This window comes from Ananas comosus, linkage group 18, assembly GCF_001540865.1.
Source record: "Ananas comosus cultivar F153 linkage group 18, ASM154086v1, whole genome shotgun sequence".
Classification (NCBI taxonomy): domain Eukaryota; kingdom Viridiplantae; phylum Streptophyta; class Magnoliopsida; order Poales; family Bromeliaceae; genus Ananas; species Ananas comosus.
The window spans coordinates 455758-526468 of NC_033638.1; the positions used below are offsets into that span (position 1 = coordinate 455758).

At 37.4% G+C, this 70711-nt stretch overlaps 7 protein-coding genes across 19 annotated transcripts in view; 3 read left to right on the forward strand and 4 right to left on the reverse strand.

The window, feature by feature from the left end:
- LOC109723940 (probable transcription factor At3g04930) lies at positions 4271 to 22035 on the reverse strand. Of its 6 annotated transcripts, none has more exons than XM_020252472.1 (2): positions 20755 to 22035; positions 4271 to 4289 (listed from the first exon to the last, which is right to left on the reverse strand). In XM_020252472.1, the coding sequence occupies exon 1, from the start codon at positions 21911 to 21913 to the stop codon at positions 20762 to 20764; it is 1152 nt and encodes a 383-aa protein (XP_020108061.1). In that variant the 5' UTR covers positions 21914 to 22035; the 3' UTR covers positions 4271 to 4289; positions 20755 to 20761. The 6 variants fall into 6 exon arrangements, with proteins under 6 accessions (XP_020108061.1, XP_020108055.1, XP_020108060.1 ...); XM_020252466.1 differs by lacking the exon at positions 4271 to 4289 and adding an exon at positions 8629 to 9252; XM_020252471.1 differs by lacking the exon at positions 4271 to 4289 and adding an exon at positions 11242 to 11260.
- Positions 4569 to 6732, forward strand: LOC109723941 (hydrophobic protein LTI6A). Its single transcript, XM_020252473.1, has 2 exons — positions 4569 to 4772; positions 6649 to 6732. The coding sequence occupies exons 1-2, from the start codon at positions 4683 to 4685 to the stop codon at positions 6730 to 6732; spliced, it is 174 nt and encodes a 57-aa protein (XP_020108062.1). The 5' UTR covers positions 4569 to 4682.
- On the reverse strand, positions 27965 to 30710 carry LOC109723935 (H/ACA ribonucleoprotein complex subunit 4). Its single transcript, XM_020252454.1, has 2 exons — positions 28647 to 30710; positions 27965 to 28260 (listed from the first exon to the last, which is right to left on the reverse strand). The coding sequence occupies exon 1, from the start codon at positions 30576 to 30578 to the stop codon at positions 28650 to 28652; it is 1929 nt and encodes a 642-aa protein (XP_020108043.1). The 5' UTR covers positions 30579 to 30710; the 3' UTR covers positions 27965 to 28260; positions 28647 to 28649.
- Positions 31830 to 38335, reverse strand: LOC109723937 (aspartic proteinase-like). 4 transcript variants are annotated; one of them, XM_020252459.1, is made up of 14 exons: positions 38187 to 38335; positions 36777 to 37132; positions 36344 to 36404; positions 35637 to 35731; positions 35454 to 35566; positions 35018 to 35186; positions 34723 to 34762; positions 34572 to 34636; positions 33982 to 34095; positions 33803 to 33867; positions 33461 to 33617; positions 33256 to 33375; positions 32526 to 32614; positions 31830 to 32161 (listed from the first exon to the last, which is right to left on the reverse strand). In XM_020252459.1, the coding sequence occupies exons 2-14, from the start codon at positions 37116 to 37118 to the stop codon at positions 32077 to 32079; spliced, it is 1515 nt and encodes a 504-aa protein (XP_020108048.1). In that variant the 5' UTR covers positions 37119 to 37132; positions 38187 to 38335; the 3' UTR covers positions 31830 to 32076. The 4 variants fall into 4 exon arrangements, with proteins under 4 accessions (XP_020108048.1, XP_020108049.1, XP_020108050.1 ...); XM_020252460.1 differs by having other exon boundaries at positions 38068 to 38200; XM_020252461.1 differs by lacking the exon at positions 38187 to 38335 and adding an exon at positions 38017 to 38125.
- Positions 49005 to 54602, forward strand: LOC109723938 (protein TRIGALACTOSYLDIACYLGLYCEROL 4, chloroplastic). 2 transcript variants are annotated; one of them, XR_002219796.1, is made up of 6 exons: positions 49005 to 49362; positions 50919 to 51153; positions 51812 to 52166; positions 52904 to 53241; positions 54016 to 54265; positions 54426 to 54602. XR_002219796.1 is itself a non-coding variant. In XM_020252463.1 (5 exons), the coding sequence occupies exons 1-5, from the start codon at positions 49091 to 49093 to the stop codon at positions 54211 to 54213; spliced, it is 1398 nt and encodes a 465-aa protein (XP_020108052.1). In that variant the 5' UTR covers positions 49005 to 49090; the 3' UTR covers positions 54214 to 54414. The 2 variants fall into 2 exon arrangements, 1 of the variants encoding a protein (XP_020108052.1); XM_020252463.1 differs by lacking the exon at positions 54426 to 54602 and having other exon boundaries at positions 54016 to 54414.
- On the forward strand, positions 62639 to 68086 carry LOC109723939 (two-pore potassium channel 5). Of its 2 annotated transcripts, none has more exons than XM_020252465.1 (2): positions 62639 to 64061; positions 65519 to 65610. In XM_020252465.1, the coding sequence occupies exons 1-2, from the start codon at positions 62902 to 62904 to the stop codon at positions 65526 to 65528; spliced, it is 1170 nt and encodes a 389-aa protein (XP_020108054.1). In that variant the 5' UTR covers positions 62639 to 62901; the 3' UTR covers positions 65529 to 65610. The 2 variants fall into 2 exon arrangements, with proteins under 2 accessions (XP_020108054.1, XP_020108053.1); XM_020252464.1 differs by lacking the exon at positions 65519 to 65610 and adding an exon at positions 67765 to 68086 and having other exon boundaries at positions 62648 to 64061.
- Positions 68194 to 70711, reverse strand: part of LOC109723936 (pentatricopeptide repeat-containing protein At5g66520-like) — a 3381-nt gene continuing 863 nt past the window's right edge. Inside the window, exons 1-3 of one of the 3 annotated variants that reach the window (XM_020252457.1) lie at positions 69475 to 70711; positions 68749 to 68907; positions 68194 to 68638 (exon numbers count right to left, since the gene is read on the reverse strand). The exon at positions 69475 to 70711 is cut by the window's right edge and continues 863 nt beyond it. In XM_020252457.1, the coding sequence (XP_020108046.1) occupies positions 69760 to 70711 (952 nt within the window). In that variant the 3' untranslated portion in view covers positions 68194 to 68638; positions 68749 to 68907; positions 69475 to 69759. Of the gene's footprint in view, positions 68908 to 69474 lie in introns of all 3 variants that reach the window. The other 2 variants (XM_020252456.1, XM_020252455.1) reach the window with 2 other exon arrangements.

Here is a 70711-nt window from a genome sequence, read left to right on the forward strand (position 1 = left end):
AAAAATATTTTTTATGTAAAACTTTTGCGTCGAATCAAACAAGTAAAAAGATATTTTTCATAACGGAATAATTTTTTGATTTATTTTATGCGGAAACAAACACGTCTCCTAACCATAGTTAGTTAATTCGGATTCGGCAAAAATTCGATACGGATATAATTCGGATAAAATTCGTCTTTTAATTTTTAAATTCGTTGAAAAAAACGGCTAAAAAACGGATTCGGTAATTATTCGGATACGTGATTTATTCGGATATTATACGTTCACCAATTAAAAATTCGGGATAAAAAATTCGGCTATATAATAAATATATAATAATTAATATACTATAATATATTATTATTATTATAATTTATATATATAAATTAAATATATTCAAAATTATAATAAATATATATTAATAATATATAAGAGTTATATATTTAGAAATATTAATAAATAATTATAAATTTATAAATAAAATATTATATAAATAATCATTTTAATATATAATAAATAATAATATAATAATTTATAAAATAAAATTTTATATATAATATATATATATATACATATATATTTTTGGATATAATGTGAGGGAGGTCCACAGTGGACCTCCCTCACATGCGGTCCACGAGGCCAAAGTGGCCTCGTGGACCGCGCGCATCCATTGCCTTCAAAGCCCCGATATTTTTACTGTTCCGCTTTTCGCATGGTTTCCGCGGACGACCAGGGCGGCGGAGGAGGAGACGAGTTCGGTACTTCGGCGACAACGCGACCCGCGAGGACCGCTGCCCTCTTGCTCCCGGCGCCGGCAAGGGCGGCGGAGGAGGAGGAGGACGACGGACGAGTTCGGCGACGACGCAACCTGCGAGGACAGCGACCGCGTGCGCCGATTTTTTGGGCGAATTGTTCGTTAATCGCGAATAATTCGCGATTAATTTTTTTTAACGAAGAAAACGCGTTTTTTTACTAATGTTTTGGAAAAATACGATAACCCCCGTTTAATTCGCATCTTCAAAAATTCGCGAATAATTCGCGAATTATTCGCGAATTTACTAACATAGCTCCTAACCAAATTGAAGGTTCCAGCAATTACCTGAAGCTTCCATTGCCACAATCCTTGCTTGACACGTGGCAACAAATGGACGGTGAGGATTGGTTTGGCGGCGAGAGGATCGATCCCCAAACCAATGGGGCAATTATATTTTTTAAGTATATATCCCTTCCGTACCCGTCCAACACGAGTGAGCTGAGACACGAGTGAGCTGAGACCGGCTCATATTCGGCCGTTCATTAAACAAGTCAAACACGACCTGGCTTGAGTTATATTAAGTTCGCGTTTGATTTATTTATTAAAGAACTGAACACGAACTTATTCGCGAACAACAAGTTTGATCGTCAATTTTATTACACGACCAAAATTTGAAAAACAAAAAATTAAAAATTAGAATCTTGATCTAGCTAATAATTAAAATGCATAAAATATAAGTCTCTTTATGTTTGTATTGGCATAAAATCAAAATAGTAAAAATTTGCAAATACAGAAAACTTTTATATAAATACTTTTTATATATTTTTTTTCTGATTTCAAAAAAATCTACATTTTATTTTCTTAAAATTTCAATAATATCTTTAGAAGATTACGCCGTTGATGGAGAGCATGACCTAATTCTGACGGAGGAGAGGTACTAAACATTTAAATTTTTTAATGTCAAAAAATACAAAATAAAAGTACACCTCCCTCTCCCTCCTCAACTTTCAGACTCTAACGCCGTTTACCTCAGCCACGCTTCTTCTACTTGTTCTCTATAAACGCGTGATGAAATAAATTCCCCTACGCTTCTTACGGTTTGGGAAGAAACTGCCCAACTATCTTTTAAGGAAATGGGATGTTGCCTGTGTGAGGGAGAAGATTAAATGCCAGCGTTGCACATCTGAGCGACGGAGATTATACTGGTGCCAGCCACACGATACACTATTAGAAGGGTTGTTGCACCATTTCTCATCGCGTTGTTTCGTGGCGTTGCACTATTATTCCTGTTGCGAATCGCGTAGTTCTTGTAATGTAACTTCAGCAAATTTAATTTCTTAAAACCGAACAGCAATCATCAGGACTGGCGAATAGCGGGACCAATTTGGTCAAGATTCCGATGAGAGCGAGATTGTGCAAAGCGCAAGGGACGTATTTAGTGCCTGTCAGGACTGTACGTTACGGTATACGTATCTCAACGAATACGCGAGAGGCGGATGTAAACAACGGACATTTTGGTTAGACGGCTAAAAATCCGGTCCGAATCTATAAAATTAAAAAAGATGGTCCATTCTTGCAAAAATGCAAAACTAGTGATTTTTTTAGCAAATTGGCCCCCCAAAAAATTATATTTTAGCTAAATTAAAAAAAAAAAAAAAAAGAAGATGAAAAGTGGAACAAAGAAGAGGTGTAAAGGATACATACATGCAGGTGAAGGGAATCGAACATCCGCACGTGCGAAAAGTCGGCAACTCCGCGTAACGCGCGCCGCAGGCACGTGCGAAAAGTCGGCAAACCACGCATCTGACGTGTGGAGAAGTCGGCAGTGTCGGTTTGGACGCGTTTTTTCACAAATCGATATATCTCAAAAGTCAAATCCAACTTTAGAAGGAAAAAGGAAAAAAAAGAAAAAAAAAATAGAGACTTAAAAGCTAAGAAATTCAAATAACTTAGATCAAACTTAAACGGCATGAATCATTACTTTGATTATTAATTTATTTATTTTTGTCAAAATCAATATGAAAGTTAATTTCCATGTTTACTTATAAGGTGAATTGCATACAGCTCTACATAAATATATCAAATATTAAATATATTTACAATGTTTAGCTTCTCATGCTTATTCCTGCAAAAGTTCTATCATTTTCAAATATATATAAACCCGTTGTTAGGGTCTGTTAGAAACATATAGTTAATTATAAATAAAATATTTAACCCTGGCAAGCGATCAAACTAAATTGACTATCTGTCTTATATTATTTGTGATGTTAGAAAGAAAGAAGATGACCGATAAAAATTTTTGGGAGAACATTTCTACATAATTCTAACAGTTTGGGCTTTTGGAGGGACATATTTTTTATGGCAAAAATGTTATCTTACTTCTCTTCTGTTAAAAAAATAAACAGTGTTTTAACAACAACAAATCAGAGGAAAAAATAAATATCACTGAACTTTTATAGGGATAAATATGAAATGTTGAGCTTTGTAGCAATATATTTGCTATTCAATATGTTTACAGAAAGCTATATGAAATTAACCCTTACTTCTAAATAGGGATGTCGATGTATGAATATCTAAAATTTTATCCGGATTTATTGGATGTTAAATAGACGTGGTTTCGAATATGACTATAAAAATCAAAAACCCGACGGATTTGTATTTAGGCATGAATTTTGTCTAAATCCAATCCGAACGTATATTGATTTTATATTATATAATATATATAAATATTTAACGTTATATTTGAGCTTGTATTTTAAAATTTTAAATATTACTGTAAATCTCCATAATAATAGACTCATTAATAAAAGTTTCAATCAAGTTACTTTTAATTACTTGTTGCTATTTTTATATATTTTGTTATTTTTCATGTCATAATAAGTGGAATACACGCCCAGTCACTATTAGGCTTCATTGGGGATTGCGGGAAATTGCATTACGTACGGTAAGAAAGTGCGATAAAAAAATAGCATGTTTGTTTCCGTACGTAATATTGCACTCTGCATATTGCGATGAGTCAATTATGATATATTTTCTGTAGTCCCATCGGAAAGCGCAGAAGTATATCCCTGTATGCTTTTACCCCAGCTTTATTTTATCTAATAGTATTAGATGAATCTCAATACTAAATTAAGCCTTAATCAATATCTTTTAACGGCTTTTATATAAAATTATAAATTTATTGTAGATAGTGTAGAGATTAAAAAAACAAAGTACATTGTAGGAAGCAAAAGAAATTTCAAAATATAGTATAATATAGTGTAATTAAGCCTACCAAAACTATCTCTATCAAGCTTTGATTAAAACCGTCTCAATCAAGCTAAGGTTGGATAAAATGTTGGGTATTCGTATCCATCGACATCCCTAATAGGGATGGATATGGATCCGGGTTGGTGGAGTTTCTTTCTCGATCCACGCCAAACTGGGGGTTACCTGGGAACTAAAAAATATAAAAAAAAATATAATCCATCCTGAACCCACCCTTATCCATCAAATAATTGAAGCAGAAGGCGAAAGATTCCTTTCTTTTTTTGATCCGTTTTGATATGCCAAAAATCTGTAAAAATTTCGCTGCTGTTAAAAATCAAAAATAGAATTTAAGTGGGAACCAAAAATCAGATTAAAATTAAAATTAACCTGCTCTGAATCTGTTCCAACCTGACAAAAATAAAGCGGGACTTAGGGAACCCTCCCGCTCTCGGATCTTTCCTGTTTGCATCCTTAATCCCTACATATCTACTTGCATCAATTTATATCCAACCTCGCTCACTCACGTGCCTCTCACGTGCCAACTCCCCTTTCCCCCCATATAAGACCTCGCACACACATCCACCCACTTAGCCAAATCTCTCTCTCTCTCTCTCCCTCTCTCTCTCTAGAGCTCTCCCTCTCTCTCTTAATTTGTTGTAGTTTTGAAGCAAAGGGAGAAATTAATTGAAGGGAAATAACAATGGCAGATGATAGTACAGCAACATGCATAGATATCCTCCTGGCCATCATCCTCCCACCACTGGGAGTCTTTCTCAAGTTTGGTTGCAAGGTATTGTATTTATGTATTTATGTATGTATATACGGAGCCAGGCTGGTATACTATCGGTAGCACGGAGGTCTCCGTGCTATCAAGTTGTTTTCAATAATACGGCTTCCAAATCGACGATCGGTTCCGTTAGGCTTGATCTATATTATTAAAAGTATTTAAAAACTAAATTTCATAATTTTTCGACATCATGTGGTTGATGATCAAAGGTCTCAAAATTGACAATTTTAATGGTAGATGTTATGTGTTTGTGAATTTAACGGTGTAAAACAATCTAAATCTGATGAAAGTTTTATAGAAAATTATTTTCACTATTTAGAGTAAGATCAGTATTTCTGATCTTAAATTCAACTCTTTTATCATTATTTTTTATGAAATTTTTATTTTCAGTCGTTTATTTTCAAAACTACTCGTTTGATAGGTAAATAATATCGAAAAATTATGAAATTTAGTTTTCAAATACTTTCAATAGTGTAAATCAAGTCTAATGGAGCCAATCGTCGATTTGAAAACCGCATCATTGACAATAACTTAATAGCACGGAGGCCTCCGTGCTACTAATAGTATACCAGCCTATCTGCATATACGTATTGAGTTCAGCTACTATGCTATCAAGTGCTACCAAGTTTATCATCGTTAAATCTATCATTTAATCATTTTTACCCGTTAGATCATACTATTCAACTAATCACTCACTCAGCCCTAGAGAATCACTATGATTCTAACCGCGCATCCTTTAATTAATCCAATGGCCAAAAACATAATAGCACCAATGACTTGTGCTGTTAATTAATAGTATAGTAGCCTAATTCTATATGTATTCTTTATTTTGTTGCAAATTCATACAGAGATAGGTAGGTAAGGTATTGTATGTGTGCGTGCGTATATATAGTACATCTTTTATGCTTTCGAAAGCACGAAAGCCTCCATGCTTATAAGTTATTTCAATGATAAAATATTCGCTTCGGCGATCGGCTCTGTTAGACATGATCTATAATATTAAAACCATATAGAAATTAAAATTTATAATTTTTCGACATTATTTGTCAAGTAATCAGAGGATCTCAATAATGACTATTTCAAGGCACGTTTGTAAATTCTTCAAATTAGATACAGTTTCGATAAAATAATTTACTTACCATCATGAACAAGATGAAAGCATTAATCTTGTTCATGATGGTAAGTAAATTATTTTATCGAAACTGTATCTAATTTTTCGACATTATTTGTCAAGTAATCAGAGGATCTCAATAATGACTATTTCAAGGCACGTTTGTAAATTCTTCAAATTAGATACAGTTTCGATAAAATAATTTACTTACCATCATGAACAAGATTAATGCTTTCGATTTGAAATTAACTCTTTGTATCACTATTTTTATGAGATTTTTATTTTTAGTCATTTATTTTGAGGTTACTCGTTCACTATGCAAAGGAATCAAAAATTATGAAATTTAATTTTTAAATAGTTCTAATTGCATATATCATACCTCATGAAATTATTATTTTTCGATACATTTACTATATATTGATCGAAGCAATTCAATGTTAATATTTTTAATGACCAGTTAATTATTTTGAGTTTGCTGCTTCAATAGTGTAGAATAATTCAAATTAGTTTTTATTTAAAAATAATCTGAATTATTTAACTAAAATAATAGTGTATACCCCCTATTTTTTGTAAGTTATTTTTAATTAATTTTAACCGTTCATTTTATAAACCATTTAGAGCTTAAATCCATCATTAGTTATTAGATCGACTTTTTTTTATTATTATTTTCATGTAAATTTCTCCTTACGAATTTTAAAGGAGAATAATTCATATATATGTTTCTTTTTTAAAATTTCTTTTTTTTTCCTATTTTTTTTAAAAATCAAGGTTGAGTTTTGGATTTGCTTGCTCCTTACCTTTATTATGTATTTACCGGGGATCATCTACGCAGTTTGGGTCATCACCAAGTAAGTGATTAATCCCACCTCTCTATATATATCTTTTTTAATTTATTTGATGTGTTTTAAAATTATTACTTTTGCAAAATAATTAATTAATCTTGTTTTTGCAGGAAATAATAATATGCCGTAATGAAGCTCATGGATATATTCTTCTTCTTTTTTCTATTTCTTGGTGATGTGTAATAAATTGCATGGTTTGTAATTTGTTTCTTTATATTGCTTTTTTTCTTCTTTTTTTTCTTTTTTTTTGTAAAATTGTTGTTTTATGTGGGGATGTATGTGTATGTGTGGTTAAGTAATGGTACAATTTTTCTCTGGTTTTAGGTGGTGAGTTAAATGAGGCCATTTATTGTTTCTCTTTTGTGTACTATTCTTTGGAAATTATTAGTCCTTGTTTTTGTTTGGTTTCCAAAGCATCTTAATTTTCTACTCATGCAAAAAAGGGACAAAAAAAGTCTACAATATTTGATTATTTTAATAAAAAAAGATTTATAATTATGCAATTTGATTTCACTTTATGTAATACTTTTTCTATTCGAGAAGCAGAAGCCGAATTCAAAATATCGATTTAATAAAAATTTCTTAGAATATTTACGAAATATTTTGATTTGAAGTGATTGATTTTTAAGTAATATTATAATAGTTCTGTTCAAACAACATTTATACAAAAATTCTATATTAAATGGAGCTTACCCGCTTAATTTTTGCTAAGATATCAATGGTTGGGAAAAGAAAAGTGATGGAACCTCTCTCCATCTTGGAGCATGGAATAATTAAAGCCAACACCTTTATTTTGCCAAGAAAGATTTCATGGATGCACACTCCATTATTATCATAAAAAATACTTTTAAAAATCTACATTTTGACTATTAAAATTTAAAAATATTTTTAAAAAGTTACGGTGTCAACATAGGTGACGAAATGATCAGATTATCTTTATTTGTTGCAAAGAAAAAAAAAAAAACCATCTCAAAAGTTATTTTTGGTATGTCCAATCATCAATTATAGAAAAACAGATAAAACATTAACAGAACTCTGACGTCACAGGTCCTAAATGCATAGACTTAAAATTTAGAGCTGAAAAAATATAGATTTTTGAAAATCGAAAGAGAATTATAAAAAAAGCAGGTATTTAAAAAAAAAAAAATTCATATAAAGTTTAGCCTTCTTTATTTTTAATTTCTTGGCCCCATAATGTCCTTTGGAGATGGACTTGATGAATTGAAGGGTCACCAACCTCTTTAATTGTAATTATAATCCAACAAAGTATTAAAATGGTCCCATTTTGTCTTTGTCCATGGCCTCTCTTTCAAAAGGAAAGCTCACCCTCATCTCTTTTTTTGCATCATGTGATTCTCTTTTAATTCTCATAACTTCTTCTTCTTTTTTTTTTTACTTTTACTCCTTTTTATCTTTCTTTTAAGACCTCTTTCTTTCCTCCTTTATACTCCTTTATCTTGTTTGCTTTTTGAGGAGTTTTATAGAAGCTGATCATATGAAAAGTCGAAGTTCTAAGTTCAAAACCTAATTATTTCATATTTTTAAATTAATTATTTTTTAAAATAATAAACAAAATAGATAGCATTATGCCACTCTCACATGCACTTTATCTCGTGACTCAAATATGCACCTACTGCAAGAAAATTTCAAACAAGGNAAAAAAAAAAAAAAAAATCCTTTGTTTTAATAAAAATATAAAATTTAGGCTTAATTATAAGAACCTCACATGCACTTTATCTCGTGACTCAAATATGCACCTACTGCAAGAAAATTTCAAACAAGGTCAATTTTTTTTTACACTTTAGTTTTGGATCAAATAGGAACTAATAATTTTGGAATTTCGTTAGCATTTGATGGAAGCATATAGTAACGGTGATGACATGGTAAGATCATATGACACTAAAAACGCTTAAAATCTCGCACATGAATGCTTTTCTATGGTTTATCTTAAATTTTGATACTTACAGGTGTACTTCAAAAAGCTTAAAGGAGCTTAAAATATGTTTACCTCAAATACTACCCTTTAAAATTGACCCAAAAAAAATTCTAAGGAAGAGCCTATTTCAGACAAACCTAAAGTGCATGATTGATATTGTTTAATTTTTTTTTGTTTTTTTTAAGACAAAGGAGTATTTGATATTTTTTTTTTTATATAAAACTCATGAGTAAGTTATACGGTTTGAAACTGAAGTTGTACTGTTTGAGAAGTTACAACTCAATCTCAAATAGTGGTTCAACTTAGCCACAGAGAATGTAGCTTCTTCTTCTTCTTTCTTCTCCACTTCATAGCCTTCCTACTAGTGGCCTAATCGCCTTCCTAGAAAAAGAAATATATTTCTTTTTCTTTTTTTCTTCTTTTCTTTCACCCTCTGCATCATTTTTCGCTACCGTGCCCCCTTCTCGCACTCTGTCGCAGCAGCCAACCCAGTCCCAACATGTTCTCCCTCCTCGTCATCCTTAAATCTTGCGATTCTCTTGTCGCCGTCACTATCCACGACTGCATCCTCCACCATAACCTCATCTTCGCGATCTGTATCATATCCAAGCCGGCATCACTACCATCGGCATCGGCAAAGATGCGGACGAGGTAGGAGAGAAGTGCAACGTCGAAATAGGAACAGTAAAAAAGAAAGAGAGAGAGAGAAAGCGAGAGAAGAAAAAAAGGTAGAAACAGCGAGGAGCGTGATCTATACCATAAGGAGACGGCGTTACCGCCACCAGCGACAACAGAAGTATGGACGAAATAGGAGAGAGACAGGCAGCATTGACATGAAGGCAATAGGAGGAAGAGGAAGCGGAAGAACAGAGAGGAGAGGCGAAAAAAGGAGAAACGAAGGGGAAAAAAAAAAAAGGATATTTAAATTAATTTACTAAAAATTAAGACCTAATCTGCAAAATTCAAAAAAATAACAAATTATTACAAAAAAGTAAAACTTTGGTACATTTTTTTTACGCAAATTAGCCATATAAATACCATTTTTTTAGATTATAGTTATATTGGGACCAACCATAGCACAGGTAACTTAAAAGTTTTTTGAAAGATATTCGAGACCCCAAATACGAAATCTAATTACTTCACATTTCTAACTAAGCTCATTTCTAAACAAAAATTGAACAAAACGAATAACTTAAAGGAGAATATTTCAAATAATTTGCTTGAATCAGAACCANAAAAAAGGAAAAAAAAAAAAAGAGTTAGAAGAGAAACTCATATCCTCTCCCATGGATGGGAACTGCAGAGAAAGGAGAAAATCTCTCTCCAGATACTATATTACTTTCTTTTCGGGCGAATGAGTCTTAAAATGTCAAAGACGCAATGCCTGACCCATGTCCCCAATCAAATTATGCCCCAGGTTCACCCATCACATCTTAACTTTTTTTTTAAAAAAAAATATTATACTTTTTTTCCCCAAAAAAGATTTAGTTAGTTCGAGACATAAATGATGTGATGAAATATTCTATTTTAAGCAATCTCCCCTTAAATCAGTGAAAATATGAACTACTCTGAAAAGAATCTCTCTAATACGTCGTAAACGACATAACACATCAGTTCAACCGCAAGAACAAGTAATAAAGTCAAATTGCACAGTTTATCGAATTGAGGCGAACCCAAGATGATCAATTTGGATACAAAATCTCCGAGCCTCTGAGGCAATTTCACAAAGAGTAAAAGAAATCATAAAGTTGCGTAATCATGTTTAATTGAAAGTCTCGTCGACCAAAGGGATCAGAAGATTTGATATCCGGGGTAAGTTGAGCTCCCGATACATTGGACCGTATGAGGTTTTGAAACGTATCGGCCCGGTAGCATTCAACTTGCCCTACCACCAAACTTATCGAGTGTACACAATATTTTTCACGTATTGGTCCTCTGAAAGTACATCCACGATCTGACTCATGTGTAGAACGCTACATCTTTGGAGCTAAGGGACAACTTGAGTTTTGAAAAGCAGCCTTTGAGGATTTTGGCTCGCGAGGTGAAGAAACTGCGGAACCATGAGATTCCCGACGTAAAGGTGCTTTGGAGCAACCACGATGAACGCGAGGCCACTTGGGAGTTAGAGAGCGCACTGCGGGAGCGCTATCCCCATCTTTTTCAGATGGAGACTTGATGTACCTTATTTTCTGAGTTTCGCGGACGAAACTCCTTTTTAGGAGGGGTGAAACCAACTTAATCTGTCACACCCCGAATTACACATTCCTCGGGCACACAGACAAATTCGCCGTATACAAAAAAAAATTTTCTATATACGAAGCAATAGTTGTACCTATAAAACATACAATACTACAAACAGTAGTATAGAGCTGCGAGAAGAACCAGTAACAAAAAACAAACTGAGTTTCATATACATACGTCAAATTCAAGATACAAAACTACTCGCACTTGCGAGTTAAACGCCTGTATGTACATGAACTCCAACCAGAAACAACTACCTGCTATAGGGGCACCTCTAGCTCGGCTCGTCTGGTGGGGCTCTAACTCGCGACGCCCTTGCCTCGATCCTGATCAGCAACAGCAGCAGCCAAAGACGATGGCTCTGCAAAAACGGGGTAGCAACAGGGCGTGAGAACTACTGTAAAAACAAGTAGTCCTCAGTGGGTGCCGCCCTCAACATCATCGGTTCACCCACTAAGTCTACAGAAGGGAGCAAAGATATTAATAAATGCTGAGCTACAAGTTATTACACTATAATGCTCTAAACTAACCTACTGTAGTGATGTCAATCTCAACCCAATCTCTTTAGGAACTGTAAACATACCCGTCCCAGGGACTGTGAATACACCCGTCCCGCCCAGTTTGGACTGTCCAGCTACCTCTACACTAACCAGTCTGTGGAGAACAAGTCCAACCGGCATGAACGACATCAACGCGAAAGCACAGCGCCCGTCTCCTGAGTCGCACTCGTGAGAGCTACCCAACCGAGTATACAGCGTATCTCTGTCGAGCTAAATCCGGCTCTCACAAGCCTAAGTCAAGTAACCGACTCTAACTGGTCTAACAACCAACAGGTCACGTGCCCTCGGCATAATCCGACACCTAAATGGCGATATGGATCCACCGTCAACCCCGACGGCATCCAACAGTCCGGAGCAGTCTGAACGCTACTGTAAAACTACGCTAGGCAACCCAGCACAAGCGTAACTGAACTCTAAACTGCCAGGGGTATCCATCACACCAATACTGCGATGATACAACTAGAGCTAAATCAGGTAGTGTGAACAGGTGACAGGTCCAAATCGCCGATTTTCTCCTAATTCAATTTTCAAGTCCAACATGTATAGTTTAACTAGATTCAGAAACATGCTTCAAATTCAGACTTCAGCAAATAGGCTACTCAATAAATTTAAGCTAGTACAGAGTATAAACAATCGCAAACTCTACATGTTTACTAATCTCTACTTAGGAGTAAACTCGATGAAAACCCACCTCAAATACTAACTCCTAGCAGCGAAGGGAGTCTCGAACCAATAATAATCCCTGCTGGATCAATTAAAATCCTCCAAGTCCAAAAATCGAGCTATCTCCAAGCTCTACGCATTGAAATCCGTCAATTCTGTCCAAATATAACAGCAGCAAAGTAAAATAGGAGTTCGATCAAGCTAACCTTCACCAAATTCAACAATCTTGGGCTTCGTGGATTCCTCTCGAAGTTCTGAATCCAACGAACCAAGTTTCGTTGCAATCCGACACTCCTACGTCGCGCACGAGCCGAAACGCCGACTGTCGATGCTGGAATTCTGCAGGAACCGCACCCTAGCTCGAAATTGATGGAGCTTGAAGTAAATAAAGTGATTTCGATGGATCACTCACCTCGAAAACCCCTCTAGAACCGGCACAGCGTCGACGACGGCGAAAATCCACACTCATCCAGCCTCCTCGCAGCACCACGACGACGAATACACGCTCGAACGGCACCGCGGCGCGACGTCGCCGACACCCGAACTCTACCCAAGCTCCTCCACTACCCACGTCCAGCACAAGGAGAAGAGAAAGAGTAAAAAATCCTCTCCTCTGTTCTCTCAATCCTATATAGAGAGGGAGAAGGAATGGTAATACAAACGAGGTAAAAAAGACTGAATTACCCTCTCACCTACCACCGTGTACCGGTACACCTCCGATGCTGTACCGGTACAGAAAGTGTACCGGTACAACCCTGATGTTGTACCGGTACAACAAGCAGAGAATCTGCAATTCGCAGATTCCAATGCTAACTCCTGCTCTCGCGTCCCCGCTGAGTCCGTTTTGCGTCTATTTCACGCCAACGAGACTCGGACTCGTCCCGACACCCTCACGGCGTGTCGACAAGTCTCAAAAGCTGAACACCAGGGATACTATACCCTCCCCCGCTACAAAAAATTATGTCCACTAAACTTAAGCATACCTTAGCTCAAGTATCAAACAAATAGGGATAGGACTCTCTCATCACCGTCTCTAGCTCCCAAGTCGCCTCCCGCTCTTCGTGATTACTGCACTGCATTTTTACATACAGTATGACCGATTGCGCAATTCTTTCATCTCCCGAGCAAGAATCCGTAACGATTGCTCCTCGTATCTCAGATCCTTGCCAATCTCTAGTGGAGTGAAGTAGATCACGTGAGAAGGATCGAACACGTATCTCCTCAATGCCGAGACGTGGAAGACATCGTGGATACCGGTCAGTCGGGAAGGTAGAGCAATCCTATAAGCAACTGATCCAACTCGCTCCAATACCTCAAAAGGGCCAACGAAATGTGGACTGAGCTTTCCACGTACTCCGAATCTGCGAATCCCTCTGGGCGGCGAGACTTTAAGAAAAACATGATCTCCAATCTGGAATTCTAAGTCTCGTCTCCTGGTATCGGCGTAGCTCCTCTGGCGGCTCTGGGCTGTCAAAAGGTGTCGTCGAACAACTCTCACCTTTTCCTCAGCCTCTAGCAAAACCTCAGGCCCAAGCGTCTTCCTTTCACCCACATCACTCCAACACAAAGGGGATCGACATCTGCGTCCATACAACGCCTCAAACGGAGCCATCTGGATACTCGCTTGATAGCTGTTGTTGTACGCAAACTTAGCCAGTCTCAAATGTCGATACCACCCTCCTCCAAAGTTCAGGACGTATGCTCTCAACATGTCCTCTAGAGTCTGAATGGTCCGCTCTGACTGACCATCTGTCTGTAGGTGAAACGCCGTGCTGAACTGCAATTGTGTACCCAAGGCTGTCTGCAAACTCCTCCAGAAGTGTGATACAAAACTCGGATCCCTATCAGATACGATCGAAATCGGCACGCTATGCAGCCTAACAATCTCATCTAGATATAGCTGCGCGAGTCTCTCTCTGTATCAGGTGGTCTGAACTGGTAGGAAGTGAGCAGACTTAGTTAGTCTGTCCACTATCACCCAAATCGCATCATAACCACCCTATGCTCTCGGCAATCCCACGACGAAGTCCATCATGATCTACTCCCACTTTCACTCGGGCACTGGCAGACTCTGAAACTTGCCAGCAGGTACCTGATGCTCGGCCTTCACCTGTTGGCAAGTCAAACACTTAGCCACATATCTGCCAATGTCCATCTTCATTCCATTCCACCAAAAATGTGCTTTTAAATCCTTATATATCTTAGTTCCTCCAGGATGAACCGTATAAGGTGAATAATGAGCCTCCCTCAAAATGTCCTCTCGGATCCCTGAATCCACAGGTACACACAATCGGTCCCTATACCGTAGTACTCTCGAACTGTCCACAGCAAAACCCTCAGCCTGTCCCTGTCAATCTGCTCTCAAATCCTCGACAAGTGTGGATCTCCACTCTATTTCTCTCGGATCCTATCCAACAAAGTGGGCTGCAAAACCATAGATATCAGTCTTGCAATAGATCCAGGGGACACTATCTCGAACCTCAACCGCTGTAGCTCCTCGAGTAACGGCCTCTGCTGAGTAATCAATAAGCTCAAGCTCTGCACTGCCTTCCTGCCGCGCATTGAAGATCTGTTTGATCAGCTGCAAGGATTTTGTGTCTTTTCGAAGATTGATCTCCAGTCAGGTTACCACCAGCCGAGGGTGAGGGCCGAGAATGTTCCCAAGACGGCTTTTCGGACTCGGTACGGGCATTATGAGTTTACGGTGATGCATTTTGGATTGACGAATGCCCCTGCCGCATTTACGGATTTGATGAACAGAGTGTTCAAGTCGTTATTGGATAGATTTGTGGTAGTCTTCATCGACGATATCTTGATATACTCCCGGAGCGATGCCGAGCATGAGAAGCACTTGAGGATTGTGCTACAACTTCTACGAGAAAAGTTGTATGCCAAGTTAAGAAGTGCGAGTTCTGGTTACGAGAGGTTGTTTTCTTACGCCATGTGATTTCTACAGGAGAAGTAGCAGTGGACCCGAAGAAGATTGATTCTATTCGGGATTGGCCTAGACCGACGGCGGTGACTGAGGTGAGGTGTTTCCTGAGACTGGCAGGGTATTACCGTCGGTTTGTGGAAGACTTTGCGAAGCTTTCCACACCCCTCACTCGATTGACTCAAAAGGGGATTCGTTTTGTCTAGAATGAGGACTGTCAAAGGAGCTTTGATGAGTTGAGACAGAGATTGATGTCAGCTCCTATCCTTACCCTTCCAGTGATGTATGTGAAAGGAAGACGCTTGGGTCTGAGGTTTTGCTAGAGGCTGAGGAAAAGGTAAGAGTTATTCGACGACACCTTTTGACAATCTAGAGCCGCCAGAGGAGCTACGCCGATACCAGGAGACGACTTAGAGTTCCAGATTGGAGATCATGTTTTTCTTAAAGTCTCGCCGTCCAGAGGGATTCGCAGATTCGGAGTACGTGGAAAGCTCAGTCCACGTTTCGTTGGCCCTTTTAAAGTATTGAAGCGAGTTGGACCAGTTGCTTATAGGATTGCTCTACCTTCCCGACTGACCGATATCCACGATGTCTTCTACGTCTCGGCATTGAGAAGATACGTGTTCGATACTTCTCACGTGATCGACTTCATTCCACTAGATATTGGCGAGGATCTGAGATACGAGGAGCGACCGTTGCGGATTCTTGCTCGGGAGACGAAAGAATTGCGCAATCGGGTCATCCCGTATGTAAAAGTGCAGTGAAGTAATCACGAGGAGCGGGAGGCAACTTGGGAGCCAGAGACGGTGATAATGAAGTTCTATCCCTATTTGTTTAATACTTGAGCTGCGGTATGCTTAAGTTTCGCGGACGAAACTTTTTATAGTGGTGGAGGGTATAGTATCCCTGGTGTTCAACTTTTGAGGCTTGTCGACATGCCGTGAGGGTGTCGGGATGAGTCCGAGTCTCGTTGGCGCGAAATAGGCGCAAAACGGACTCAGTGGAGACGCGAAAGCAGGAGTTAGCATTGGAATCTGCGAATTGCAAATTCTCTGCTTATTGTACCGGTACAATATCAGGGTTGTACCGGTACACTTCTGTACCGGTACAGCACCGGAAGTGTACCGATACACGGTGGTAGGTGAGAGGGTAATTCAGTCTTTTTTATCTCGTTTGTATCACCATTCCTTCTCCCTCTCTATATAGGATTGAGAGAACAGAGATGAGAGGATTTTTTACTCTCTTCTCCGTATGCTGGACGTAGGTAGTAGAGGAGCTTGGGTGGAGTTCGGGTGTCGTCGACGTCGCGTCGCGGTGCCTTTCGAGCGTGTATTCGTCGTCGTGGTGCTGCGAGGAGGCTGGATGAGCGTGGATTTTCGCCGTCATCGACGTTATGCCTGTTCTAGAGGGGTTTTCGAGGTGAGTGATCCATCGAAATCACTTTATTTACTTCAAGCTCCATCAATTTCGAGCTAGGGTGCTGTTCCTGCAAAATTCCAGCGTCGACCGTCGGCGTTTCGGCTCGTACGCGACGTAGGAGTGTCGGATTGCAACGAAACTTGGTTCTTGGATTCAGGACTTCGAGAGGAATCCAGTAAACCCAAGATTGCTGAATTTGGTGAAAGTTAGCTTGATCGAACTCCTATTTTACTCTACTACTGTTGTATTTGGACAGAATTGACGGATTTCGATATGTAGAGCTTGGAGATAGCTCGATTTCTGGACTTGGAGGATTTCAGTTGATCCAGCATGAATTATTATTGGTTCGAGACTCCCTTCGCTACCAAGAGTTAGCATTTGAGGTGGATTTTCATCGGGTTTACTTCTAAATAAAGATTAGTAAATATGTATAGTTTCCGATTGCTTATACTTTATACTAGCTTAAATTCACTGAGTAGCCTATTAGCTGAAGTCTAAATTTGAAGCATGTTTCTGAATCTAGTTAAACTATACATGTTGGACTTTGAAATTGAATTAGAAGAAAACCGACGATTTGAACCTCTCACCTGTTTACACTACCTGATTTAGCTCTAGTTGTATCATCGCAGTATTAGTGTGATGGATACCCCTGGCAGTTTAGAGTTCAGTTACGCTCGTGCTGGGATGCCTAGCATAGTTTTACAGTAGCGTTCACACTGTTCCGGACTGTTAGGTGCCGTCGGGATCGACGGTGGACCCATATCGCCGTTTTGGCGTCGGATTGTGCCGACGGCACGTGATCTGTTGGTTGTTAGACCAGTTAGAGTCGGTTACTTGACTTAGGCTTGTGAGAGCCGGATTTAGCTCGACAGAGATACGCTGCATACTCGGTTGGATAGCTCGCACGAGTGCCACTCCGGAGACGGGCGCTGTGCTTTCGCGTTGGTGTCGTTCATGTCGGTTGGACTTGTTCTCCACGGACTGGTTAGTGTGGAGGTAGCTGCATAGTCCCAACTGGGCGGGACAGGTGTATTCAGAGTCCCTGAGACGGGTATGTTTACAGTCCCTAAAGAAATTGAGTCGAGATTGACATCACTACAGTAGCTTAGTTTAGAGCATGATAGTGTAATAACTTATAGCTGTAGATTTTATTCCAGCATTTATTAATATCTTTGCTCCCTTCTTTAGACTTAGTGGGTGAACCGATGATGTTGAGGGCGGCACCCACTGAGGACTACTTGTTTTTACAGTAGTTCTCACGCCCTGTTGCTACCCCCTTTTTGTAGAGCCATCGTCTTCGGCTGCTGCTGTTGCTGATCAGGATCGAGATAAGAGCGTCGCGAGTTAGAGCCCTACCAGACGAGCCAAGCTAGAGGTGCCTCTACAGCAGGTAGTTGTTTCTGGTTGGAGTTCATGTACATACAGGCGTTTAACTCGCCAGTGCGAGTAGTTTTGTATCTTGGATTTGACGTATGTATATGAAACTCAGTTTGTTTTTAGTTACTGGTTTTTCTGGTAACTCTATACTACTGTTTGTAGTATTGTATGTTTTACAGGTACAGTTATCGCTTCGTATACAGGAAAAATTTCTTTGTATACGGCAAATTTGTCGACGTGCCCGGGGAACGTGTAATCCGGGGCGTGACAGATTAAGTTGGTATCAGAGCTTAGCTGTAGATCGTTGGGACCTAGGAACCCTAAGTTGGCAAACCTTAAGAAGGCAAGGCGCGAGAGGCGTGATTTATCGCGAAAGTCAATGATTCATTGTTCTAATTCCTCCTAGAGTGGAGAGAGTGATTAGAGGAGTTCCTGTTTTGGCCTGGAAAATTATGTTGGCTGCAGACGACATAATTTTGAGAAGAAACCGGAACTGCCTTCTAGACTTTCATCGGATTAGGTCGAGAGTGTTTGTTTTGGTATCTGACCTTGTTTTGTTCTTTGCAGCTATGTATCGTCGCCGAGGTCGACCGTCGCTCAGGGATCGCGCCGCACCGCCTGAGATGCCTGAGCAGGCAGAGCCGAGTGCACCACCAGAGGCCAGAGCATCCCCTGATTTTGGTGCACAGATAGCCGCCCTGACAGAGGTGACGAGGCGGCAGGGGAAGTAGTTGGAGAGATTGTGTGAGAGGGTGGTTCCGCCACAGGGTTCAGTACCGGGAGCACCAGAGCCGTCGGTTCCACGTCCGACTACCCCAGTGGCAGCACCAGCCGCAGCTGTACCCCCGCCAGTGGATATCCCCGCAGCGCCAGTTGCGCCTCCTAGAGGGCCGGTACCGATGACTGAGGCCGAGCAGGAGCGGTTGACAGAGAGGTTGGCTCCTTACCGCCGTTTTGATCCGCCGACCTTCGATGGCAGTTGCACTGAGGTCTGGGTTGTTGAGAGCTGGGTCAGTGCGATGGAGAAGCTATTCGAGGATTTATTCATTCTTGAGAGGGAGCAGGTAAGAAAAGCTCTCCATCAACCAACAAAACCTCCACCAAAACAGCCTAAAATTAAGAACTGAATATGATGCTGCTTAGTTTGCCCAGCCTACCGAAACAGGGATTCTGATACAGAGTCACCATAAAATGGAGTCGATAATTGTGAAGAAAGAAAGAAACTTCTTCGGCTGCTCTCTTAAAATACCAGTTCCACCAGAACTCACGTGCGCAGGAAGTTCAAGGCTTCCACATTTTTAATGGATTAGTGCTGGAAATATAAGCGAGCCAACGAGAATCAGTCGTGGGTACGTAACTGGAATATTGGTTCCACCATAGGTAAGTTAAAAGGGAACAGTAGATACGAAGATTACATATGAAGTGAAAAGGTAAATAATTCGGGTTTATAAGAGAGGTAGTGAGGATGGGAAACTAAGAGATGTAAATTGATTAGATTATAAGCCTCGATATACAGGAAGGATAGAAATAAGTACAGGATGGTTCCAACTTCCAGTAAAAACGCTAGACAAGGATGAGAGGATTTTCTTGTAAAACCAGAAACAGGAGAGGGAAAGACAACTAATAGATACATGCATACATAGTGGAAATAAGATTATTAGTAACAAACGATTTTGGAAGAACATTGCTGATGGAGAGGTCCTAAATGGTGGTGATGTAAAAGGATATTTAGGGAAAAGCAGAGAAAGGTTTGAGAAAATTTGCTCAATGCTACCCACTATTTCCTCAATCGAATGCTCCGCTATCAAAGAAGTGAATTGTATGACCATATAATATGTTGTAGAATCTTTCCTTGAAAGAGATGACAGCCTGTTTGAACGTCAGAATAAGTTATCTAAGGATAAAAACATATTCAGTATGAGTATTTTCTTATATGATCGGAAGCAAAGAGTTTGATTTTACTTCTAATTCGCCTCCAAGATGATTTTGTTTTGCAGAAAAAATGAACTCAGAAGGTGGAATGTATTCCATTCCAGTCATTTGATCGCACTTTTCATCTACCAAACACTACAAACTTCTCGAGTAAATCAAAGAAATATACTGAACAATATATTAATGCATCCAAACATGTCTAACGTGATTTTTCTAGAACACTATTTTGAACATTCTCAGAGAAATTTAAAAAAAATGTGGATATTTTCAGGTCAAGTGTGTAGTGGTGGTTCTCGCATGATGTGAGGTGATGTTTATCAATAATTCTAATCACAAAGAATCTAGGATTAGCAGAAACTCAAAAGCCCACCGACCAAATTTTCCAGCACAAAATTTTAAGACATTTCCGATTCGACACTGTAACTGAATTTTCAGGGAACATTCCCATCAAAGCAAACATGCTTCTCTATCTAGTCTTTGTAAAGATTTGCATACACTAGCAAATGCCGTTACTGGTAAAATCTCATCTCAAGTGAATACGAGATCTCGTATAAACTAAAAAAGGCACGACGTCTAGTAAAATTCAAGAAACCCAGCACCACTACAGCGATCGGATTTCGCCCTGCACGAAGTCTATATTCCTAATCCTATGATACATACTATGAAAAGCAACAATAACTAGCTAAGCATGTTGATTCACAAGAACACACAAAACATACAAAATTTGCGAAAGGGAAATAGGGGAGGTCATCGGATAAATGCGTGCGGCAATTAACAGTGCGCGGCAATTAACAGTGCGCGCCTCTAACTCGAATTATTCTATATAGAAATCATTAGACTGTAAAGGAAAGAGGAGCTCTTTTTCTAATGTTCGCGGCACGCGTCCTAACAAGTCGAGTTCATCCGAATTAACAAGAATCATACTTCAAATTAGAATCTTGGAGAAAATTAGAGCTCTGAATCAGGAAGAACCTGTAAATCAAGAACCTCCGGAGGAGCCCTTGAGCTCGCGCAAGGTCGACTCGATGTGCTCGCGCAAGAGCTCCAACCTCTTCAAGTACACCTCCAACTCCAGAATCTGCTGCTTCCTCCACCTCCCATCCCCCAAATTACTCACCGAACTGCCGCCACCGCCGCCGCCGCCGCCAAAACCTAGGAGGGGCCCTCCGATGGCGGCGCCAACCAGCTCCTTGAACAGCAGCGGCGAGAGGTCCGACGCCGCTGCTGGCGTAGCCAGCGGTGGCGGTGGTGGCGGTGGCTTCGGAGTGGGATTCTCCGCGGTCACCGTGATCGGCACGGGCACGGGCACGGGCACGGCCACGGGCACGGGCACGGGCACGGGCACCGGAATTGGATCTTCGGCTGCTGCTGCTGCTGCTGCTGCAGCGGCGGTAGCTCTCCTGAGCCGCCGCTGCTGCCGCTGCTGCTGCCGCCGCGAGCGCGAGCGCGGCGGCTTGCGATCGCTATCGGAATTGTTGATGATGGGATTGGCGGGATCGGGGTTGGGATCGGAGGAGGGGGTCCAGATGTTGCGGGCGATCTCGAAGAGGGCCTGCTCGTGGGGGGAGCGGAAGGCGAAGGAGTCGGCGGCGGAGCGGAGGCGGGCGACGCAGTTGAGGTACTTCTTCTTGAGGCGGCGGAGCTTCTCGACGAGCTGGCTCTTGGAGAAGTCGAGGGGGAGCTGGCGCCGCATCTCGTCGTAGAAGGGGCCCGTGTCGTACTGGTGCGACGCGAACGCCGTCCCCCGCCGCGTCGTGAACTCCGAGAACCCCCGCAGGATCACCAGCTCCTCCTCCTCCGTCCACAGCCGCTGGAACAGCCGCCGCGCCTCCTCCGCCGCCGCCGCGCCGCCGCCGTGCGCACCCCGATTAGGGTTAGGGTTACGGTTACGGTTAGGCTTAGCCCCCGACGTTGTCGGAGCACCATCGTCGGCGTCGGCGGTGGAGTCGGTGTGGCGCTCCGCCTCCATGGGCGACGCCGGCGGAGGTGGCGCCGCCGCCGCCGCCGCCGCGGGAAGATCGTCGTCGGTGTCGTCGTCGTCGTCCTCCTCCTCCTCCTCCTCCTCGGAGTCGTCGCCGTCGTCGTCGTCGAACACGGCGCGCTCCTTCTCCTCTTCCTCGGCGGAGGCCATTTTCTCTCTCTACGCTACTCTACTCTCTCTCCCCCTCTCTCTCTCTCTCTCTCTGCGCTCTAACTCTTATACTGTGTGGATAGGGTAAATTTGGGGATTTGGGTTCGGAAAAGAGATGCAAATGGATAAGAATTGGTGGAGCTCCGGAAATAGAGATGCAAATGGATCCGAATTAGTGGAGCTGCTAAGTCGATCCGTTGTGAATGGGACAAGTAAATAAAAATAAATTATATAAAAATATATATATAATTCACCCTTAATCCATTTCGATGTGACAAGTAAATGACGCGATCCATAAAAATCATGTCTCAATCCATTCCAAATGAAATAATAAGTGATGATCAAAAATAAAATTAAAATTAATTTGTCCACCGTCGGATCCGCCCTGTGGGAGTTGGGGGATCTCTCCCGCGCTCGGATCCGTCCTGTTTGCATTCTAGTTTAAAAATTGCGACTTGCGATTTGACTCTTTAGCAATAATAATTTATCGATCTAACCCATATTCAGTTATTATTACTAAGGTAAAGTTCTCTTTTATATATATACCCAATAAGAACCTCATTTTTATCCTAAAATTTTTTAATTAGGGTTAAATAGACGCCATTTTTTCATTAATTATACTATATAACACTATTTTATATATTTCTTTTTTGGCTTTCTTTACTGTATTCCTTTTGTTTTTGCAAAAAGATCATTCAACTATTTTTTTTTAATTTTTATACAATAAACAATAAATCTATAATTTTATATAAAATCTATTAGAATATGCTGGTTAAAAATAGCAAAATGTATATCCGACTCATTTTAACATAAAATATAATTAAATATATAAAAATAACAAAAATAATTTGATAAAAGTTTTTGATGAGTCTTTTATGAAAATTTATTTTTTATTTTGTCTACTATTTAACTAGTGTCTCTTAATAAAGTTATTTGATTTTGTTTAAAATAATATCAACAATGTAGAGATTGACGATCGAGAAAACAAAAAAATTGCTTAATTACATCCTATTACAAATAAATTTTAATAAATCGAACTGTAAAATTTAAATTTGGACAAAATCAAATATAAACAGTAGAGTTTTAATAGAATAAATTTGTAAAATAAATATAGATGTAGAGTTTAAATTGAATAAATTTGTGCCAAAAATAAACTAAAATAGACTTTACACTTTAAATTTCAAATAGAATAAATAATAATCTGAACAACAGATTTTCAATTTGGACAGAATAATTTGAACCTTATAGTTAAATTAAAACAAAATAAACAAAATTTCAATAGAATAAAGGGTTTAGGGTTTAGTAGAATATATGTCTTGTGAAGTAACAATTTATAGTTAAAACAAATAATTTTAATCTAAAAGTTTCGTGCTTCCATAACAATACCTTAATACAAGACTAGGCTGGAATACTATTAATAGCACCAATAACTTGGTGCTATTAAGTTTTACACTATTAGATTAAAAAATGTGCGGTTAGGATGATTTGGGCCCTCTAGGGTTGAGTGGGTGGTTGGTTAAATAGTATAATCTAACGGATAAAAATAATCAAAGAGATTAATCTAACAGCAGAAAACTTGATAGCACCAAGTACTTGGTGCTATCGATAGCGTAGCGGCCGGACTCCTTAATACAATATGAATTAGATATTAAATTAGTAGAATATAATATTAAAACTTGGGGCACTGTTACCTGTATGCTTATATGGTGTACATTTTACACCATTCATGTAAAGGTGTTAAAAGTTAAAAAAAGGAAAAACTTTAAATACCATCCCTGTGGTTTCGCACTTTATCACTTTAGTACTTTAGTATTCTGTGATCTAAAATGTATCACTTCTATACCCTGTGATTTTATTTTTTTCCTTTTGATTATCCCCTCTACTAATTTTTTTTGTTAAATTAGTGACAAAGTTAAAACTAAGAGATACTAAAGTGAATATTAGATAAATTATAGATGAAGTATCTGAAGTTTTTTATATATAATTTAACGAAAAATTAACGGAGGGAGCGATGGAAAGAGAAAAATAAAATCGTAGAGTACTAAATTGATATACTTTAAATCACGAAATACTAAAATAAAAAAATAGAAAACTAGGTAGTATTTAAAGTTTATCCTTAAAAAAATATGCCGCATGTAAACTTAGTTTATAAAATTTTATGTAGCAAATTAAAGTTAATTAAAATACAGAAAAGAGGCAGCACGCATACAACAGATTGGAGTAGGAGTGGAGATTTTTTTATCAATCGGCTGAGCCGTTCAAATTAGAGATGTCAACGGGTCGGATTCAAGATGGATTTTCAAAAGTCCAAATCCGAACCCGACTCCGAACTCGAAACCCGAATCCAAACATGACAAATTTTAAAATCTATATCTAAATCTGAATCCGACCAAAACTTCGAAACCCAAACCTAATAATCCAAACTCGAAACAATTATTTCTATTTTCAATATTTCAAAATATATTACATTAAATCTAAATTTTTAAAATACAAATTCAAATATAATATTAAATTTTTATATACATATTATATATAATGTAAAATAAATTCAGACTCGGATCGGATCGGATACGGTCAAAATTCATATCTGAATTCATAACCGTCTGGTTTCTTTTTTTTTTTGACATCCATATTCGAAACTATATCCGTTTACCATCGAATAAATCTATTCCGTTCTAATTCAGATTCGGATAAAATTTTGAATATCCGTACCTACTGACATCGCCGGTTCAGATCCTTCGAAGCAATAACATAAAAGATTTGGTTTCTTTCTGGTTCGGATCCTCCGAAGCAATAACATAAAAGATTTGGTTTCTTTCTCTAATTTAAGAAGGCATAATGTGTAACGTGGTACTTTCGCCTCTTCATATTATGAGATACATCTTTTTCGCTTCTCTCTCTCTATGTAGACGTAAATATTTATCGAACCATGTAAAATCCGAATTTCTTCTTTTTGCTTTTATTTCTGTTATTGTTTGATTTTCTATTTTTCATGCATCTTTGTTGTTATTGTTTGATTTTCTATTTTTCATGCATTTTTGTTGATAGCGCATGGTAACGCATTACGGACAGTTCATCCAGCTCCCAACATTCTTTACTTGTCTTATCAATTATTTTTAAAATAAAAATAAAAATCTATGTAAGCATACAAATTCGCACGTGCAAGTAAAAGCAGAATATTGGGTACCTACTACTGACAGACCGCAAAATCTTTCAATTCCTAAATAAAAATGGGACAGAATGACTACAGATTTTGAAACTGACTCGCCAAGATCCCAGGATGGACATGATGCGATCTCGTGATAGTGGACAGATTTAGTATCTAATCATCATTGCATGGTTGCTTCATCTTAGGTCCAAATTTAACTAGAACTAGGTAGCCTCTTCATGCTCTGATACCAAAATTGATAACTAAAACACTTATAAAAGAACTGAAAACAAATGAGAACAAGCTCATCCCCCATTGCTGCACCAGTAAATCACAAAATGAGTCCCCTAAACTAGAGTTTCAAATTTCACTTTGGTCTCACCACACTAACCAATATTAATCATAGAAATAAAAGATAATTTTGTCGCGCCCGCACCCGCAGAATCGACAGGTTTAGGAGTTGACTCTCTACATTGGATTTCCATCTTCCAGGAGTTAAAAAGCACCTTTAATGCAACAAATCAAAATTCGGGGACTAATGGTGGGATTCGTAGTCTTATTTAGAGAAGTCAGACAAATCGAACAGCTGGACCTTACCCCCAAAGACATGTATATGCACTCTTTGCGCAAATTATCGACTCGAGAGAAAGATAAGAGTTGAATAGAATAGAATAGAACTAAAGTGCAAACTCAGCACAAGAAAACAACAACTAATGGAGCGAAAAGCGACAATAAGCAGATCTATTAGAGTGAAAGATAGGCTTATACCTTGGAAGAAGGATGTCGCGCGAAGTTGCAAGCAGATTTATATTGCAAATAATTGACAGGCTGAAGGTAGAGCACATCCCCTGATATAGGCTGCACTCTGACAATGAATTAAACAACAAAAGTTAGATGATACGTAAAATATAGATCACTGATGCTGTATAAGCAATAACACATCAAATTTTTAAAACTTTGACGCATATTAGAATAATGGCTTGCAAGTTTAGATGGCTAGTGGGGAGCAAACAATTTTAATATGCAGTAAATGTGCCGATGATCATATACAAGGGATTCAATATGAGGGTCCATGGAGTGTAAGAAAAGCAGGGGAGAAAAAAAGTTACAGAACTTACCTGAACTACACTGCATGTTGATACGAGTACATGAAACTCTAGAGATTTTCATTTTACTACCTAAAATTCTAAATTTACAGAACTCCGCCAAGTTCTTTTGGAACTTAATCGTCTTTATGAAAGGAGTAAAACAAATATTCCATTAAGCAACCAAATATTCTGTTAGTTACAGCAATATTCCCTCAAAAATGTTAAAAATAGTAAATGCTGTCAAGTTCTGACAGAGAGAGATTACAAATCTATTGTAAGGTTAGGCAGTAAAATTAGAACTTCAATTACGTATTCCATAATGCATCAAGTTCTGTACGATTTTACATATTAAAGATCAAAAGATGACAGAGGTAAAATAAATGAACTGTACAACGAGACAAAGCGGTGATAACCAAAAAGAGATGCACTCCAGAGATAGCAAAAAACTAGACATCTGCATAGAATGAGTCTTTTCTCTTGCTTTAGAATCCTGTAAGAAACTATGCCATGTTTCCAAGATGGCAAGATAAGTCAGAAAATCTACAGCATGATATGAAATGCATATTAGAAATCATGCTACCAGAAAAGAAAAAGAAAGAAAGTTTATAAAAAAATGGCTAAATTACACTTTCGGTCCTCAAACAATGACACGATTGACACTCTGGTCCTCAAAACTTTAATTTATTGCAATTTCTAGCTAAAACTTTCTATTTGTTGCAATTAAGTCTCACAACCCAATTTAATTGACTGGATGCTAACATGTAGCTAATGTAGCAGTACGGTAGCATCTTAGTTATTATCACGTCATCAAAACTACAATACCGTGGCATCACTACAATATCAGCAATACATCAACTTTCAGTCAACGACATTTCAACATTGAGTAATCAAAATTGGAGTGTGGGACTTGATTACAACAATGCAGAAAATTTGACCCGGTTTGAGGACCAAAGTGTCACGGGCCTCATAGTTTGAAGACTAAAAGTGTAATTTAGCCAAAAAAAATATCTACCATAACGAATTATCAATCTGACTGCACTAGGAGACCATAATGCTTAATATTCAAGAATATTTACTTTGAAATTAATTAAAATGCACAGGATAATTACCATAATAGTTGGCAAATCCATAAGTAATGCGTCTAGACCCTACAAAGAGAGTTCCAAGAGTAAGGATGGACACAGCAAATATTCCTCATTTTACGATAAAAACCCTAAGGGATGGATCAGGATATTGCTTCTGTAATCTGTACACCAAAAAGCACCATAACTACATGGTGATTAGCTGCAACTCTATGACCTAAACGAAAATAACCACACTAACAGACTGGGTTCCACAGAACTACATAATGCAACACTTTCTAGAGAAAGTATGGAACCCTTCTTTTGATACAGTATTTTGATGAATGAAACATTACTGATCTGAATTCCTGAATCTTTGAGCGACAGAAGTTTAAAAATTATAAATACAGTAGTAAGTATGTAGGATTAGCTACTACTTTCCATATCTAAGCAGTCACAAGCAATAAGAGATAGGCCGAAAACTAAAATGAAACAAAAGCATGCAAAGAAACTTTAGATACAAATTGGAGACAGATTTGACAAGAGATTAGCATAAAAGGGCAGTCTAACACCTGAGCATTGCCTGTGATAGATTAAATAACACCAGATACCTTATATGTGAACTACTATTCGACCTCGAGCGCCTGTCAGCATGTTGCCGCTCAGCAGTGATGCTTCTGACGTCCAGAGAAAAAAAAAGTCCTGCTCACTTAAGAATGAAGCAACAGCAACGAGAACGAAAAAGTAAAGAATATAAGGAATGCTCGCAAATTACGAGCTACAGAATTTTTAAGTCCATAAAGATAAGGTATATACAGGCTAAGAAAGCAGAATACAGAAAACTCCCCTGTTATTTAGCTAATATAGACAAGGAAAAGAGAAATCGATTACTTTACAATCCCATGAATTAAAAGCAATTAGTCCTAAAAATAAACAACAGATTTCCAGCATAAGGCTAATAAATTATATTCCATAGACCACACCTTCCCGATGTGAAGGTGCTTCCCTAAGATATGGATTGCGAAACTCCGAAGACCGGCGACCATTATCCTGCAGAAATATAAGTTTAAAACAACATAGCGGAAAATAACGCAGATAGTGTGATCTTCTCCACAAAGTTTTATCCAGAAAACTAATACAAAGAAGGAAGGAAGGTCGAGAATCTCACGCCATCAGCCGAATTAAGGACAAGGAAGCAAATATTTCTCATTCCAAGAAAAAGCAAAACTAGAAATCCTGGTACACGATTTCCACATAACGGAAGCATGAAAGAAAACTCCAAAGGCAGATAATCTAAGGCCGCAAAAAAATGGTTCTAGGCGGTCACACAACACTTGTGCTGAGATATAGCGGGCCTTACGCTTTACTATGCAGATATCCGACTAATTACTATTAAATAAAGACAACATCCAAAGGTTAAGTTATACTCGGCATACTCATCATGTTTGCGTCGCATCCGCATCTTTACTCTTCTTCTTCTTCTTCTTCTCCTTTTTCTTCTCACTTCTCTCCGCCTCCTCATTATCAGCTCCCTCTTTGCTGCTCTTCTTCTTCTTCTTCTTCTTCTTCTCCTTCTCCTCCTCTGCATTATTCTCCTCGCCAACGGATCCGAGACCATTTCTATCTTTACTGCCCTTGTCCTTCTTTTCCTTCTCCGCTGCAGCGTCCTCTTCGGATAATCCAGCCTCCGCTTTCTCCTTGTCCTTCTTCTTCTTCTTTTTCTTCTTCTCGCTCTTCTCCTCGTCCGCCGCTTCGTCTGCGACCTCCTCTTTCACCTTCTTAGGCTTCTTCTGCTCGGTCCCAGCCTCCCCGACATTCCCGTCCTCAACTTCCTCGACCTTGACCTTCTTGGCCACCGCGGAAACTGGGGTGCTCTCGCCGGCGGCACTGTCCTCCAATTTTCGCTTCCGCCCCTCTCTCCCCTCGTCCTCGCCCTTATCTTTCTTCTTTTTCTTCTTCTCCTCCTTCGCGCCTTCCTTGTTGCCGTCCTCCTCCTGCTTCTTAACCGCGGGCTCCGGCGCCGCCGCGAGGGCGGCGACGAGCGCGTCCCCTCCGGTGGGCAGGGCCACGTTCCTCAACCACTCGGCCGGCGTCTTCTCATTTGGCTTGCCGTGCTTGTCGAGCAGGCCGTGCGCGATCAGCTTCTTCTTCGTCTGCGCCCGCGGCCCCAGCCCCCACTTTCGCGGGTAGGTGTCCCGGTCCATCACCACCCTCTTGATCCTCGCCACCGACCCGTGGTCGCACGTCGCCATCACTGCCGTGGTCATCTCCGCGATCCCGAGCGCGATGGCCTCCCCCTTGGTGGTGATCAGCACGACCTCCTCGCCGACCTCGATGTCGTTCTCGAACCGCAGCAGCCCCGGGATCATGAGCTTCGCCCCGTAGCAGATGGCGTTGACCGCGGAGTCCTTGACGACGATCCGCTTGTAGCTGGTGAGCAGGACCTCGAGCGGCATGACGACGCGGCGCAGGTACGCCTCGGAGCCGGCGTTGTCGCGCTCCCACTGCGCGTCGAGCACGTCGTGCATCGTGACCATGTTGTCGCCCTCGCCGAGGATCCCGGAGCGGACGCGGCGCAGCTCCTGCATGTGGGCGCCGACGCCGAGGACGAGGCCGAGGTGGACGCAGAGCGTGCGCACGTAGGTCCCGGCCTCGCAGGAGATCCAGAAGACGACGAGGTGGCGCGCGGGGTCGAACTCGAGCAGCTTGCTCTCGTAGATGGTGCGGATGCGGAGCTGGCGCTTGACGGCGGAGATGAGCGGCGGCCGCTGGAAGACGGCGCCGGTGAGGGTCTCGAGGGCGCGGGCGACGCGGGCGGCGGAGTCCGGCGGGGGGAGGTCGGCGTGGAGGCGGGCGACGCAGACGTACTCCTTGCCGGCGCCCTGCTGGGACTTGACGAGGCGGGTGGCGCGGTCGAGGCAGACGATGAGGTTGCCGGTGACCTTGGGGTCGAGGGTGCCGCTGTGGCCGGTCTTGTCGCGGCGGAGGATGCGCTTCGCCCACGCGACGACCTCGTGGGAGGAGGGGTTCGAGGGCTTGTCGAGGTTGATCACGCCGTAGCGGAGGTGCTCCTCGAGGGGCCGCTTCAGCGGGGAGTGGCCCGCCGAGGGGATCGGCGTGTAGTGCCCCGTGCGCACGTTCAGCCGGTCGTAGTGCTTCAGCAGCAGCGGCCACCTCGACGTGTCCGGCGCCGGCGTGAACGACTGCGGCTTAATCACGTACTCCTCCTTCTCCCCCTCCCCCTCCCCCTCCGGCGCCGGCGCCGCCGCGGCGAGGGTGGGATCGGGCTTCGTCTGCTTCTTCTTGTGCTTCTTCTTCTCGGATTCCCCCGCGGCGGCGGCGGCGGCGGGGGCGGGGGAGGAGGACATGGTTGGGGATTATAGGGTTAGGGTTTTGTGGCGGCGAGGGGGGGGAGAGGGAGAGAGAAAAGAGGGGTTTTAAGGAGCGAGGAGGGTTTAGTGTTTATGCGCGCACACACTGGGGAGGGATGGAGAAAGAGAAAGAGAGGGTTCGAGGATGGACCGCACGAATCTTAAAGATTGACGTGGGCAATAAATAGGTCGCGAGTCCCGACCCGCTCAGAAGTGTTGCGATTCGACCAGATCACGGTCCGGTTCGGACTCGAACTCAGGCTCAGGCTCAGCTCAGGGTCGAGCTTCCTCTTATGCTAACTAATTTTTTTTACTTTAAAAAGTTCATAATAAAATAATTTTGAAAAGTTAAAATTATTTTTTCATCGTCGGTTGTTGTTTTTTTTTTTTGTTTATTTTATTTAAAATTTTTCTCCTTCACGGTTAATTTCGCTGTATATTTTAAAAAAGTATAGTTACAGGTGAAATGGTGAATTCAATTTGCGAGGAAGCTAAAAACTTTAAAAAAAAAAAAAAGACAAAAATATGTAAAAATATGCTTCTCCAATTTTCACCGCGATCACAGAAAATCTATAACAGTGGATTTATTGTGATTTATGCAACATGATATTACGTGTCAAAACAAACAATATAATTTTTTCATTGTACTTTTTTTTTATCGCCTCTCATAACACAATCTGCCTACATTTCAAAAGAAAATAGCCTTACAAGCAATTAAAAACTAAGGCCCTATTTGAAATTATAAGAAAGTTGCGTTATGTACTGTAAAAATATATCATACTTAATTTTAAATAAAGTCAACATAACGTCGTAAATATTTATTTATTATTTTAAATTTTATTCGAGTATCATATCTAATTATAAAATAAAATACTGATTCTCGGACCAAATTAAATTGATATAAATTTTCAAGTTTTAACTTTTTATAAGACTAGTTCTGCTACTAGAAAATAAAAACAACTAAATTAATTTTAAGCCGTTTGCATAAAAATAAAAAAAAATAAAAAAAATAAAAAAAAAATCTGACCAGTTTGATTAAAATTGGATTTGTTCACCGATTCGATGGTTAACCACCTATTCAAATAGCTTAAAGCGATTTTTTGAGTCAAACAGTTCAAAGTGATTCTTTGACTTATCTGATTCAAAAAATTAAACTGAACCACTTTATAAACTAGGCCATACGCGGACCGGTCGAACCGGCCATTTCTTAAATCACTGGTTCCAAAAAGGAAATAAAAAATAAATAAATAAAACAAACCAAACTAAATATATCTTTCATTCAACAGTAAGTTCAATATGCAACATACAACCTATTACTTCTTGTTATTATTTTCAATACATAACAACACTCCATCAAAGCTCTGTTAAACCTCATTATAATAACTATATCATCATCAACCACAACACTAGTGAAAATGTTTGGTCAAGTACAAACATTCCATGCAGTATCTTTTTAGGCTAAGTATACATATTCATAGCTAGCTAAGTAGGTCTTTTAAGCAGACTTAGCAAATCCAATTTTGTTGTTACCGAAGTCGAAGACGGTGTGATACGCGCCCATGAACACGTCTCCGAGTATCCTGCATAAATTCGCAGCGAAAAGAGGATATTAAAGTATTGTATTTCATCGACCAAAGGAGTTAAAAGGTCCTGTTTGGCTGCATGAATATCTTGTTTAGTATATCCCTCTAATTTACTCGAGAAATCTGAAGGAGCGTGATCAAGTGTTTAGAATGAATTATTATATTCAAACTTCAAGTCATTATTTTAGACAGATGAAATATACTGTCGTATGATATCATAGATAACAAGAGATTTGAAGAAACGAAAAATAATCTTTTTATTACATACAATTATACTAGAAAATTCTTATCCTGAATAAGTTATCATTGGATAGCTTATTCAGACATCCAAATAAGGCCAAAAAGTTAGATTTAAGCATACCAGAGAGGGCCACGTGGGGCAGGTACGTCGAACGCCATGAACCCACTAATGCACATAGATTGGCCCACTTCTTCAACTTTCAAAACATACTGAAAAGAGAAAGAGAGAGAGAATTTAACCGAATATTACTCATAGTAGATGTGACGATTCAGCTCACTAGCACTATAACCTGTTGGACTCAAACCACTCGCTCAAAATGCTTAAGCCCATTTATTAGTTTTAGTGTGCTCATCACTTATATAACCCTCATACTCTCCCACATTATCTGATGTGGGATTACTGGAGTGTCACAATAGCAGCAGAAGAACAGTAGCAAATAAATGAACACATTCAAAAACTTACTAAGAAAGAAACTAGAATTCTCAACTCGACATATTTGTGTTTATGAGATTGGTTTAGAGCATGTGGAGTTTAGTTTAGCAATCACTCGGATCTCACCAAATGGTTATCCCTCGGAAATCAACCAAGAGATCATTCCCTGTGCTGAAAAAGCATCCCGAGAATGCCGAGAACTCGAACTTATTCAATTGGAGCTCATTGATGTAGCGGAATATCAAAGTGCTTGTAAACAACTATTTAAGAGATCTATCGAACGATTAACTCGAGGCGAAGCAACAAAACAATTTGTTTTTATTTATTATTCATAAACCGATTGATAGATAACGAAAAGATAGTTACAAAGACACCCAAAATGTAGCAACAAATAGCCAACAAAAAGCTTGTGTCTCACCTGCTCTGGTGTAAGAGAGAAAGTTTTGTTTGCAATTGTGAACGCAATATTTGGCATGCTCGAAATCAGATCGCAGGCGACAGTCGCTTCCCCGTTCGGGCTCGGAAGCCGTTCGCAAAGCTGTAAACCATTTTCGGTAAATTGCTGTCATATATTTATATCATTTGCAAATTAAGATAAGAGCATGCTCAAGAAGCAAAGTAACCTCATTAGCGTAGGCGAGTATTTTTTCCTTAGTTTGGTTTTCTCTGAGCTGATTCTCTATCCATACAACAGCCATCTCACAAGCAGTACACAGGAGATTGTCGCCCACAGACGATCTTTCTTTCTTTTGCTTCTCAACCACAGATTCAATGCCGCTACTGCAAAGTTCAACGAACTATTCTCAACAATTTACTTTATCATGAATCGACACGAACACCAGCATTTTACAGAGGGGCTATATATGCAATTTCACGTATTTGCAGTGGTTTCTATATATAAAAATACTCATATATGAACATAACATCAAATTCCTGTATCCGAGATCAATTTATGATTAACTGACCCGACATTGCGAGCTCCGTCAAATACACAGAGACCAATCTTGCTGCACACCTTCTGCGGCGACGTCTGTTTGAGCATAAATTTATCAGGTCGAAGTAACCAAAGCCGCTTAAATTATTGGTCAATTATGTTGCTTTTATTATTACAACAAGGATAAGGAAATTGTAGCAAAGCGCGTACCTGCGCTATTAGTAGTTCGAGTATCAGTTCGCCATACTCTTTGACGACTTCTTTGCATTCCATACTTACAACTCCTTCGGCGCCGATGGCGTGGTTGATTTGAGTCACAATAGTCTAAAACCGACAGAAAAAAATATATATAATAGATCGAGTTTAATCAGCACTACAAGAACATGATAGTTAATTCCTTGTAAGATCATAAAATCTTAAATATCAAAGATCGCAGCATGCGACAAATCAGAAAGCAAAGATCGAATTCAGGTTGATCGGCCGTTGTTCTTTAGAATTGATACAATCAGGGGGTTTAAGGAACAAAGAGTCATATATCACTATCATAATAAACTCTGAAGTTGTACAACGCGGTCCAAAAGTGGTAATTATTATCAATTTTAGGAGTGTTAATTCAAAGAAGTAGTGCACATGCTCGCCACAAGCTCATACTTTGCCGTCAGAAGCAGATCTTAGTAAGGGAACATGAATGGAAGAATAAGTTGAACAATATTTGCTTGTTCCTACTCTTTTCACAAATGACACTATAAGCCTATTCACGCCGCCAAAAATAGTAGTAACATTCAATTGAAGGCACATACAGTTGGACCGGCGAGCAAGGAAGTTCCGGAATCTACAATAGCAGCGCAGCCTCCAGCACAGAAGCCTGAAATGTACAAGGACTTAGGAATGTTTAATCACAGGAGATGACAGTTAAAAGGCGCCTATTATTAGACAGAGATATAGAATTACCTGTTGAGTGTCCGTCAATTAGAAAATCTCCCATCTCAAACTGTAAAAAAGAAACAAAAAATTAATAAATCGACTGTTACACCCCAATAGTCCCACATCAGATAAGGGGGGAAGGGGCTTAAATATGACCAACACATTAGAACTAATAACTGAGTTTAAATATTTTGGACTGCTGGTTTGGACCCGATGAGTTATTAGTACTGACGGACTGAGTCATCACACGGCCAGTACAAATAGAAACTTCTGAAAATTCTCACTAATTGTTTGCATAAAGAGTTTCTTTTAATTAATTTACCTGCCAATATCCCTTCCGAGTGATCGGGACATAGGTATGGTCGCCTTTAAAGTGTTTACTATCAACACCTCCAAAGACAATCTCACCACCATTTTCGTCGTTTTCGTTTCTATTAAGCCAGAAAGAGAAGACCTTCTTGTCTATTAATTTTTGCTCCGCCATGCTATACCTGCAATCGAAAATACAAATATACTCGGCAAAACTAATAATTCCCAACTTTAATCCTCGAATGCTTGAAATTTGAACAATCACAAATGCCCAATTCGAAGGGCATTTACAAAAATTACAATTTACAAGCGCATTTGCAGGGGGCTTTTTCGATATTTACAATGTTATTTTGAACAATTTAGAGATTGCTGGAGATATATATATATATGTGACAATAATGTTTCCGCATAATATATCATGGAGTGAAATATTTCACATAAATTTGTACCAAAGAGGCGGAACGCTCCCAACTGAAATTTCTGGGAAGCCCAGTCCAAGAATGCCATCAAACTTCGCCACCAGAAAAGTGAGACTCGATTCTCGCGTCGTCTCAATAAAAACCTGGAGTATGAAAAGATACAATAACAGCAGCTCGCAAACTGCAGCATAAATTTGAAAGAATGGGGCTCACCTGATCTTTAATCAGAAGATCCCCAACTAGCACATGGTCTTGGCTGAAGAAGCCGGAGATCGTCCCGGAACCGTAAGTAATTTTACATGATTCTCCTGTAAAGCGGAAAAAGAAGCTAGAAATGTCAAAGTATTCGCTCTTCAGATACAGGACCGTTGCATAAACGTCATAATCATATGGTAAAAATGTCCGGAACGAATCTGAACTATGGACCATTTTGAATTCGGCTACCTAGCTTTTCAAAATTTGCCTTTCAATATGTTTGATTTGAGTCGGTTAGCAGTATTTTGAGTTCAAAATTTAAGCTAAATACTTACTTTAACGAATTTATAGCTGCGAGAATTACATGAAGTATACTGACTAAACCTGAAGTCAAAATGTCGTTGACTAACCCAAATCAAACAAAATGAAAAGTTGGGTAGTAAAATCAAAATGGTCTATAATTCAGATAAGTTCTGTACATTTTCACCTTCTAATATTAATAAATCAAAACAAAAGAAAAAATAGACGACTTCCAACCAAATAAGAACTTATTCTACTGGCGAAATTACTCGCGCCATCACAAAGAGATCGAGAGCTCGAATCGACAGTAACAAGATAATGGGAGGTTCATTGTTCTGGCTACACAGATCGAATCCATGAACAAGTCTGTCGCAAAATGCCATTATCTGATCAAGGATAGCAAGCAATGGAATACGACGCCTTACCGTTCTTCGTGTAAGAGCTTGATTTGCTAGCCTTGAACTTGTGGTGGAAAAGGCAAGCAATCTGCGAAGTAGTTGCTCTCAAAGTTATATTTCTTTTCCATACGCATCCAAACGGAAGTGGTAAAAAGGAAGGTAAAAATGCAGAAACCCTTGAACTACAACACATTTTGGTATGAGGATGAAACTTCAAAAAATAAATTTTCATTTTCCTACCAAACCTTGCAGGTATTTTGATCTAAGAAGCTCTTCGTAAAACATTAAATTCTAGCCAAATTTGACGGAATTTTCTCGAATTCGAACAACAATTGTAAGCTTCGGCAGCGAAATGAAAGTATACAGATATCCATTTTAAAAGTGCGCTATAGTTCAGGTAAGATCTGTACGTTTTCGCGTAAAAATGGAACATGTTTTGTACTTTGAAAAGAGAACTTACTGAGAAATAGCACTTCGACGACGGTACCCACAAATTAGAACTCCCGGTGTCGAAAATAACGGTGAAATTCTGCGGCGGAGTGCCGATGCCGATTTCTCCAAAGTATTGAGCATCAAGATAGTTCTTAAGAGGCACAATGTCGACATCCGAACCACCAAAATCACTGCCGTATTTAATGCGATTTTGCTCTCTCCTCGCATATCTTGCCGCACTCAGGGTTTCGACATCCAAAGCTATCTTCTTCACATTGATTCTGAGGAGCCCATCAGAGGCGGCATCGAGAAGCAACGAGCACGACAAAGTCCACAAACATATACTGAACCAAAGAAGTTTCTGTTCCATCGTCGCAGAAGCGACTGCAGGAACGAAATGAATCGAATGAGAGGAAATTTAGATATGCAGAAGAACGAGAAAATGGCTTTAATGCTGAGAATTTAAATAAGAATTAGGAATCTACACACATATGATAATTAATTAGAATAATAATATAAAGGATAATAAAAATGATATTGGATAATACTATTCAAAAACATCATGTTATAATTCCTGTCTCTGTTAAATGCTTAGGTAGCAACTACCCCCTATCAATCAAGCAATAAAGGGTGTGTTTGTTTGATTTCCGAGAAAATTGTGATTTTTCACCAGAAAAGTTTTCCGCGGAAAACACCTTTTCCATAGTTTTTTTATTTTCTGGAAAAAAAATCCGGAAAACGAAAAGGAGACTTCTCCATGAAATCTGGAAACAAGAAAAATTTCGAGGAAAATTACTTTTCCATCCATAAAACTATTTGTTTCTGGTTTTTCTTTTTTTTTTTTTTTTTTGTATTTCCTGGGGAACCAAACACCACCCCCTAAGATAAATCGATAAATCACATGGCCCATGACAAATTACAAACAAAATATAGAATACAACCCACACAAAAAAAGACAAACACTTATATGAGTTAAAATGGAAAAGGAGATGATCATTTCTAACAAACCCCTTCAAAAGATACTCAAGAAGAATAACAAATAAGAGATTACTATCTATAAGTAAAAAGCATATATATAGTGGATGATTTGGGAACAACTTTGACTGCTAATAATCAAACAAACAGATTCAATTCCAGCAAGTAATAGCACCTACTTTGCAGACAAGTTATTACAAATTTAAAAAATATATATCCTAACAAGTGTGTGTGTGTGTGTGTGTATGTGTGTGTGTGAGAGAGAGAGAGAAAGAGAGAGAGAGAGAGATTACATATCCTAACAAGTGATCAAAAATAACATGTGGGCTCAACTCACACCTTACCTTAGAGAGAGAGAGAGAGAGAGACTATGTATGTAAACAAGTGATTATTAAGAGAGAATAAAAAGAAAAGAACATGTGGGTGTGGTTCCAAAATCCAAAGCAAGAGGATCAGCTCAAACCTTTTGGTTTACTGAGATACCAAGGAAGAGAGAGAGAGAGAGAGAGAGAGAGAGAGGTGGTGGGAAGTCAAAAGGGGATGATGGATGAGATAAAATTAAGCAATAAAGATAAATTAAAAAAGGGAAGAAATCAGTGGAAGGGCAAAGAAGGTTAGCTGCACCAGTCAGGCAATAAAGATGGGACCAGGGAAAGAGACAGCAGCTTCTGGAAATTCAACTGCAAATTTCTTATTTCTTATTTCTTATTTCTTATGATGATTTTGATGATGATTATGATGATATTTACTAGGGTAAATTGTACTTATTGTTATGTAACAATTTAATTTTCAAACTATAATTTATTATAATTTTTAATTTAAATGTTTTAAATTATTATAATTAAATTTTGATATTTTATTGATGCTATATTGATACAACATCGAAGTAATTATCCCGTTATTGATTACGGTACTATTATAGTAGTACTACATTACTGACATATTATTATTTAATAAATAATTTTTAAAAATTGAGTTAGATATTATAATAAATTAAAATTTGAAAATAAAAATGCCACGAGGTGAGAACGAAAAGTGCAATTTAGCTGTAAATATACGTATAATCCCTTTAAAGAATGGTGTTTTATTACTGAAAAATGTTACTTGTATATTCAAAAATTAAGTATAAATTTTATATCCAACTCACCAAGAATTTTAGACAATTCTTTTGGCAAGGCTAGTATTAAAGAGACTCGTGAAGTGTAATATTTACATTTATTTTTGTACATATCAAAAGTATGAGTAAAGCTGGTATACTTTTAGAAGCACGTAGCTCTCCGTGCTTTCAAGTTATTTTTAATATTGGGACTTTTAAATCAACAATCAGCTCCGTTAGACTTGATTTAGAATATTTAAAGTACTTACAAATAAATTTCATAATTTTTTTATATCATTTGCCTAGTGATCGAAAGAGGTCAAAATCAACGTCTGAAAATAAAAATGGTACAAAATATGATGATATGGCATTAAAATTTTGGAAAAACTTCAAAAACCCCCCCTGGTTTCGTTGTTTCTCACTTTAGTACCATGTGGTTTAAAGTGTATCAATTTGCCCCCCTGTGGTTTCGTTTTTATCTTTTCGGTAGTTTTTTCGTTAATATTTCATTAAATTATATACAAAAAACTTCAGATACCCATCTAGATTTATCAAATATTCACTTTAGTACCCTTTAATTTTAACTTTATTACTGATTTAAGAAAAAAAAATTAATGAAATTGACGAAAAAGAGAAAAAAGAAACAACAGGGGAGCAAATTGATACATTTTAAACCACAGGGCGGCAAAGTGAGAAACGACGAAACCACAGGGGGGGTTTTTGAAGTTTTTCCTAAAATTTTAGATCAAAAATATTGATCTTATTTTATATAGTATAAAATATTTTTTATTAAAATTTCACGTGATTTGAATACTTCTATACAGTTAAACTTGCAAATGGCTCACCACGACCATTAAAATTACTAATTTTAAGCCCCTTCTAACACTAGGCAAGTGATATCAAAAAATCACGAAATTTATTTTCGATTACTTGAAATACTCTAAATCAAGTCTAACGGAGCTGTTCGTGGATTCGAAAGTTCCAGCATAGAAAACTATTTGATAGCAGGGAGGGCTTCGTACTTCTAAAAGTATACCAGCCTCACACACACACACACACACACTCTCTCTCTCTCTCTCTCTCTCTCTCTCTCTCTCTCTCTCTCTATATATATATATATATTAATTTAACCCATTTTTTAATATGGGTGGCATTTCACATCATTAGGCTAATGTGTTCAGTGGGATGCATCTTAATTAAATGTAGCCATTAGCCATTGACATTAGAGAACACATGTTTATAATTTCTAAGATAGCTTGTGAATGCAACTATTGACCATTTTAGATGATTGAAAAGCAAACAAAACTGCTATAGGAGAGAAGTTGAGAAACTAATAGAAAGATTTAACATAAAAATTAATAAGGGACCATTTTCACCATAAATTTTTTGGATAAACTTCAATTTGCCCTCTTACAGTCTAGAAACCCATGATTTAATTTGTTATTATTGGTTTCTCAACACAACTGTTTGATTGCTTTTGCTTCAGTATGAGATTTGATTCTCTTATCAGTAGTAAAGGCTCATTTGCTTTAAGGGGTTGCGTGGTTGGATGTAATTACAAATGCAATGTAGTTCAAAATATATGCAGTTAAAAATATAATAGTTATAATTATATAAATCTTGTTTGGTTGATTGTAGTAAAAGGTGCAAAAACTATACATACTTTGTTTGGTTATATATGTACGGCTGACAAGTGTAGTTGTAAAATTTTATCATTTTATATATGGATGGTATGATTACTCCATGTATATAAAAATATTTTTATTTGAAAAATTATAAGGAGGGAAGTTTAGCTTTATTTCATACTAGTAAAATACCCGCGCGATGCTGCGGATATAAAAATATTTTTATAATAAATTTTACTTTTTTTAATATTTTTATATAGTTTTATAAGTCTAATTATTAATTAAATAAAAGTTATATAAAAATAATTTAATAGTTAAATATATTTAAATATAAGTCATTAAAATTGATATATGCGCAAAGTAAATTTATACAACAATTTATTTGATAAAGATACATATGAAAAGGATTTGAGATAAATCTATCAAAATAATTTAAAAAAAAATCAATAAATAGAAGGAAAATAAAATTGTAAAAGAAATTGTTTAATAAAATTAATTATATATACAGAAAAATACACTATATTTCTAAAATTTTACTCCTGAAATTTAAATATTATATTTTTTTTATATAATGATATTTTACGTGATTTAAATTGCATCTATCAGGTTAGATTTTATTACGTGATTTATTATGCATATTATTAATAAAATTTGGAAATAAATATTATAAGTTAAAATTAAAATTTAGAATTTAAAATATAAAATTTAAAATTTAAAAATTTAAAATTTAAAAGTATCAAAATTTTAAAATTTGATATCAAAATTTAATTACTTATAAGCTGTTATACAATTTATTAATATAATTAATTAATTATATATTATATATATGTGTGTGAGAGAAAGAATGAAGTGGAGGGTTGGGGGACAGGTGTCACCCTGAGGTTCCCCCAATTATATTGTTTTATAAGTCTAATTATTAATTTAATAAAAGTTATATAAAAATAATTTAATAGTTAAATCTATTTAAATAAAAGTCATTAAAATTGGTATATGCGCAAAAGAAATTTATACAACAATTTATTTTATAAAAATTTATATGAAAAGTATATGAGATAAATCTATCAAAATAATTTTTAAAAAATTAATAAATAGAAGAAAAATAAAATTGTAGAAGAACTTGTTTAATAAACTTAATTATATATATACACATATACACTATATTTCTAAAATTTTAGTCCTGAAATTTAAATTTTGTATTTTTTTATATAACGATATTTTACGTGATTTAAATTGCATCTATCAGGTTAGATTTTATTATGCAATTTATTACGCATATTATTAATACAATTAATTAAATATAATATATTTAATTAATTGTGCATAAAATTAAGATTTGAAAGTATCAAAATTTAAAATTTCGTATTATATATATTTTTATTATATATATAGAGGGAAAGAGCGAGTAAAGGAGGGTTTGGGAGGACACGTGTCACCCTTTGGTTCCCCAAAACCCTCCTTAAATATAGTAAATTAATTAATTAATTTTATAGAGTTTAGAGATTTAAAATTTTAAAATTTTAAAATTTGAAGTTTATAATTTAGAAATAAATATTATGAGTTAAAATTGAAATTTAGAATTTAAAATATAAAATATAAAATTTGATATTTATAACTTTAAAATTTGAAAGTATAAAAATTTAAAATTTCGTATTATATACTCAATTCAAAAAAATTATAGTTGAGGGGCTATCTATATATCTTTATCTACATTAAAACAAATGATACTATTTGGTGCACCAGGTGTATAAGTAAATTTTACACACTTTATTTTTAAATATTTGATATAAAAATCTAACTCTGATAATTTTTTATATAGGGGCATTTTATATAGTATAGATCGCATTTATAAAATTATATTTTAATTTAATAATATTAATCATTAAAAATTAAGATTAGTGTATATAATATTTATAGTCCGGGCGTAGGCAAAGTTTTTAATAAATGAGAAGTGGGTTGGGAAGAAATTATTTCATGCACCGGGTGTATATTTATATGTTAAACACTATATTGATAAGTCCATATTGTTGGAACTTAAACCCTATAATATTTTGTACAAAAATTTATTATATAGTGTAAATATATCCATTAAATTATATTTTAATTTTAAATTTTAAATTTAAAAAATAGATTTGGTGTATGTTATATTTGTGTAGACCGGGTGCATGCAAATTTTAAAAGAGAGAGGAAAGCTTGAGGAGGACACGTGTCACCTCCTAACCACTTTGAGGTGACCTAACTCTTCTTTAATGTAGTAGTATAGATATAGATATAGATAGAAGTATAGATATAGATATAGATAGATATAGATATAGATATAGATATAGATTATTGTCTCCAATTGCTGCAATTGGAATTGTCTCCTCGTACAGTGGTGCAATTTGAACTGCAACAGTTAAATTCAAATGCATAAAATCAAATAGCCAATTTAAATTTTCAAACAGTTATTACTACAGTACAGTTATAACTACGTACAATCAAATAGTCTCTACTTTAGTAATTAAGCGGGTTTGAGTCAGAAACGGATCGATCGGCGTAACTCGTGGACGACCCGCTTAATATTAAACCTCAACACACTTTTATAACATGTGCACAGCATGTAGTTCTAAAACTTTCTTTGCTTACTTTTTAAGTGACTCTATCTTGTATTTTAAACAACCAATGAAGTTAAGGACTAAATTGAAACAATAAAATAAAATAAAATAAAATAAAATAAATTTCCAATACACCTTTCCCCTTGTTATTCTATATCATCTAAACAAACAAATTTTTTTTTCCTTCATCATGGTTTAGCTTAGGGATGTTAACGGCCGGATTCGGGGCAGATTTTTAAAAATCCGAACTCGAATCTAACTCCAAACCCAAACTCGACAAATTTTAAAAATTCATATCCAAATCCGAACTCGACCAAAAATTCGAAATCCGAACCAGAAAATTTGAACTTGAAATAATTATTTCTCTTTTCAATATTTCAAAATATATTACATTAAATTTAAAATTTTGAAATATAAGTTCATATATATATATATATATATATATATATAGAATTTAGCTCCTATGTTTTTAAAAGTAGCATGACATAGGTGCTTATAAATTTTTAGCCTTTGGATTAAGAATTGTGTGGTTAGGATGATGTGGGCCCCTTAGGGTTGAGTGGGTGGTTGGTTGAATAGTATAATCTAACGGGTGTAAATGGTCAACGGTGCAGATCTAATGGCTAAAAACCTACAAGCATCATGTGCTTGGTGCTTTTAAAAGCACCATAGCTGAACTCTCTATATATATATATATATAAAGAGAGTAAAGCTATGCGGGAATACTATTGATAGCAAAAAGTTCTTTTTGCTATAAAGTATTTAACCCTCATTGGATGAGAAATTGTAGGGTTAGGATGATATTAGTCCCTTAGGGTTGAGTGGCTCCCACTGGGTTATAATATTTAATCCAATGGTTAGAAATGATGAAAGGAATTGATCCAAAGGCTAAAAACTTGATAGGCATTTTGCTATCAATAGTATTCTAGCCCAACTCTATATATATAATTGAGCTCCTAATCTTTTAAAAGTACTAAGTTATTGGTGCTTATAGATTTTTAGTCATTGGATTAAGGGATGTGCAGTTAGGATGATATGGGATCTTTATGAGTGGGTGGTTGGTTGAATAGTATGATCAAATAGGTAAAAATGATCAAAGGGGTATATTTAACGGTAAAAAATTTACGAGTACGAAGTGCTTCGTGCTTTTACAAGCACCATAGCTAGATTCTCTCTCTCTCTCTCTCTCTCTCTCTCTCTCTCTCTATATATATATATATATTATATAATGTAAAATAAATTCGGGTTTGGGCTTGGTACAGTCAAAATCTATGTCCGAATCTATATTTATCGGAATTTTTTTTTGATATCCATATTCGAAACCATATCCGTTTAACATTAAATAAATTCGCTCTATTTAGGTTCGAATTGGGATAAAATTTCAGATATCCGTACACACCCACATCCCTAATTTAGGTGCATGCCTTTCGTGCTTTTGCCTTGTCTCTCTCACCTGATTGATCTTACATCAAAGGAAGAAGTCAAACAACTTAGCAGTTTTAAGAGATAGCCGAAACCACAGTCAAAGGAGCCAAACTGCAGGCATCAATTGCTAAAACTTCTCTTTTTGTGAGGTGATTGTGCTCGGAATCCCCTCGGGGAAGTCGCCTTTTCTGACCAGTTGAGCTCTTTAGGATTGTGTGTGCTTTTTTTGATGTAAATTCTAAACTATTTTTTTGTTTGAGTTTTGACTGACAGTAAAATTATGATAAATTATACAATAGAATATAAACATTTACAGTCGAAAACTACTTCACCGGATCTCAACTTTCTTTTGATGAAACAAACAGAAACAGAGCTCCGGCATAACAAACTTGCCCTTGGACGGCTAGAGAGAGTGAAGGGGGCAACGGAGGAGAGATAAATTAATATTTAATTATTTTTGAACTTTTGGTAGGCTGAAGCTAATTATGTCATTTTGAAATGTTTGAGCTTCAACTGATGTTAAAAATAAACATTTACAGCCGAAAATTATTTTGTCTCCTCTCAACTTTCTTTCGATGAAACAAACAGAAACACCCTTAAAAGCTCGGATAAAATTTTAATGGGAAGTTTTCCAATGATGTCTCATTGTGGGAACCTCCGATCCGCTGCCACGTGTTAGTTTTGTCTCAATCCAATAGTTTGTTGGGTACTTTTTAATACTAAAATCTATAAAAAAAAATTTAAACCCTGGAGAGAAATATTATAATGCTTGGATAGAGATAAAAGTGACGGTGATAATGAATTTTATGAGGCTTCGTAATGAACGTCATTGGAGAGCTTCCTCCTGAAGTGTTTTTTTAAAAATTTTTAAAGCCTGAAGGGAAGGATTGTAACCCTTGGATAAAAGATAAAAAAAAAATAATAATAATAACCCTTGTTAAAGAGAAGGATTATAATGCTTGGTTAGAAATAAAAATGACACGTGGTAATGGATTAAGACTTCTTAACAAAATGTTGTTTGAGAGATCTCTGCTGAAGTTTTTCTTTCCAAATTTTAAATCCTAAAAAAATGATTATAGCCCTTCAACAGAGATAAAAATGACATGAGACAACAGATCGAGACTCCTTAATAAAAAAACATCGTTGGGACCTTCCCACTGAAGGGTTTCTACACCCGAGAGCTGCAGCAAAACAAACTTGCTCTTGAGCATCTAGAAAGAGAGAGTGAGAGCAAGGGGAGATACAGGAGAGAAAGGCTTTGGTTGGACTAAAGCCAATTATGCTATTTAAAAAAACTAAATTACAAAAAACCTTCTTATAATTATCTATTTTTTCACCTTTTCCTCCAACTTTCAAAAGCCTATATTTCACCCCCTCAACATTTCTAGTTATTATATTTTTAGCCTTTTTCCGTCAGGATTTTATTACTATTTCGTCCATATCTTATAATTTATGCCGAAAATATCCTTCAAAATAATATAAATATATTATTAATTTTTTGTTTGTAAAAGAATTAAGGGTGATTTAGTCATTTTGCCCACTCCATTAATACCGTACTTTTCTAAAAATATTTTTAAAAATTTAAGAGAACAGAACATAAATTTTTAAAAAAAATCAGAAAGAAAAAAAAAAGTAAGGGTGATTTGGTAATTAAACAAATAATATAAATATATTAAAAAATTATTTTTTTAATAAAAGAAATAAGAGTGATTTGGTTATTTTATTATCCCCATTAATGTCGTACCGCACCGCACTAAAAATATTTTTTAAATTTTAAAAATACAAAACATAAATTTTTAAAAATTAGGAAAAAAAGTATTTACAAGAGAATTTTCTATATTTTAGCCTTTAAAAAATTTAGGAAAAACTTTAAAACCATTCATATGGTTTCGTACTTTCTTACTTTAGTATCCTGTGATTTCATTTCTTTTTTTTTTTTATTATCCCTTCACTAACTTTTTCATTAAATCAATAATAAAGTTAAAACTAAAGGGTACTAAAATGAATATTCGATAAACTATAGATCGGTTATCTAAGAATTTTTTGTATATGATTTAACGAAAAGTTAACGGAGGGACCGACGAAAAACAAAAAAAAACTACAAAATACTAAATTGATACACTTTAAATCTTAAAAATACTAAAATAAAAAAAATACAAAACAACGTATTTGTGAAGTTTCAATAGAAATTTAAAACTAGACAGCAAAAGTAGATATTTACGATGAAAATTCATTTCCAACTTTCGCACTTTTCACCGACCGTCCCTAAATGATATTCAAGATACATAATGTGGTCCACAAAAGACATTATGGTCACCGACCGTCTCTAGCGCAAGTGGCAAAAGGTTTGATGGTTGGTATCNTGATATTCAAGATACATAATGTGGTCCACAAAAGACATTATGGTCACCGACCGTCTCTAGCGCAAGTGGCAAAAGGTTTGATGGTTGGTATCCAAGATTCTAAATTCGAATATTAGTTGATTTATATTTTCAGCTAAGTTTAATTCTAAATGAAATAAACAAAACGACTAGCAACTATCTATCTCTTTTAAAAAAAATTAAAATAAAATAAAACTTTAGCACTTTTCCTTTGGGCGGCGATTGAGAGACAGAGAGAGAGAAAGAGGGTTGGGGATTAGAGAGAGAGAGTAGAGAGTAGAGGAGAGGAGGGGGTGGTCAGTGGTGCCTGCAGGCTGCAGGCGATCGATGATGGTGGGCCGGCTGCGGTGGGCGACGAGGGAGGGGGGAGGAGGGAGGTGGGAGGCGGACGCGGAGACGGCGGCGACGATGGAGGGGACGGCGCGCGCCGTGCCGGGGGACCCGCTCCCGCTGGGCCTNAGAAATATTATAATGCTTGGATAGAGATAAAAGTGACGGTGATAATGAATTTTATGAGGCTTCGTAATGAACGTCATTGGAGAGCTTCCTCCTGAAGTATTTTTTTCAAAATTTTTAAAGCCTGAAGGGAAGGATTGTAACCCTTGGATAAAAGATAAAAAAAAATAATAATAAATAACCCTTACTAAAGAGAAGGATTATAATGCTTGGTTAGAGATAAAAATTAACCCTTAACAAAATATTGTTGGAGAGATCTCTGCTGAAGTTTTTCTTTCCAAATTTTAAATCCTAAAAAAATGATTATAGCCCTTCAACAGAGATAAAAATGACACGAGACAACAGATCGCGACTCCTTAATAAAAAAACATCGTTGGGAGCTTCCCACTGAAGGGTTTCTACACCCGAGAGCTCCAGCGAAACAAACTTGCTCTTGAGCATCTAGAAAGAGGGAGTGAGAGCAAGGGGAGATACAGGAGAGAAAGGCTTTGGTTGGACTAAAGCCAATTATGCTATTTAAAAAAACTAAATTACAGAAAACCCTCTTATAATTAGCTGTTTTTTTACTTTTTCCTCCAACTTTCAAAAGCCTGTATTCCACCCCCTCAACATTTCAAGTTATTATATTTTTAGCCTTTTTCCGTCAGGGTTCCATTACTATTTCATCCATATCTTATAATTTATGCCGAAAATATCCTTCAAAATAATATAAATATATTATTAATTTTTTGTTTGTAAAAGAATTAAGGATGATTTAGTCATTTTGCCCACTCCATTAATACCGTACTTTTCTAAAAATATTTTTAAAAATTTAAGAGAACAGAATATAAATTTTTTAAAAAAACCAAAAAGAAAAAAAAAGTAAGGGTGATTTGGTAATTAAACGAATAATATAAATATATTAAAAAATTATTTTTTTAATAAAAAAAGTAAGAGTGATTTGGTTATTTTATTATCCCATTAATGTCGTACCGCACCGCGCTAAAAATATTTTTGAAATTTTAAAAATACAAAACATAAATTTTTAAAAATTAGAAAAAAAATAAAAATATAAGTATTTACAAGAGAATTTTCTATATTTTAGCCTTTAAAATATTTAGGAAAAACTTTAAATACCATCCATATGGTTTCACACTTTCTCACTTTAGTATCCTGTGGTTTCATTTCTTTTTTTTTATTATCCCTTCACTAACTTTTTCATTAAATCAATAATAAAGTTAAAACTAAATGGTACTAAAATAAATATTCGATAAACTATAGATTGGTTATCTAAGAATTTTTTGTATATGATTTAACGAAAAGTTAACGGAGGGACTGAGGAAAAACAAAAAAAAATCACAAAATACTAAATTGATACACTTTAAATTATAAAATACTAAAATAAAAAAAAATACAAAACTACGTATTTGTGAAGTTTACATAGAAATTTAAAACTAGACAGCAAAAGTAGATACTTACGATGAAAAATCATTTCCAACTTTCGCACTGTTCACTGACCGTCCCTAGCGCAAGTGGTAAAAGGTTTGATGGTTGGTATTCAAGATTCTAAATTCGAATATTAGTTGGTTCATATTTTCAGCTAAGTTTAATTCTAAATGAAATAAACGAAACGAGTAGCAAAATATCTATCTTTTTTAAAAAATAAAATAAAATAAAACTTTTGCACTTTTCCTTTGGGCGGCTATTGAGAGAGAGAGAGAGAGAGGGTTGGGGATTAGAGAGAGAGAGAGTAGAGGAGAGGAGGGGGTGGTCAGTGGTGCTGCAGGCTGCAGGGCGCAGGCTGCAGGCGATCGATGATGGTGGGCCGGCTGCGGTGGGCGACGAGGGAGGGGGGAGGAGGGAGGTGGGAGGCGGACGCGGAGACGGCGGCGACGATGGAGGGGACGGCGCGCGCCGTGCCGGGGGACCCGCTCCCGCTGGGCCTCTCCCGCGGGCCCCGCGTCACCCGCCCCAAGCAGCTCGACTTCATGCACCGCTTCATGTCCCTCCCCCTCCTCCCCTCCTTCTCCCCCCGCTCCGGCCCCCTCCTCCACCGCGCCCACACCTTCCACCTCTCCCACAACTGGTATGCAAGTAGTACCCACCATCATCATCTCTCATCTCTCAGAGAAAATTATTTAAAAGTTATCACGTTAATCTTCGGCATTTGGATATAGATTTGTAGGGTTAGGACAACAGTGTTCTTCGTAGAGTTTAGTTTAGCGGGTGAGGGTGGAATAGCATGATCTAAGGATGGAATTTTGACTCCTAAACTATACATTAATAATCACCGTCATCCATTTTGACCTTTTTTAACTCGCGGAAGAGTTTTGGAATGAGGATATATTGGTGGGTGTTGTTGGGTGGTTGTAAATTTGAGCGCCATCGAGATAGCTTCGTAGACTAGAGTAGAGGATCAATCTTTAGGGGTCCTGTTTGGACGCGTTGTTCGGTGTATCCTCTTGAATTACTCGAGGAGATATTTTTACATTTGGTAGAAAAGGAGCGATATCGAATATTTAGAATGAAATATCATGTTCGGCCTTCAAGTCATTTCTTTCAGAATGAGATAAATCATTTTGCAGGTGAAATATGCTATCCTATAAATTATAGATGACAAGACCTTTCAGGAAGTAGAAAAACAACGTTCCGACTTACGATCGTCCTAGAAGAAAATTTTTGTGTTGATTATTTCGACTTCCAAACGGGGCCTACCGAGAAGATCGTAGGCCGGATAGCTTGTTGCCCAAATAATTTGACAAGGAGATCTTTCGAATACGACACCCCCCATTGTCTGTCATTGGACATTGTTGAAGAATTTGAGGGCCGCATATGAGGATTAGCGGCTGTCAGAGGGCCATCTAAAATGTTTTTGGACATCTTTTGTCACTGAAGTCGTAGTTCGCCTTCTAGTGTGGTAGAATTGTGGTTGAGACATTATAAGTTGTGGTTTATTATCGCATGACTTGGACTGATAGTGATTTCTTTAGTACTCCAACATTGGATAATGTGGAAGAATTTGAGCGCCAAATATATGACTAGCACGTTAAAAATAGTAACTCGGGATTACGCATTTTGATGGCCGGTGGCTTGGGCCCGGCACATTGCTAATTCCAGCGAACTATTCAGTTCCTCACGTGATGGTTTTTTGAAAGTACCAAATCTACATATGATTGAGCGAGTGGATGAGTATTTGGAGGGGGTTTGTTACACCATGGTTGTAGAAAAAGTTGTTTTTTCTCTGCACGATTGCATGAGAATCTGGGACATCGTTGATGCTTGCTGATGCCTTATTTTGTTTCTCAGAATTTCTTTGGCCTTGAATATCAAGAAAATAAGCAATTATAGAGTTTGTTTGAATTGCTTTACTGTGGAGGAGTGCCGAGACGCTACCGGGGTGCAAATTAATGGCATATTAACAACGAGGAGAACTTGGTTCTTGGTGAGACCTAACATTTGCACATTTTGTATTTGAAAATTCGTGCCATCTCCACCGAGTCACTAAATTAACAGCGTTCGAATGTGCAAGTCCGTAGTCTTAGTTGAGTAGGAAATGTTAAATCCAGTTTTTGAGTCTTTCTATCCAAAGTCCAAATTATCACTTTCTAATACTTGCTCTTAACAAATATATAAATCGTGCAGGTCTGCAACTATTCTGGAGCAGTTCCATGTACAGAAAATTTTATCATTCCTGAAAGGAGGTTTGTCAAACCATGTAGAGGAAAAATCGCGGCATGAGATCATAAAGAAACACATGCATGATGTACTTTCTCTAGGTTTTGGTACGGAACTACTAATCACACCGGATTCAACTATACTAGTTGAAACATACGATGTTTTCAAGGAGAATCGAGTCAAAGCAATCTATCATCACAAGGCAAGCTTTGTGCAACTCTCTGAAGTTTCCACTTTTCATCAATGCCCTGCGAGCATCCGTTGCATTCTACTCCGTGCCCATTTAACCTAGCTTCTACTACTGCTTGTAGCAAATGGTTTGGAGATTCTACTGCAGCAAGAAGCAAGGCCCAAAAGCAGAAGCTTCAGCTTGGAGTCTCTTGCTTCTGCTGGAGGGTCGTTGCTGTGACGTTTCTAAATGAAAAGGCTATTAGTGCTGTTACTGGTAGCTCTTCTTTGACAACACTTCATCGAACAACATTACACCATACAACTGGCCCTAAATCTTCTTCTTTTAAGATCTAATGATCTATAAGCAAATTTTTGCTCCCTGGTTGAGCCTTATTTGATTATCAAATACCAGCTTTCGCTTCTCAAGCAAAGGAATGTTCTTACTTCTTAGAAGCTGAGTCAAATAGGCACTTAGTTTTGCAGGAATTCCGATGGGTTTCTTCTTTTTACCTGAAAGGATGCTTGAATGAAATACAATTACCTTTTGCAAGATCAATCTTCTCCCTGTATTGTTGCTTGCGCGTTCTTTCTTATCAACCACGTATTCTACAGTCCATGCAACCAGATTTTTTTTTAGTTAATAATAATTATGCTTCCTTATTAGGGCATGGATTTCTTACTGTGTGCAGCTTCCTCAACACAATTTAACATTGGAGGCAGCATGGCCCGGACTATTTATTGATAAGAAAGGAACATACTGGGATGTGCCTCTGTCATTGGCAATTGATCTTGCTTCTATTTCTTCATGTTCTGGCCTCAGTTATCATTTATGCTTACAGCATAACAGTGGATATCCAAAGCACTTTGGCGGCTGTCAAGCTGATAAAGTGCCAGCCGCTTTGCTGCCTGGGTTATGTATGAAAGCGGCTTTTTCCTTCAAGAAAGATGTAGAATTTTGGAGAAAGAAAGAGGGAAAGCTAAAGATGGTCCAACCTTATGACCTATTTCTCTCAGATCCTCATGTTTCGGGTTCAGGGACAATTGGTAAACATCAAACCATACTTTTCAGTCCCATGAAGAAACTAGATTTCTTAGAATGGAGAAAAGCTGTTGTTGGATTGTGTAATGATACTGATCGCTGCTTTCTCTTCTCGCTATTCCTCTAGGAAAAAAAAATTGTGGAGTCGCCACCTGAAATATACTGAATTTTGAAACTGGTATCTTAACTCTAGAAATTTGATTTTGCTACCTAATCTTATAGTAAATTTGATTTGAACTGACTCCCCGTCAAAACTTAAACTACATTTTTAAATTTTCTTTCGGAGTATTCTACAATTTTGATGGAACATTTCATTACTTGACGAAATATTCTGTAACTCCCTTGACAGAAGCTGTTAACTTCTAACAGAACTTAACAAAATTGTCTGAAATCAAAACCGTTGAAAGTTTAGGTAGGAAACTCGAATGCTGAAGTCGAAGTACTGGTTTCAAAATGCATTAAGGTAAGGTGCATGTTTTTTACTTTCTTTTAGTAACACTCTTTTATCAGACTAGGCTCGAAATAATGTTTCCTCTCTTTATCAAGAAATCAGTAATAACCATCTTTATCTCTGTCGGTAGTTACCGTCAATTAATGGTTTGATTGTGAAATTTAAACCTTGCAAATTAACTAAGTTTTTTTTTTTCCATCTAAATACTTCTATTCTTTATGCTTGCTGGTTTATGACTACAAAATCACTCTGGCTTGACCAATATATTTTTCTTTCTTTTGGTCCTTTCAGGTGCAGTAGCCAGTGCATCGCTCGGAGATTGTTCAGCGAGACTATCTGAGGAAGAAGAATCAAATAGATTGAATGCGTTCTGGTTATGTGCTCAAAGAGATAAAGTTGGTCTCTTTGCTGATCTCTTTGCTTCTGTCTCCTGCACGGCTCAACATGGAAATTTCCAGAGGCTTTTCCTCGATCTCACCAGGTTAAGTGCCAGATTCGATTTCCCTTCGGGCTCACAATTTTTAAGCGGTGCGACTCGTCTCGCTCAAGATGTGTACTACTCTCGGCGACCAGATTTAAGGGCTATCCAAGCTGTTTGTCCTGACATGTTGGTTTCTCTTCAGCAACAGGTAACAATTTCAAATTTTTGGGCACCAATAAATATGTTTTTTTGTAGATGTTTTAATGCTATAACTAAGTAATTAGCTACTTGCACTGGAGAGATAAAACTTCAGAGTTATATGTCAATGATAAATTCAAGCATCAGGGCCATGAGACCAAAATTTATGCCATTTGATGTGATTTTAGACATCATAAAGGTTAACATTTGAAAACCTCATGAGTTCTAGAGTCTCAGCATTGAGCAGCTACAGTTGTATGCTCTCAACCATTTTACGGGGACTAATTTGGGGATACACAAGGAAATTTACGCGCATCATTTTAAGACTTCTAAGGAAAGTTGTAGATTTCCTTATCATTTTACGTTTCAACATTGCATTAAAGCATTATAGCGTTATGTGCGCTTGTTATAAGTCTCTAATTGGAGTATGTTTGGTATCTTGTTAATCTAACACCATCTATCCGAGACTATACTTACATCAGAATTTTCTTTTTCATTTATTTTATGCTTGGTACTGCTAAATGTAAATCTACTTATAAAGTGGATTCAGGAGCCAAAACTTAGGATATGCGACACTTGAGCACAATAGAACTATTTGGTACTTTATTAAATTTAACACTTTGAAGTTGGAAATCAAAATGAAACAGTGATTGATCGACAAAAATATAGCTACATTTCAAAATTTTACACTGGTGTTTCATAAGTTAAACCAATGGTAGAATTTCTTAATATGATTATTACGTAAGCAGGTTTTCAAAAAAAAAATTTTCCCACACTATTACAGATAGCTGGACCCATAAGCTTCCGAGTTGACTCCAAAGTAGTACTTGACCTAAAAGATGGGAACCATATCCCCCGCATGGATGAGTCGATTTTTGCGCTCGACTGGGCTCTGAAGGTTCTTGGGTCAGCAAAGGCCACAGCTTGGTACTCCCCCAGACACAAGGAGTTCATGGTGGAGCTTCGATTCTTCGAGACCTGAACAAATTCTTCGCTCGACATCCCCCTCTGCATCGAGCTCCTCCAATCTGTTGGTACGAGTAGATCTTACCCCATGATTCTTTTTCGTGTCCTTTCATTCATCTAGTTGCTTGTCAGATCTATTTTTACCAAAATTGTAATCCTGTGACATGCGTGTTTCTCATTGCTTAATCGGAGAATCTCTCATTGAATTCTTCTTGTTCGATTGTTTAGTTTGGAACTTCAGTTGCGCCAGGGTTGACTGAAAACCTAACCCAACCTGAACCTGACCTTCGTATACTTTAGAATTGTATTATATCGATGTTTGCTAGATATAATTCAATTGTCTCTTTGACCTTGTACTCTTCAAAACTATATTTGCATTATTGTTATTTTTTAATTGTTATCCAACTAATAGCAATATCAAGGGTTAGCTCTTTCGTTATCCTTTCGACGCGACAAACTGTATAAGACAAAGCCCAACCCGACCAATTCTATTTCGTACCCAACCCCTCGCGCTAGTTCAATTGCATGTTTGGTTAGGCTAGTGTTATATAAGTCGTCAGAGAACAGTGTGTTAATATTTTATACTTGACACTCGCCATCATGTTTGAGCTTAAGATGCGAACTTGAATTAAATAGGAGGAAATTAAATGAGACTAGGGACCTGGTGAGATTCAAATTCAGGGCCTTCAGCTCTGATACTATGTTATAAGGTATGGAACAACCATTTTTCTCCAACATTTCAAGTGTCGTAGAAATAGTGTTTTTATAATTTACACTGCACATGTAGTATTTGAAGAAATCTAGCACAATGTTGGACTGACTTGCAATTGAGGACGTAATGCTAAAGTTTTTACCTCAATTAATGCTAAAGATGGATAAGTATATGCAAAAAAGCTTCATTTGGTGATTCAAGTACATCATATGCAGCAGGTCACAAGGGAACACTTTTTAGTAGGTAATTAAGAAGATGAGAAATGATTTACTAAAAAAAGCAATGTGTGAACAATTTCCTTCTTCCTTTTCACTTGTGTTTTTGATGAGATTTCTGAGAGGTTTCTTGTAGCTTCTTTTCCTGACTTAGAATAAAGAAAGAAATAATAATCCAATGTTAGATTTTGCCAAGATTTATTCTTTGGATAGTGTTTGGTTCAAGAATATCTTCTGTTTTAAGTTGGGTTGTTTTGGAATAACTTAGGAATCACTTCGCTTAATCTTTTTCTATAACCAAGGATTTAAGTGTCGTGACGGGGGGATTGCGTGTCCTGCTGTGTCGATGTGTCGTTCATATAATTGCCTTTGTCGCACATTATGTCATGAAATATTTATTTTCTTTGGCACTAATATATTTTAGTTACTTATTATATGTCTTTCTTAAATCTTTTGTACTTCATTATTGCAATTACTTGCTAATTTTAAAGAAAAAAAGGTTTTAACCTGTGCCATTGGTGCGGGGGTCGTTTCTTATCGATATTTGTCAGTGTCATAAGACCCGATGGGTACAGCCGAACAAGTCGTGCCGATGTGCACTTAAATCCTTGTCAGGGCTTATGTTATTGCTAAGATTAACTTTTTATTCCAAGGGAAATAAGAGAATGTCCAAAACAAAAAATAAATAAATAAATAAATAAATAATTGATGACATGTTCATAGGATCATATTTTTAGTACATGATATTTTTTAACATTAGTCATAGTATTTTTTTTCCCCCTTTTTTTGTGCATACTTTTGTGCTAGATGGGATACAAAATATTATCTTTATATATGTTCTCAAATTTGTATAAAATAATATGAAATATTATGTACTTATACTATGATATTAATTGCATTTAATATAATATCATGCATTATTTGTTGTAAACTATACAGTATATATTACAGAAACTATTTTATATTATTATTTTATTATTATGTGAAAACTAATATAATAATATATAAATTATGATATAATAAGATATATTACAATATATTTAGGTAAGTTGAGCTGGGGACAACTAAACAGGGAGAAAAAAAAAAAATATAAGTTTTTTTTTTTGAAGGAAAAGACAAGTTGTTTAGATGAAAATACAAAAATATTATTTTGCATATGGTCTTATATTGCATTTTTCTTCAAAAAATAGACTTATTGTTAGGCATTTTTTATAACATAAATTGCATATTATATAGTGCATTATGTATTATAGACTAGGTAAAAGTGTACATAGGCCCCCTTAACTTTGGTTTTTTATTGGAAAATCCCTTTTACTTTTAAATATTTTAGAATTGACTTAATTTAGCTAATTAAATTTAAAAAAATATCAAAATAGTTGGAAATTGTATCAAATTTAATGATTTTCATAATTTTTAGGAAATAAATTAGAAGAATTAAGATCTAATAGCTAATAGAGTCACTCAATTTTTTAAAAAATTCAAATTTACTAACTAAAATATTTCGAATCAAAAAAAAAAGTTTAGAACCTTTACAGATTTCAATAAAAAGGAAAGTTTGTGAAACAGTCATTTATCTCTAAAAATTTAAGCTATCAAAAAATAATAGTATTTTAATATTTTATATTTAGTAATTTTTTAAACCTTTGAGTTCGAGATTTTTTGATAGATCCAAAAAATGAGCTATTACTAAATAAAAAAAATTATCAAATGAAAGTGAGCTTGATAGCATTGGATCAAAGTTTAGGGGCCTATTTCAAAATAGGCTATAGGTGAGGGGGTTTCAAGTGCATTTTACTACACTCTAAAATAAATTACACATACTCTTATATATCCAATAATGTTATACCATAAAATTCAATAAAATTTTATAGTTATATGTTATGTAGAAAAAGATAGATCACATTTTTTATTTAGGATATATTGGACTTTTGAGATAGAGGTAGAGATTTTTCTTAATTTATTTTATTTATTTTTTACTTTTTTTAATTTTTTTTTATTATTTCAAGATAGAGGTTGAGCTAGGAATGTAAAATGGATGAAACTTTCGCCCTGACCTGTTTTGAATGGAGCGGTAAATGAGGGCAAAAAAAATAAAAATAAATAATTCGCTTCCTATCCTTTAAAAAAAAAAAAAATGGAGCGAGAGACAGAAAACCAATCTGTCTCGAACCAGTTCATACCTTTTACGATTGTACTCGATTTTTAGAAAATTCTCGAATCGAATCAAATTTTTCGGTTTGAAAAAATTCTAGGCCGAACCAATTCGATTTATTAAAGGAATTGATCCAAACCATACCGAATTAATTCAGTTTGGTTCGACTTTGCAAGTAGTTTTTTGAACTCCTAATTTTTTGTGAATTAAATTTATAATTTGAGAATCAAAATTGAATCATTAGGAAAGTTACACATGTAAAATTTGATCATAACAGAGAATTTTTAAAAGTGCATTGATGTGCAATCAAAATTTAAGGGGCTTTTGCTTATTTACCCTTTACTACTATTCAAAGTTTTTAAATTTATTCTAAAATTATCAAAATATCTTTCTTAAACCCATTGGCATTAAAAAAAAATGGAGATATTTGAAGAAGTTTTTAAAATTACTAAGAATATTTTGGTCTTTCAGAAATGAATAAGATATTTTTAAAATTTTGAATGACATATTAGGTATTATCTCAAAATTATTTTTTAATCATAAAAGTAGGATATTAAACATACTATTCTTTTTACTAGCCTACCAAAATGACTGTAGAAATTTGTTGAAGTTGCATCCAAATATTGCTATTTCCTATGTTAGATAATTTTGCCAATGCAGTTTTACGATCATGTTCTTTTACTGTCTTATCTTTTTGTCATTTTTGATGTACTTCTAATTTGCTAATGAAAACTTATCGTTTACATAAAATGTGACAGTAAATTTACTATTTGATTTTCAGTTCAGTTCGATTTTCAGAAAGTGTTTAGACTGAAACTAAAGCCGAGTATCATATTTTAACAATTTTCAAAAATCAAACCGAACCGAAAACTATATGAACAGAACAACATTATTTTGTTTGATCCCATTTGGTTTGATTTTCAGTTTGGAACCAAACTATGAACGCCACCCCTCCTGTCTCTGGATCTGCCTCATTTGCATCCTTAGGTTGAGTTTGGAGACGAGTGAAGATATATATTCCTTACTAAATTGGGAGAGAAAAGAATCTTAAAAAAAATGAAAAAGACCAAAAAATAAAAAGGCAAAAAAAAAAGAAAAAAGGTAAACTTCAAAGTTCAAATACCATCCATGTGGTTTCGTACTTTTTCACTTTAGTGCCATGTGATTTAAAGTGTATTAAGTCAGTGTCCTGTGGTTTTATTTTTATTTTTTCGTCAATTTTTTTATTAATATTTTGTTAAATTATACACAAAAAACTTCAAAGATCCCACCTAGGCTTATCGAATATTCACTTTAGTACCCTTTAGTTGTAATTTTGTTACTGATTTAATAAAAAAATTAGTAGAATCGATAATAAGAAAAAAATAAAATCATAAGGTACTAAAATGAGAACATACGAAACCTCAGGGGTATGGTATTAAAGTTTTCCAAAAAAAAATAAAAAATGAGTTAGGTGGCAGGGGTTTCTACGGATCCCAAGAAAACCAAGCGCTTTTTTTGGTTAATAAATGCCAACCGTCCGATCACGAATGGACGGCTCCTGATATCTGGTGACGTGCACGTGACTTCTATTATCGGTGACCAGGGTATACTCTTTTCCCAAACAATGACCCTGCCACGTCAGCTTTTCTTTTTCTATGTTAATTGCACTAAGGTCCCCAACCGTTACCCAATTTTCAATTTGGTTCTCATTTTTTTGCCTTTTTTTTGGGCAATTAGAACATGAATCTTTTATCTTTAGTCCCTAAACTTTACTTATTTTTTTTCCACTTAGCTCTATAAATATTTTCTCCATTGCATCAACCGCAATTTCGTCGCTCTTAATATCATTCTCTGCACATTATCTATCGTCTCTTTTAGAGCATCTGATATCATAAATTTTAATAAATTTTTATTTTCAGTTGAGTTATTTATTACATAGTTGTATTTCATCGCTATATTATATATATAGGAATCTTACAAAGCTTAAAAACACAAAAATATTTTTTAAAAAAATATTTTAATATAATGATAAAATATTAAAACTAAGATGTATAATTGTCATTATTATTTTTGAAAGTTATATAAAATTATGTGCAATGTGTTGGGTTTTTAGTGCAACAGTCCTTTTCTAAACTTTTATTTTAAAAATAAATCTGTTAAATTTTTATTTGTAGATATAGTTCTATAAAAGCGGTGAATGGTTCACCGCTGCGGTGAACTATTCACCGCTTTCTTTTTTTTTTTCACTTCTTTTTATAATTCTACGATGGTAAATGCGGTGAATGGTTCATCGTTTTTACTATTTTTCTACTCTAAATAGAATTTATGAATGCGGTGAATCATTCACCTCATTTAAAGGTCTATTTTTATAATTATTTTTTTAAAAAAATATTTTTATAATTATAAAAATTGATAAGATTAGTTATAAAAAAATTCGCACGGTGTGCTATTAAAAGAGGGAAAAGAGTCAAAAACTAAAAGTTCAAGGACTTGGTTGTTTTAGTACAAAATTGAGGGGGTCTTCATACATTTTGACCCTTTTCTATGTATTTATTTTCTAGGTGGACCCCACTACTTCCTTAATAAATGAGAAAGAGGCGTACCGTTCTATGTTGAGAAAATTTTTTTAAAAATTGATGACGTGGATTGGCCTATTATTGGTGACAATTTATTGCTTGAACCACGTGTACCATGCACCATACTTAATACTTTATATGATTTATATATATAATTGAATAATTTGCTTCACCCTCCAACCACGTGTAGCATGCACCATATTTAATAGTTTATTGTCGACATAATTTAATAATTTGTTCCACCTGAGAGGTGCGGAGTAATTTTCAATTATAAATACTCCCGTAATTTTCTCTTTATTTTGACAAATAATTAAAAACTTAGGAGCATAAGTACTGTTGTAGTACAGTAGCCCTCCTATCTCTCTCTAAAATTTTAATTTTTTATTTTTTAACTTTTCATCTAATAGTAATGCTAATAATTTAATTTATTATTCGTGAGATAGTTCGAATTCGATTTATTAATAAATAAAATCACACTGAAGCTAAATTTTTTAACTCAATATTTTAATGAGCTAGTTTGTATTAGATTTAATTTAATAAATGAATAAATATAAGTCGGCCTCAGCTCGTTCGTGTTTGATAAAGACATGCGCTTCAATTTTTTTTAATTTTTTTTTCATTATTGGCCGTGTAATCGGGTGGGGCCCTGCCATATTCGGGTAGCAGCGTTTTTAAAATTTTGGGCAAATGCAAAGAAGAGAGGTTTCCAGTGCAATCAAAATAATAAAAGAAACAATGTTTCTTCGCGTACACGCTTTCACCTGCTCCCCCTGCATAGATATGTCAACGAGATCGGATAGGTCGCGGAATTTTCAAAAATCCGAATCCGTAACCCGACTCCAAATCCGAGACCCAAATCCGAATCTGAATCCGACGGATTTTAAAAAATCTATATTCAAATCCGAACCCAGACCAAAAATCCGAAACCCGAACCCGAAAATTTGAACTCCGAAATAATTATTTTTTTTTTCAATATTTCAAAATTTATTATTTTAAATCTAAATTTAAAATTTTAAAATATAAATTCAAATATATATATATATATATATATATATATATATAATACAGAATAAATTCGGGTTCTGGTTGGGTTCAGGTTCTGGTCGGGTACGGTTAAAATCCATATCCGAATTCATATCCGTCGGATTTTATTTTTTATATCCATATCCGAATTCATATCCATTTAGTATCGGATATATCCGTTTCTTTCGGATTTGAATTCGGATAAAATTTCGGATATCCATACCCATTGACATCCCTATCCCTGCACAAACAAAAAATTTTGGAATTATATTAATAATAGCGTGTTTTCAACTAATCAAATAATTTTTTAAAATCAATCCATCACATTATAACTATAAAAATATAGTTTTATTATACTTTTTCTAAGAAAATATAATTGATTTATTATTACCAATGTGGTACATATGTAACATATAAGATTAGCCGTCTTCAGTAATTTAAAATACACATCATTTCCTTGATAATACTTTCAGTGTAATTTTACACATTTTATAATACTACAATATCGAACAGATTATATACCGAATGAACCAAACATACATAATTACCTGTAATCCTACAAGGATAATCCAAATCAAGTGCACCCTAAGTACTATGCGATCTCCTGCATACCAAATTATCTAATAATTTTAGAATTTGAGAATAAAATATAAAATTTTTGAATAGCAGTATAAAATAAATAAGAAAAAACTTTAAAATTTAACTATGTAAATCCAACCACGTATAGCCAATTTTTGAAAAATGAAAAATTATATCAAGTGACTCAACTAGTAGGTCATGAGTCAATTACTAGTTAAACTAGTTGCATAAAATGCTGAATTATTATTTTTAATTTTATTATAATATATATATATATAGTTTTTGTATAAAGAAATTATTAGTTTTGAGATTTTACAAAACTAGGCGGCTTTTTTAGATTTTGTAGATTTGAACTGAATTTTCAAAAAACTAATCAAAATATATTTATTTTTTTTCTCTTTTCTTTTCTTTTTTCTCTTTGACCCTCCTCATCGTCTTCGGCCTTCCATGCTTGCATTGCGTCATCTTCCTCCGCCTTCAACGGCATAGGCATCGAAGCCGGTGTCGGAGAAGGAGAACTAACGAAGCGGACGGAGGTGATGAGGTCATAGCCAAGCAATGCTCCCTATCGCTCGTAAGGGTGAGGATGAAGACGCGCTCGCGCTTCTCCAAGAAGTATATATGGCGAGGACAGTGGCTATGATAGAGAGCAAGGAAGAGATCGCGACAGCAAAAAAAAAAAAAATGTAAAGAATAAAAAGAAAAATGAATAAAGAATAAAAAAATAAAGAGAAATATTTTTTTCTTAAAAAAATAAAAAATCAGAAAAAAAAAAGATGAAAAAGATGAAGTTGTAATACTAAAATAAAGTTGCACTATTTTAAAAAAATATTACACTGTTTTAACACGAAAATTATACTTTTTAAGACGAAAGTTATATTATTTATTTTAAATAAAAATTATATTATTTTTTCTTCCTCTTTCTTTTACTTCGCTTTTTTGTACTTCTTTCTACTCGCCCTCAACCTCCACCTCCACCACAGCAGATCCGTCACTCATCAAATTTATTTTTGAAAATCTACAATCCCAGCACGTCGGGATGGTGGAGACGGAGGAGAGCGCGGCTATACGGGAGAAGAGGGCCCCTCGCCCTCCACGTTCTATACATAGTATAGAAGCCACGTTTTCTATATACTCAAACTCTCTCTCTATATTATATCTATATAACATTGTTTTAATACTATTAATAGTATGTTTTCCCTCTCTCCATAAATATTGATTAGTTCGTACTAAAATTCGTACGACCAGTGTTGCAGGAAATTCCGGACCCGCCTCGGAAAACGGAGTCGCCTCCCTTAACCCATCTCCCAATCATCATCAACCCCCCCCTGCGGTAGTTTCTCTCTCTACCCCTCTCTCTCTCTCTCTCTACATTACTCTCTCTCTCTCTCTCTCTCTCTCTCTCTCCCCTTGGTTCGATCGTACACACACGCACGCCAACAAGTACCGCTCTACAACACAGTGAATGGGCGAAGAAGAGAAGAAGCCCTTGCTCCCCCTCCTCCGTTCCCACCTCTCCTCCCCACTCCCCCTCTCCGACGCGATCCTCCTCCCCTCCACCGCCGACGAGCCCTCCTCCTCCTCCGCCGCTACCGCCGACGAGCCCTCCTCGTCCTCCGCCGCCGCGGACGAGCCCTCCTCCTCCTCCGCCGCCGCCGCCGCAGCTGCCGCGGAGGAGGGGGAGGAGGACGGCGACGATCCCTGCTCCTATGGCTTCCGCCGCAAATCGGGGCTCCACCGCGCCCGCACCGCCCCCTCCATGGCCGTGCTCCTCGACCTCCTCCCCTCGTCGTCGACAAACCCTAACGCCAACCCTGGCGACGGCGACGACGACGACGACGCGGAGGAGAGGGAGAAGAAGAAGAAGAAGAAGAAGAAGCTCCTCCCGCCCGGCGATCTCGGATCGTCCGGGTCGATCCTCCGCACCGCGGCGCTGCTGCTCCTGCTGTACCTCTGCCTCGGCGTCGTCGTCTACTCCGCCGACCCCCGCGGGTTCTCCGGCGCGGAGACGCACCCCGCCGTGGACGCGCTCTACTTCTGCATCGTCACCCTCTGCACCATCGGCTACGGCGACATCGCCCCCCTCACCCCCGCCACCAAGGCCTTCTCCTGCCTCTTCGTCCTCGTCGGCTTCGGCCTCGTCGACGCCCTCCTCTCCGGCGCCGTCTCCTACGTCCTCGACCTCCAGGAGTCCGCCATTATCGCCGCCGCCTCCGCCTCCGCCTCCGCCGGCCCCGGCGGCTACATCTTCGACGCCGAGAAGGGCCGCATGCGCATCCGCCTCAAGGTCGCCCTCGCCGTCGCCGTCGTCGTGCTCTGCGTCGGTGCCGGCACCGTCGCGCTCTACTGGATCGAGCACCTCGACTGGATGGACTCCTTCTACCTCTCGGTGATGTCGGTCACCACCGTCGGCTACGGCGATCGCGCATTCAAGACCCTCCCCGGCAGGGTCTTCGCCTCCTTCTGGCTCCTCGTCTCCACCCTCGCCGTCGCGCGCGCGTTCCTCTTCCTCGCGGAGGCGCGGATCGACAGGCGCCACCGCAGGATCGTCAAGTGGGTGCTCCAGCGCGACCTCACCGTCGAGGACCTGCTCGCTGCCGACCTCAATCGGAATGGCTTCATCAGGTCGGTTTTCTCGTCTCCGCTTCCGTAATAAACACCCTGTGATCACTTTTCAATCTTGCGTTGCAACCTCTAATTTGATATGATGTATGAATCTATCTATCATAGCTTCCAATTCTTAACATGAAAAGCAGGGTACTTGGAAACTACTCTTACTCTTAGGGAACCTTTTTCAGATTAGGGGGTAGATGATATTTAATGTGATTCGGTCATTTTGCTTAGAAAGATCGGTCAAAATGAACTCTATGTATTGCACGCGGATGTTATCGTATCAAGCATCCTTTCCCTATGATTCAAATTGACTAGTGAATTGTGGTAAAATCATCGTTATGGTTTGTACCGCCGTGTGCAGGACAGATGCCTTAGCAGATATTGAGGATTAAGACTAAAAGCGAATTCAATGATGGCACATGCAATTTAGAGAAGAATACCGGACAAGTTCATTTAGTGAAAGTTTGAGGACCAATTCATAATATATCAGAAGCATGTCTGGCTGCATTGCGATGATTATGATGCCAAGAAGATTAATTTCTTGCGTGATTGTTCTTTTGATTTTCAATTAGTTGAAATCGTTAAGCATGAATGTGTCAGACACCTATGACGACATTGGAGGACCAAATTACAGTAAATCTTTCGTTTTCACTTATTCCTTTGATAGATATAAGCACCAATTTTCCTAAGGGTTTCTCCTGGTGATAAAAATTCCAATATATCCTCCTGTATTGACAAGGTAAATATGTGCTGAAAACTATAGGCCATTTTGAAACTAACCCCTAAACTTTATATAATTTTTTTATTGACACCACCTCAGGTTCTAGTTCTTTTGATTATAGTTAATATACTTTGTTAAGTTGAGAATTTTGTCAGATTGAATAGTTCTATTAGCAGAGAAATGTTTGCAGAACCAGCCAATTGTTTTATTTTGTCGCTGGAAAGTGATTAAAGTTTTCAGTTTAAAGAAAATTAACGCTGAATTTAAAAAAACCAAGCTAATAGATAGAAGTCACTCAAATTTTTTTTAAAAAAATCAAGAAGAGTAAGGGATGTCAACAAAAAAAAAAAAAGTAAATAAAAAGAAGTTAAGGGATCACTTTAAAATGCCCAATAGTTGAGGCGGCCTCCGTACACTTTAACCTATAAACAAAATGCTCATCCCGTGCTAGCTTATATTAGTTTCTCTAACTCTACTTAATTTTATATTCATTTTCACAGCAGCATGTTATTTTCTTCTTATGGTCATTACAGGGGACAAAATTATAAGCTTTCATAAGTGCCTTGTAAATTATTTTTGAACCCTGTATTTATAAAAGGTTTGTTGGCTTCTGACGCTGAAGCCTTTGAGGAAAAACTATGGCAAACACTTTTGAGGCTTGGGTGAGGCAACACAAAGATGATAAGCATACAATAACTTCGAGAGTTTGCACTAAAAATACGTAATATTAAATATCTGATTATTGCAGAAATTTGTGATATGATGATGGCTGAAGTGTCAATATTAAAAGCTGGATGCAATGAGAAACTTCTGAAGAATTGGAATGCTCTATTTTCATCTGATAAGTAAATTCATTGAACTCTAGTTAGTGTTTTTTTTACCTTCTTCTCCTGTGTCTTACTTTATGTATGAAGGTTCATAAATCGTAAGAAAGCAAAAATTAAGAGGCAATAAGGTATTGCAAATCAACTTACATTTCTTGTTGTTGATCCTCTGCAACTAGGGCGTGAAAGCATGATTAGATATTGGACTCCTTCAGTTTGCTACGGTTGCATAGATCCACTTGTTGCTAGCTATTTTGGTACACTTTCTAGCAAGGCCTTGTCTATCGTAGTGGCTAATATGTGGATTTCCCATTCAGATCTCAACGAAACAATTTTGAGTTGAGTGTTTGTAGGAGGTGTTAGTGTTTGTAGGAGGAGGAGGGCTAGTCTGCGGCGGCGGAGGAGGCGATGGAGGGGAGGAGGATCGCGTCGGAGAGGGGGAGGGGGGAGGAGAGGTGGGAACGGAGGAGGGGGAGCAAGGGCTTCTTCTCTTCTTCGCCCATTCACTGTGCTGTTGCACTACTTGTTGGTGCGCGTGTGTACGATTGAACCAAGGGGAGAGAGAGAGAGAGAGAGAGAGAGAAACTTNAACTACCGCAGGGGGGGGTTGATGATGATTGGGAGAGGCAACTCCGTTTTTCGAGGCGAGTCCGGGATTTCCTACAACACGGGTCGTACGAATTTGGTACGAACCAACCAATATTTATGGAGAGGAGTTGAAAATATAGTATATTAAAATAATATTTTATATAATATAATATATATATATAGAGAGAGAGAGAGAGAGAGAGAGAGAGTTTGACTATAGAAAACGTGGCTAGTATATTATCTATAGAACGAGGAGGGCGAGGGGCCTCATATAGTTTGACTGTTGAAAAAATACTATATTAAGAAGGCAAATTATGAGGACAACATGAAACTGATAAAGATCAGAGACGAGGATACGAGAACATCTTCGTTAGAAGATGATTAGATTTTGTGATGACCTGACTAGTCACTAGTATTCGTATGTTGGGTCTAAACAGGTGGCTGAAAATGCTTAAGCCCAAGCTTTCATACTGGAGTTAGAGTGCTAGTATTTTACACACGCATCCGTACCCGTTCTGTATCCAATATGGGACTATTGAGCTGTGACCGTGTGACATATTGCGTGTCTAAGAACTTATCATGAGATACTTTTGTTTGTCTTAATTATATCGAGACATTTTGTCCCTTTTACATTGTGATTTCGGGGGTAATGACATATTCATTCTTTTCTTTTTTTTAGCTAATATCTTACTTGATGAATTTAATATATGATTGGGTAAAAATGTTTGTATTATTTTACAATTTATGATGATGCAAAATGGGCACCACATTGGCGATCATGAAAACCTTGAACTTTTGCAAAATGGGCACATGTAGCTTTTGAACCATGCAGTAACATTAGTCGCTTATTGGAGGACTCCCAGAATGGAAACTCTGATAACATTAGCTTTTAATGCTTTACAGTGAAGTTATTTAATTAAGCTTTTCTAAACATATCAGTATCTCTGCTGAGATTAAGAAAGCAAGTTACAGTTACTGCATGAAGGGACTGTTCTACTGTTGGGCTAAGGTTGTAATGCGTGGTAAAAATAGTCAAATCCTCTAAAAGCTCATCTCTGTGTATTCTGTGCAATATTAGAATTTATGGAGTTATAGAGAGTCTTCGCTTAAATGCTAGTTGTACTAATATCAAGTGCCTATCCGCTGAAATAGAGAATTATGTAAAGCATGGTGGGTTGTACGAAATTGTTTGAACCACTTCTGATAGCTTACTTTTCACTGCCCAATAGACATAAATAGCACTATCCACATATATTATTAGTTAACTTTAGACAGATATGGCTATTCTTACTGCATTCCTTGGTGTTCTGTCTTGAGTGATAGGCAGGGTGGTGTTGTTGGTTGATATTGCATTTCGGTACTTTCATTTGCCTTGGTGCGGAAAAAGAACTTCGAAATGGTGTGTTGCATGCATACCAAATCCACTTATCGTTTGAAACAATCTTGTTTACCTATCTTCGGGAAACATATATGCTTCATCTTATATATATATATATATATATAGATAGATATATTTTTGCTTGCTTTTGATCATCATATATTGTCCTCCAATGTCCTTATTCATTTCTTTTTGAAATTTCAGCCAATCAGAATATGTTATATACAAGTTGAAGGAGATGGGGCGGATTTGTGAGAAAGATATACTGCAAATCTGCAACCAGTTCAACAAGCTTGATACCAACAATACTGGGAAGATCACTTTGCACGATCTACTAAATGCCGCCAGATGACTGATTATGTGAGGTTAGTTGGCACACCCTGTACAAGTTCAAATTGTGTGTTCAATATACCTACTGTAAAATTGCAAAATTAGTAGAATTTGAGTCCACACAGCTTGTTCATTCTTATATTGTACATCCAATAGCAATTGTAAATAAAAGACCATCATTTATTTGCCGCCTTCACTCTCAACTAATTCCAAGAGCAAACCCAACTAACATTTGCATTTCTAGTGTGGGTGTCAGGGTTCTTGTTGAAAACCAGAATGGTTCGCCGTCGTTTGTTTGAGACCTAATTTGAAAAGAGAACATTGGTCGTAGTCTGTAGCACAGTATCGCCTAAGTTTCATTTTCCTGCAACTTCAGGATGAGGGATATGCGTTTAGAGAATAAGTAGTTTAGCAAATGTTTGTATCAATCACCCTTCATCGATGGGACATCACTGCAACTTTTGTCGAACATTTAGGAAGAGGTTTCTAATAGGTCGACTTTTCAGTTTAAGGTCATACTTCCTACGTAGGAGGTGCTGCTTGTGTCCAAAACTTATTGGATACTTGGCTTGTATATTGTCTTAAGCATCAGATCTAGTTAGGTTATCTTCTGAAGGTATTCCTATAAAACTCTTCTTATGTATTGGAGAATGAGAGCATGAAGTAAAGATTCTGCTTTGCCCTTCTTTGTGAAGTTACTCATTCCTGAATCTTGTTTCTAATTAATTGTCCATCACAGATCTCGAACCTATGAGAGTTCGAAAACAATAAACATTATTGCAATGTGTTTGTGTGTGTCTGCATACATGCGCGCGCACCTATATAATTGTAATATTGACCACTCTGCGTGTTTATTACCTGGGCATGATCATTCTGAACCTGAGGCAACATCAATTCCTTTTGGTGCTATCCAACTCGAAGTCAAATTCTACCGCCGTATCGTCGGTGAAGAAAATCTGAAAGTTGGATTGGAATTGCGATTCTTATTTCTTATGATGGCTTGTTTCTGGAGAGCTTCTGCAAAAGTGTTGTTTAGATACAGTGGTAAACAAAAAAAGAAAAAGAAAAAGAAAAAAAGACAAAGCATATTTTCATTTCATTCATAGTAACCTCACTCAGATCTTCTGTTAGGATTAGTCCTAGCTGCAAACCCCAACCCAAAGTCAAATATACTGCTTTAGTGAGATTTGCAAAATTAAGCTGGAATTTGGCTGAGAAAGTTTTATAAAAAGTTCTGGTTCGGTAAAGCATTTTACCCTAAACTTTTGGACCAGCAGATCCTTGTTAAAATTCTCTTATTTAATAAACTCTGTTACCTGAAGTAATAAAGCTTTAATAAAGTGGAACTTTTCCCTTGCTCCTCAAAAGCTTGTATCAAATTTTTGCGAGAAAAATTCCAATGCATTATTTGGTATCATTACTTCTAATTGTTTCCTTTAAACACAAACTCCAGGATACATTTACATGGTTTATTTGACCTGTTTCCTCATGTGTGCACATCTACCAAGGTTTAAAATTTTCAAATTTGAACTTGTTAAACGTTCCATAGATAATCCTCAAATAGTTTCCAAAATAAGTTATTACTCTGAAGCTAAGTTTCTGATGCTCTGCCGACCGACCGCCGGAGCGCTTTGCGGCTCCCGTGCCGGCGTACTCATCTCGGAAAAGAAAACGATTCCCACCTTGAAGACGATCCTCGCCATCTTTTCCGCCATCGACAAAACGCAAGCTCGCCTAAAATCCTCCACTTCGTCAGGTGACGCGCGCAGCATTCGGTCGCCTGATTCGAACGGTTTTCCCGGATTTCGCGATCGAAGTAGCTTTCTCGCGACAGCGCCGACCTGAACCGGAAAAGAACTCCAGATGTTTTCACCAGTAGTCCCCGCACGAGCACTCCCCTTCGCTGAAATGGTGGAAGCGGTTCCGATCCCTGACGATCAGCTTCCGATCGTATACCAAAGAGACGAGCTTGATTGCAGAATGGCAGTCCTCGCACACTCGGAGATTCTTCGTAATTCTGACGGTCGACTCTGACGGCGTCGCCAAAAGCCCGAAAGCGATCGCCAACTTCTCGCTGTGCTCGGCCAGCAGGCGCTCCTTGGACCGCTCGTCGATGCCCTCCCGCAGCACCAGCGACGTCATCGGCCGGTATCCGGCCTCTTTCAGCCGTTCGATCATCTCGCCCAACGGATGAGACCTGTCCCCTGCGACAAACCTGTGAATCGCTTTGCCGACTTCGATCGCGCTGCTTCCGGGGACCCTCCGAATGTTGTTCCGCTTGATCGTTCTCCGCATCTCCGCGACGCCGTCCCACTTGTCGGCCTGCGCGTATATGTTCGACAGCAGGACGTAGTGGCCGTCGGCACGGGGCTCCAGCTTCACTAGGTTGGCGATCGCCTCTTCCGCCGTCTCGACATTCCTGTGGATCCTGCACGCCCCGAGGAGCGCCCTCCACACGACGGCGTCCGGCGCGAACGGCATGCCTCTGACGAGCTCCCTCGCCTCCTCGATCCGCCCGGCTCTCCCCAAGAGGTCGACCATGCAACCGTAGTGCTCGACTGCGGGCGAGACCCCGTACACGCTTTCCATGGAGTCGAAACAGTCCCGCCCCTCGCGAACGAGCCCGGCGTGAACACACGCGCTGAGCACCCCGACGAACGTGATTCCGTTCGGTTCGACTCCCCCGGAGACCATTTCAGAGAAGAATTCGAGCGCGAGCTTCCCCAGCCCGTGGTTCGCGAGCCCGAGTATCATCGAACTCCACGCGAGCACATCCTTCGCCGTCAACGCGCGAAAGACTCCCAACGCGCGGTCGATGTCG

Coding starts and splice junctions, on each gene's coding strand:
- LOC109723941 (XM_020252473.1), top strand. CDS start 4,683: ATGGCAGATGATAGTACAGCAACATGCATAGATATCCTCCTGGCCATC. Junction 4,773..6,648: donor TTCTCAAGTTTGGTTGCAAG/GTATTGTATTTA, acceptor TTAAAAATCAAG/GTTGAGTTTTGGATTTGCTT.
- LOC109723940 (XM_020252472.1), bottom strand. CDS start 21,913: ATGGCCTCCGCCGAGGAAGAGGAGAAGGAGCGCGCCGTGTTCGACGAC.
- LOC109723935 (XM_020252454.1), bottom strand. CDS start 30,578: ATGTCCTCCTCCCCCGCCCCCGCCGCCGCCGCCGCCGCGGGGGAATCC.
- LOC109723937 (XM_020252459.1), bottom strand. CDS start 37,118: ATGGAACAGAAACTTCTTTGGTTCAGTATATGTTTGTGGACTTTGTCG. Junction 34,763..35,017: donor CTCGGAAGGGATATTGGCAG/GTAAATTAATTA, acceptor TCTTTTTTACAG/TTTGAGATGGGAGATTTTCT. Junction 34,096..34,571: donor CCTTGCTCGCCGGTCCAACT/GTATGTGCCTTC, acceptor TGTCGGTTTTAG/ACTATTGTGACTCAAATCAA.
- LOC109723938 (XM_020252463.1), top strand. CDS start 49,091: ATGATGGTGGGCCGGCTGCGGTGGGCGACGAGGGAGGGGGGAGGAGGG. Junction 49,363..50,918: donor TTCCACCTCTCCCACAACTG/GTATGCAAGTAG, acceptor TAAATCGTGCAG/GTCTGCAACTATTCTGGAGC. Junction 53,242..54,015: donor TGGTTTCTCTTCAGCAACAG/GTAACAATTTCA, acceptor ACACTATTACAG/ATAGCTGGACCCATAAGCTT.
- LOC109723939 (XM_020252464.1), top strand. CDS start 62,902: ATGGGCGAAGAAGAGAAGAAGCCCTTGCTCCCCCTCCTCCGTTCCCAC. Junction 64,062..67,764: donor AATCGGAATGGCTTCATCAG/GTCGGTTTTCTC, acceptor TTGAAATTTCAG/CCAATCAGAATATGTTATAT.